We start from the raw sequence: 70126 nt of genomic DNA, 5'->3' as shown, positions 1-70126 counted from the left end.
TACACAAGAGTGTGGTATCATCTCAGGTATGGACCCCCTGATGTGAAAACCGATCGATTCTGTATGTATGGAACGAGCCGTCACATTCATATTCATATAGCGTTTACATGTCGGATGACCCATCGCGGCGCTACTTCACAGGGAATACAAGGCGGACAACCGCCATCGAAGCTCTTTCACCAAGAAAAACTACACCGGTAAGGCTTGTCGTGAAATTATAAACCTGGGTGGCCTCATGGGACAAGAAAAGAAACTTGCGGGCAGGGGAGTTACATACTGGTGCTACACCGTTTAAAGCAAAGTGGCGGGAGCAGCAGGAACCAAAACTAGAATTAATCACACCTTCCCTTATCTTTGCAAGGCTGTAGTCTTATCGAGTGCAGGATGGGCGGTAATATCGATAGCGGCCATCTCGCCGACGTCGGGTGTCCTTGGCCCAATCCTTTGAACTCTCGACGTCCCCTGGAAGCTTCGGCGAGGGGTTCGCGAAGCGGGTAACACTGATGCGCAGGTCTTATACGGTAAGTGAAGCCTGGGTTCGAAGGTGTTCCGAAAGTTCAGTGACGCTGGGAGCGGGTTGGTGTGTGCTATTCTGTGGTAAGTCAGGTTTTCTGTCTTCTGCGGCACGGAAGACCGATACTTTCTAATGACAAAGTCCATCCCTATCGTTTCTAATCCCTGGACCTTAATAGTCCGAAAGAAGTATGAAAGCGACGTAAACATGGTGTAACACGTCACACGCACGACAACGAAATCTCCAATGGCGACTAGTCTAACGAAAAGCCCGAATCAAGTCACAGTTGCAAAGGAAAGAAAGACCAAACTCACCCAGTCAGCAAGCGCTGGTTAACAGCATAGATATTAAGCATATTCGGGAGGCGCTTCATCCTAATGCAGCGCTGTGTGCCCTGAATATTTGAATTCGAATCGGCTTCATCGCGTCGCGGACTCGCAGGCCAAAATGCTGCTAACGTTGACATTTGGACTATCTTCCCTATCGCACTGTGCGTCCCTATTCTGCCTTGCAACTCCAAGGACACCAGCGAGAACGTAGACAGTTCCAGAAGACTCCGACGAACTCAATTGGCCGTATCCGCTGGCCCACCCAGGGCACCACGCTCCCGCCCCTCTGACGTCTTTCAGGGGACACGACGCAATCTGGTTTCAGCCCGTACACGCGGTCGGGAACTCGATAGGGACCAATTGTGTGTCGTCCCGATCCCGTTCAACTACATGCTTGCAAATCGATCTCTTACACATCTATCCACCTGATTTGCTGAATTCGGGAAACAACGACCCCTCTACGGCCGACGGCACTCCGGCTGTGGTAACCGCACCTCCATGACCTCACAGTAGTCCCCGTCAATATGTGGGGGTGGGTGACAACGGACTGTGTTAATCCTATATAGATACTGTCAGACGTTTTTATGTTAATACTGATCGATGCAAATGAGTTGCGGTCGTGATTGATATTCGGCTATTTGTGCAACGACCGGTTTCCATGCTCCTATGGGCGCATCCGATATGTCTTCATCGTTCCCGGAACATGCGCTCTGCAATTCTGACCAACCCTCTGACGGCCTCAGCGGAGAGCGAGTCTGGCAAGAATTGGACCAGCTGCAGGGAGATGGGTGGATTGTTGGACCTAAGGGAGGCAGAAGGCGCCAACTTCAACACCGGAGTGCAGCATCTGGCTAGGCTCTATGCAGCCCTGTATCGCAACTGATAACCTGTTGTTAACCTTACGAGGCAAGAGGAGCATTGTGTATGTAGATGGTATTTCGTACCAGTACTACACTGATTGACCTCGCGGCGAAAGAAAAAGGCAATGGCAGATACAGGATGAAACCACTAGTACCACAGCTCTGCTTCTCTTCACAATGTCGTAGTCTTATCAAGTGTAGCAACTACAGCGATATCCATAACAGTTGCTTCGCGTGCCTTGAAATGCCTGTCTCCATTCTTTGAATCCTTCACGTTTCCCGAAGGCTTCGGCATGTTCGCAAGGCGGATAGTACTCATGCGTAGATCGGGCGCAATGCCTGAGCTTGAACCCAGGGATCGAAGATATTCCCGGGTGTTCAGCGATGCTAGAGCCGAGTTGGTGTATACTAAGGTTCAATAGTAAGATAGGGTGTTACGCATCGTGTGTAGTGCACGGAATACTGACACTTTCCAATGATGAAGGAGAATCCCATTGCCAATGCATCTTGGCGAAAAATGATCTGATGGAACTGTAAGAGCAACCTGGTCGTCTGGCGATAGAGATCACATCCACCATGACGAGCTCCACAATCTCAATTGACCTAGGACGAAAAGTCTGAATCAAGTTATGATTGCGAATGAAAGAGGGACTAGGCTCACAGCGTCAGCAAACACCGGTTCACAGCATAGATGATAAGCGCGTTCAGGAGGCGCCTCGTTCTGACCAGAATCCGTCAGGAATGAACCATCGACGCGGACTCAGGTTACCTTAGGGTGGCAAAGCGAGAGCTGTCATACAAAAGTATGCAAAGTGACACCGTAATCAGAACCTCAGCTGGTAGAACGGCACTCCCACCGGGTATTAGGGAGGAATTCTAGGAATGACCCATCAGTCGGTGCACCATTCTCTATTTACGGAACTACCCTAATCTGCGTAAGGGAACTGACGTCCTTATTGACGAACCTATACACGGATATCAGTAATTCAGTGAAAATGGTTGGACAGGTTGGGGTACATCAAAACAGTCGTCTCTGTTTCTTGGTTAGAATAGTGTTTCGTGGAAGAAAAGCACGAACCTATGCAAAACCCTGATGAAATATCGTCAAAATGCGTCACAAGCATGGTGGAGGGACTCACCGAAGTGAACTAGTACGAATAGCATCTATCACGGTCGTGTCACCGGATGATGTATTTGCTAAAGCAGATGTACTCACAATTGGGGCGGTCACAAACCACTTCACTTGGCGGCGACAGACTGAATGTCAATCAGCAAACACAAAGCCTGGACATTCTGGCTGAGTGTGACATACGGTAATGTATTTTATGTGCGAAGAAACTAGCAGCATTTGGTTGATGAGCGTAACCCACCAAAAAAATAGTCGCTTACCATTGAACTACGAAAACTGCGAGTGACTGCAACACACCTGAATTTTGGCATAAATGAACGTGAGGCGGAAGGGACTTACATCCATCAGAGCTAATGCCTAAGCAAGGAAACATTTGAATCAGTAGCTCGTAGAAAATAGGGTACGCGTACTGGGAGCGACCTGCCACATCTCATCAGTGGCAAGTAGTTGTGGAATGGGGAGGATGCGCACCAGACCAAATACTCCAAACTCGTCGGAACACCATAGTTGGTTATCTACAATGACTTAGCACAACAGTGACAACAAGTGGACGCATCAGTTTCACCAGGTAGTAGTACAAGTAGTGACATGCTAAATCACCCATCAGCCATGCATTCAACTAGAAGTATCGAGTGCTCACTGAACAAGGCATGTAAGGTATCAAGAATCCTGCCCTCGTATGAGCAGATTTGACCAGTACCCTAAGGTGGTCTAACTCACCATAGGGCAGCAACCAGGAACTTCATGGTCGTGGCATCCCCGGAGTAGTGCATGTAATACATATATGTCTGTATAACTAGTCAGTGGAGCACTAGCTTGAACATTCCGTTTAGAACACCCCTGGAGTGTCGTTATGCCATACAACCTTGGCGCGTAACGTGGACATCAGGGGAGAGATGTGAAAAATCAAGCCGAACAATGCATACATAGCGGAGACCAACCCCCCGATGAGCGTAGAACCTATCGCGAACAAATGAGCAAATAAGACAGCGTTCGGCTATGACAGGTTTTTACCGAACACGCCGGAGATGTTCATACTGTTTGGGTACTTTGCACAAGGCGAATTCGTTGATGAACTTGCTGCAGGGGTGCTGAACTCGACGAAACGATCGAGCGTGGAGAAAGCGTACCAGTCCGGTAGTGAGACAGCCCCGCTTATTAAAGGTTGAAAGTTACCATCAGTATGAACAAGAGAACGTGCGTGGCCTCGAGCACCAGCATACTTCTCAAGGTAGACTAGATTGTCGAGGCGTCTGCTGTTTGATCTCGCCCCCAATGGCAACGGATATTCTTGTCATTGCTGTAGCACAGCCTATTCAGTCCTATATGGGCCTCGGTGGAGGGCACAACACATCGTCCCCGGAAAGTCTGAGACATAGCCAAAAAAAAAAAAGCTGGATGTGACGGTCTCATTTACCTACGAACTGCAAGCAGCGGACCTGGGGAAGGCGTTCGGAACGACTTCACAAGTCTAAAAAGCAGGATGTCGTGCGACCAAGAGGCAGCCATTTCATATCAGGAATAGCCTGTTTTGATTTGTAATATTGGGCATGTTGGCGTGTAAGATGATGCGGGGCCATCGCTGGCCACCATGGAAATAGAACTTAGGAATCATTTCATCACGGGCTACCCCCTGTCAACTTCTCGGCTCGCCCATCCGTTGCTAAGACGAATCTGCCGAATCGTGCGTCAGTCTGTCATGTCACGTGCATGAATTGGCGTGACCCGCCAATCATTAATCATTAATGGGTTCCCCGATTGGTATCCTGTCGTATCTGCTGGCAGATCGCGGCATCCTGCCAGTTCAGACACACCGTAAGCTACGCATTGTACCATTGCTCTTTCACCCACCTCCCTACCACCCAGGGTTCGGTCTCGTTTGCTAGTCTCACTTGTTGCCACACTAGGCAGTCGATTCTTGACCGCACTTCAATGAGAACCCTGCCCCTCCTCTCGGGAGTGAGTTCTTGTGTAAACCTCACATGCCCTCGTTCCAACGCGGGTTCCAGGAGGCCGCCTATAGCTAGCTCGTTAACTCTTACCTCGACTTTGTTCAGTGATGGGACTTGCCTCCACACACAGACGGCTCCAGTCCTCCAAGGTACGTCGCCCTTGATTGGTTTCGAGTTCGTCGAGACGTGGTGCCAACACTCGATGATAGAAAGAATTATGTTCATTCTGTTCCGTGTGGCTTCCCTGTCCGTGCCTTCAAGGCTCCAGCGTATCCAGAGGTGAAACTGACAAGGTCACGGGAATGTATTTGGTGCAATCCATACCAGCCCTGTCCCCAGAGCTTAAACCTAACCCCGAGTCTGACTATTATAACTGTCAGACTTCATCTGACGTTACAGAAAGTTACGTGGGCACCGTCCTCTGCACATCTGATTCACCAAACTCAATATGGGCGCCACCAAAGAGACATCTATCCGATCTGGGTAAACTCGCTCCCCTTGACAGTCCGCCTCTTTCGTTTTAGTGCTAGGGCAGGTAGGTGTTTATTTCACTGAGAGGCTTGTTCCCGATAGTGGCAATTACGAAAGTGCAAAAAAGTACATTTTGATTTTTGCATCCACTCTGAAAGATGGCCTTATCGGTCGTGGCAATTCCATGAGGCCACAGCGTTGCAATCCAAAATGTGGACAGGCACACACTTACGATGCAAAGCGCGCGCAATCGCAAATTGCATTGGAGCTCATTCCGTGACGTGCTATGAAAATTGATCCACCGTAGCCACGTTACCTGGCAAACGAAGGAAGGCACGGTTCAACCGTTGAGAGTGGACTTCACTGGTTCCCTTAAGTATTGACCGACAAGTAACTCTGCTATCCAGAGCCAGCTGTGGCGGAACGACGGGTAGTACGAGCCTCCATTGCCAGATAAACCTTACCCCCTTGACTTGGACAAACACCCGGAGTTGAATGTTAAGGGTTGGCAAAACGAGGATGGCATCCCAGTCGATCTCGACCGCTGACTAATGCCCAAAATGCCTCTCCACAACATTTTCAAATGAACAAACTATGTATCGTCCCGAGGAAGATATAGTTGCCAATGACATAGTGGACCCTGTGCTGAAGAACAAGTCCACCTGCGCCGGATTGGCTTTAGATTAGGAATCGGGTAGTGCGGGTTGATGTGCTAACCCCCCTCCCCCTCGAACAGTGAATCTAGCGGTATGGCCGAAGTGCGCAAGGAATATGGAAGACCGTTGAGAAACCCAGTAGGGCATCCACACAGGAGAGCTGGCGGTAGTTAATCAGTGGATAGGACAGTGTGACGTAGGCAAAAATCATTCTCTACTAACTCCTTTCGCCATATTCACATATGGATCGGGCCATCACATTCGTTCTACCGGCTGCCCTCACCGCCTCCAGCTTCTGTGACGGTTGGCTGGATCGGATTCCCTATGAAGTAGTGCAGCTATGCGCCACCCCACGAACGCTGTGCTAGCGGATACGCCGAGAGGGAATGAACGCTTTCTGTTGTGCCTTTGGTCTGCCTGATAGCATGTCATAACACGACCAGACATCCATCCCCGAAAGCCGATCCAGGACAGCTCGAAAGGCACTTGGTGGCCATGCATGCGTATTCCTAACCATCATGTCTACTCTCACGGAGCGATACCAGTTCCACAAAAACGAGACCATCGGTGAGACTTAACCGTGAATTAAAATTCTATCGCAGCTCTACTGCGGCTTCGCAAAACAAGGCGTAGGATAACTTGTAGTAGTATTAAATTAGTTCATGTCATAGCGAAAAGAACCGAAGCGCGGACGGAACGCGGAACTAGAATTTCGGTTCTCCTTCGCTTCGCAATGCTGTCGCCTTACCAAGTGCTGATACCGATAAGGGCACGTCACCCGAATGCTGCGGCAGGTTCCCGAGGTGGATAGTATTGATGTGTTCAGCTGACTCGGTTCCTGAGTGCTGGGATCGGAGGTATTGCCGAGTGTTCAGTGATGCTAGAAGCGAGTTGGCATATACTATTCGGTGGTGAGTGGTGGGTTATGTCCATCGCACGTAACGCAAAGAAGACTGACATTTTCCAATCATGAAGTCCAATCCCATTGTCCAATCATCCTGCTGATTGACATTCTGAAGAAAGTGTGAGAGCAACAATCACCTTGAAATAGGTCGTGCGTACCACAGTGAACTCTGCAATGGTGACCAGTCTACCACCAATATTTTGGATCGAGTCAGGACCATAAATGAAACTGAGGGGAAACTTACGATGTCAACAAACACCTGTTAATAGCATATATGATAAGTGTTTGGAAGAGACGCTTCGTTCTAGGGTAGGGTTAGTTAGAGATAACCACGGATGTGGAATGGTGTTACCTTGGGAATGCAGAGCGAGAGCGACTGTCGTGGAAAAGTACGCAAAGTGATATCGTGATCAGTGCCTCAACGAGTGCGACGATGGCCAAAGCGGGTAACACGGCAGAAAACTAGGGACGACAAGTAAGCTGGTGCACCAACGTCTCTCTGAACGGAAGTACCCTAATCTGCGTAAGGATGTCAACATCACGATTGACGAACCTGTGCACAGAAATCAGTATTTCCGTGAAAATAGATGGGCAGGTTGGAATACATCATAATGACTGCCTCTGCTTTTTGATGAGAATAAGTCTTCTGTGGTGGAAAAACAGCACAAACCCAAGGCAGGTCCTGTTGAAATATCGTTATCAACGCCTCGTAAAATGAGAAAAAAACTCACCCAAGTGAACCAGAACTAACAGTATCTATCGTGACCACATCACTGAATAATAACTTTTCCATGAGCATCAGCAAATATACTTACGATTGGGCCAGCCACCAACCACTTCTTTTGAGGACGACAAACTGGATGCCGATCACCAAACATCTCGAAAAGTAGCTCAAGCATGACGTACGGCAAGATATTGTGTGGGCAAAGAAGCTAGTGACATCTGATATATGAGCGTGAAGCCGTAATAGATAGTTACCTACCACTGAACTATAGAAATCACGAGTACCTGGAACACAACTAAATCTTGTCATAAACAGTCTTGAGAGAAAGAAACGCACATTGATTAGAAGTGACGTCTGGGCGGAGAAAACATCGTAAGCCAGTCTCTCGTTGAAGATTCGGCTCACATACTGGGAATGTCCTGTATCATCTCATCAGTGAGGAGCAGTTGTGAGATGCAAAGGCATACGAACCAGACCATATACTCCAAACTCGTCAAAACGCCATAATTGGTTATCTGCAGCGATTGAGCATGACTCATGGCTATCGCAACGAGGAGACATAGCAGTTTCACCAGGTAGTAATACAATGCGTGACACACTAATCGACTATTAGCCATCCATTCACCTGTAAATACCAAGTACTCACTGCATGAGAGATGTAGGGTATCAAGAATCCTGTTTTCGGATGAGCAAATGTGACAGGTGCCCCAAAGCAGGATAACACACCATATGGCAGCAACAAGGAACTTCACGGTTGAAGCATCCCCAGAGTAGTGCATGAAATATATATAGGTCTGTATAAACCAGTAAGTGGAACCCTAGCCTAAACGTTCCCTTGAAAACGCCCCTGGAAAGTCGTCGTGCCATATAACCTTGATAAGGAACAAGGAAATCAGAGAAGAGACGTAACAAAATCATGGAAACCAATACATACATGGCAGAGACCAACCCCCCCATGAGAATAGAGCCTATTGAGAACAGATGAGCAGAAAAAAACGTGTTTTGCTATGAATATCTTCACCGAATGCGCCCGGGACGCCCATGTCGATTGCGTAACTTGTATAGTACGGGAAACTCGTCGATCAACCCGCCGAGGGGTGTGGACTGCCAGAAGCGATCGAGCGTGGAGAGATCGTATCGATATGACGGTGGAGAAACCCAACCCTGTTTTCTAACGAGGGGGGCTTCATTTGTATGATGGGACAGTACGTGCTACCGAAGCATGTTCTTGATTTAGTATCCGATGATGCGGCCAACGCTGTGTCTCATTTAGGCTCTGCGTTTCTGTGGTGCTAGCAGCACCACTAGTGCTGCTGCTCCTGTGATCCGCTTGGAATTTCAGTAGATCAGTGGGAAGAGATAACAATGACTTCCACTAACTGAAACATTTGTGTCCAACTCGGAAGCTGAAGCGAAATGACCGGTTGTGCCGTGCTCCTCCATTGTGAACATTGAACTTTAACGACCGGTAACAATAAGTCCATGATCAAATCCTGGGAACCTAAGAACATCACAGCCTTGGTTTGATCTTCCTTTGATGAAGTTCTTGACGACTTCCATGTTTCAAATACATTATCACCATCAGCGAGGCCAACTTCAATAAGTATTATGATGCGTCCAAATCGAGTGTCCATTCTAGCCTGAGTTGGAATCTCCTTCACCACACTGTGAGCGCCATCGCCGTGAACACCATTTCCCTCGACATCACCGTGTGCAGAGTCCTGGAAGTTCGTCCTTGCAACTTCGCATGTGGACCGTCTCTGCAGACTCTCCGGATCCGACTAACCCACTCAGTCGCATCTGGCAGTTTACCCGTGGCACCACGCTGTACCCCTCTGATATCTTTCGGACGATAGCACTCCGGTTTTAGCTCATACACCATCATGTAGATGGGACGAAAGTTCTGCACCATTTCTCCCGGGTCCCGCTAACTACCTAATCGGAAGATACTCCATTATGTCCTCGCCATATCCTATCGTCCAATGGCATCTGGGTTACCAAAGAGCCTGACTTTCTTTGGAATTGCTTGTCCTGACTTGGTAGCATCCTGTCACTTCTACACCATGTGATGTGGGTGGTGAGTACTTGAGTTTTCCGTGTGACCACAACGCGGAAACCTAGAATATGAAAATCCGCACGCTTACAATCCCAGACTCATGCGGTCACAAATTGCATTGGGTTCCTGTTCCATGAGGGGCGAGTGTAGACCAACCCGTGTGAGAATTGGTCTACTCTACTCTAGTAGGCTACCTTTCGTCACGGAGCTGATATCGTCTTATCACAGCAGACGTACGTGTAGAGAATTCTAGTCGCAGGTGTGGTCTTGGATAGGATTCCGATCAGATGACAGTTAGCCGCACTACTTCATGGAGAATTCCAGATGGACAGTCATCACTGAGAGTCTTTCACTGAGGAAAACCAGACCAGCATCAGGAAATTAACACTTTACTATTTTTGACCTTTTTTGTGACTTTTTTTGACTTTTTTGTGACTATTGTGACTATTTGTGACTTTTTGGGAAGGAACCTACTATCTGTACTTTTTTTTGACCATATACAGCATTTTGAAGAATGAAAAGAGAACAGAATCTATTGAGACAACTAAGTGATGATATATCTAAGCCAAGAAGACTAGAAAATGTCTGAAAATTCAGAGATATTGAGCCATTGGTGTGATGCACACTGTCTGAGAGAAAAATCACAATATCTCTTTGGAACCTCCATCAATTTGAATGTATGTGGTAACTACTGAAAGCTATGAATTAGGTTGTTTGAACAAGACCAAAATCAGCAAGAAAAGTGCAGCCATGCCTGCAGGACATGGGTAATGATAGTAGATTCCTTCCCAAAAAGTCACATTAGTCACAAAAAGTCAAAAATAGTAAAGTGTTATTTGTCGCAAAAAAGTTAAGCACCATAACAATCCCGGCGGCTTGTCATGTGACTGAGATGCCTAATTCAATGGTATACCAATGGTAATGTAATGATGTCTTAGACTGACTTATTATGTTAATGCCAAAACAATACTCCATTAGGTATTAGAATGTGCACCTTAAGCCCAACAAATCATTGCAAGTGCATATCACATGATTGCTATCGATTAGATTCAACCATCAATTACATAATATTACTGGTTGTGACACTGAGACCTCATTCTCTTCACCTGCGTCCTCTCCACCATGCCACCCCATCGAAACTACCAGCAATCAAAAGAATCTTCTACTAAGCAACCTTGCAGGTACTGTGGGAACCTCTACCTGCCGCAAGGGATCAAAAGGCATGAAGGAAGCTGTGTGAAGGAGCTCCAGAACCATGAAGAACGGGTCAAACACAATAAGGCATACATACGGGATGTTCGTCGGGGTGAGGTGATCGTTTTTATGAAATCCTCTCAACTGCCCGTTAGCTTACAATGGTTGCCTACTAGCCAATATTGCTAAGGAAGCAGCCGCTGCGACATCCTCATCATCAGTGCACCCTCGCGTTGCTGGGTCTTCGGGTCCTGACTCCACCATAGCTACGATACCAGCACCACTCGGACAGCCGTCAGTAACAGTAGGCCCTTCACGATTTATTCCTGGTATGTAAACCACTAGTATGGCTCTTGCCGACACTTACATGTTACTGGACAGGATCACCGACTAGTTTTGTTCCCTATGAAGATGACGTGTTGATGGGCATGGCGGACCCTTGTGGTAGAGGTATGTCAGACTCAGGTAGGTTCAGAGCATATGTGTCATCAGCTGGCATTTGAACTAATCTTTCGTTGCCTATCTGACGTGTCAATAACAGCCCATGTGATGGGTCGCTTGGTGAACTCCACTGCACCAGATGCCACAAATGACCATCCTCCCGACTTCAAGACCGAATTTCATCCCTGTAGTAAGCGCCTGACCCTTTTCCAATTCGCTGAAGAGTTCGGCCAGCAAAACCTCGAATGCATGCCCCCAGACCGTGAGCCCTGGCGCCCTTTTGCCTCGGAGGGCGATTACATCTTTGCCTCGATTGCCGTGGAAGCTGGGCTCAGCTCAAATCAAGTTGACTCCCTTCTCAAGTTGGTTCACTGTATAAGTCAAGGAACCACAAGTGTCACGCTATGCAACGATGCTGGGCTACGTACTGCTTTGGATAGAGCAGCGGCGCAGTTAACACTGGTAAACTCTTTGTTACTGGCGTGCTTTTGATGTTTGGCTCACTTCCCAGTCATTTGTTAGTTCTCCAAGTTCGAAATTACCGTGCCCTATAAGGGCAATGACGTGACATTCCCCGTCCATATCCACCCTCTGTGGGACTGGGCCCTCGACCTCTTGCAAAATTCCTCCCTTGCACCACACTTCGTCTGGGATGCCCAATGGCTCTTCAAACATGATGGTGAGAGATATGAGCACTTCTACACGGAACCTTGGACAGGCGATCGTTGGTGGGATATTCAAGTACGTCGTAATTAATGTTATCTCATACCACCGTGCTTTGTAAATTTACTATCCGCTTTTTTGTGTTGTGCCAATAAAGTCACAGTTACCCAGTCATGTGGATAACATGGTCCCATTCACATTTATAATTTACACTGACAAGACACGGCTATCGTCCCATGGTACTGTCAAGGGCTACCCTGTTGTAGCACATTGTACGAACCTCCCAGTTCATGTTTGCAATGGTGAGCGATATGGTGGTGGCTGCGTCGTTGGCTGGCTTCCGATTGTGAGTACCATGCCTTTGTTTTTGAGCAATAGCGAATAGATCTAACGGGTTTTACAGGTTCCTGAGCTTGCAAAAGAAGAGGGAAAGACTGGCTACACAAACTTCAAACGTGTCATCTGGCATACAGCATTTTTTCAGCTCCTCGAGAAGGTTGCGGAGCTCTCAAAGGTCGGTTATCTTCATGAATGCTACGACAAGGTTCTCCACTGGCTCTTCCCACTTGTCCTTATCCTGTCTGCTGACTATGAAGAACTGTAGGTACTAACTTCTCTGCAACCTGATCGTACTTACCAGGCCTCCCTAGCTGTGTGATGACCCTTATACGAGGCACGAAGTCCAAGTGCCCTTGCCCATTTTGTCTGGTCCCCTTGGAGCAGCTTTGGGATCTGAAGAAGACATATGAAATGCGTACTACTGAGCAACACAAAAGAGTGCTGGCATTATTCGAGGAGAAGAAGACAGTTGGTGAGAAGAAACTGAAGTCCCTCGGGTTATGTCCTGTCAAGGTAGGTCTTTGACACATGTACTATGTTTATGACTGACGGAATGTACGATAGAACGCTTTTTGGTCAGTAGAACATTCAGAGCCTGAACAGGCTGCCAGTTTTGAGCCGCTTCACTCCCTGCATGGTGGCATGGGAGGCAAGCACATCCATGGGGAACTCAGGATCGTCGTCAGTGAGCTTGGCCGTGATTCCGAGACACGTTTAGAAGCACAGTAAGAATCTACTTAGTCTGTGGAATGGGCTAACTGTCGCACAGAGTTTCTGCCTTTCCCCGTTGGCAAGGCCTCGCACATTTCGATACAGTGATTCACATCACGTTTTCTGATGGAAATAAAATGCGAGATCTCACCAGGGTAAGTCAATTAGGACATGTTTAAATGTAGTTCGACGGCTAACAATCTCTCTGGTATAGCAATGTTTCTACGCCTCCCTCAACATTTTGACGCCGATGATGTCTCGAGTTGGGTATCAGTTACTTCGTATGATCAGTAGCTACCTGCGACTCGATACCCTCATTGGACTTGATGTGCACACCGAGAAGACTCTTGGTATGATCGAAGATGAACTTCTCATCTTCAGGGATGAACTAAAGGTATTCTGTTTGTCCAACCGTCTATTATCATGTAATGATTTTCTATAACAGTTGTACCGATCCTTCGTTCGTCATTTGGATGATACAGATCTGAAGGATAATTGGAACTTTCCGAAGGCACATCTCTGGAAGCACGTTACCCGTGACATTCGAAGCAAAGGCGTTGTTTGTAACTACAGTGCCTGGCCCAATGAGAAAATGCATGGCCTGCTCAAAGATGCATACCAGGATCGCTCAAATGGAAAGGATACTGCGGGGCAGGTATGATTTAAGTTCCTCTCACTTAGGCATTGTCTCATGATTTGTCACTCAGATTCTCCATGTTGACCACCACTGACTTGCAACCAAACTCATTCAGGCACGCATCAATGCAGAAAACGAGTGTGTTAACGATGCTACCAACAATGACGAGGACCACAACACAGTACTTGAAGGGAATGCCAAGCTTGGCGCACCCCAGCAGACTCGCTCACTCTCTGATGTTGAGAACACTAACCAAAACGACTGGGCATTTGATGGATTCCGTCGGAAGCTAGAAACTTTCCTCAACACTTGCCTCCCAACTTATGGGTTCCCCCTCGACAAGTGGATACAATTACAAGGAACACATACAGTATGTCCTCTTCCCTTTATATACAGACTTATCCACATTCCTCCAAAGATCCGGGAGTATCAATATTTGAAGGTCCAGTATGCTTCAATGGTGGACTGGGAGGTCGCTGTGAACTACCTCCGATGTAATCCAAGTTTCCATGGTCAGCCACGATACGATGGCGCCCTCATTCAGCTTTCGGAGACCAAGACTGCTTTCGTTCGACTCATATTCATGTTCACTTGTAAGGTTGCAGTGTTCAAAGACACTTTTCAGTTTGCCCTTGTTCAGCTGCTCACTGCTGGGACTGGAGTGTGCAGGTTGGACCAAGATCTTCGACTTGTTCGAGTCAAAGCTGTATCTCGTGCAGCATCAATATTCATTCCCGTGAAGTTGATCATTCGAGGCGCATTGCTTTACCCGGATCCGAGCCACCATGGCGAGTTTTTGGTTGTTGAACACACTGATGGAGACATGTTCCTTCGCATGAGGGAATGGATTCAGACCTGGCCCCAAGCGTGGTTGCCAACTGAACAGCCTTCAAGTTCTGACTCTGATCAAATGCCAGCTGAAATACAAAGCGATACTTCAGGTAAGTGATCCTCATTGTCATGCATTACTTCATCGAAACTGATGTAATTCTATACTATCATAGGGTCAGAGCAATTAGACGATCTTGGAGGGTTAGTGTCAGAATGAACGTGGTCGGTTTGCACTATACATTTCCGTGTTCACCGTGCTATTACCTCTTATCGCATCGTTGTATTTCTATTACTGCTGATAAGGTTGCCAGGGAGTGACTGCATGGCATTGCAGCGATGGAAGAGTCAATGAAATGATGTCAAGTCACACCACATGTTAGTGTCCCGAGTAAACACAATTCGACATCGTCTCGCTGATATGCTTTTTTACATCACCAAGCGGCTGTCTTCTCGGACTTGAGGTGGGCTCACAAGCTTTTAAGAAGGTCTGCGAGTGTAAAACAGACCCAGGCTAAGTAGTGACACTCTTGTCCCTGTTACCTTCCACTTGAATCATCTTCTGTTTTGCAGACATGCCTGAGGACTTCACACATGCACTTTGTAGTGTCGATTTGGAATTTTCTGGATCTGACTCATGTTCAGACCGCTCCGACTCTGAGGACGACACTTCTGATCTCGAGGAGCTTCAAGAATGGCATTGAATCATGCGTGAACCACCTCCAGACGCTAGTGCTCCCCAGCTACGCATTGCATGTCACTTTCTTTTCATGTTCATTTAGTATTCTTACACTACGGTGACAGGCACTTGGCGCTACTCAGTTGGCATACTCAAAACTTCACATTGAGATGAAGAAGCTACGAACTGACTACAACAGTCTACTCTCCACTCTCCTGCAGAACCGCAAGAGAGCTGTGGAGAATAACCCAAACATGATGTTGGACAATAACATTGCTGCCCAAGCAAAAAAGTATTGTTTCTTCTACCATTTCTGGGTCCCGAAGGATGTTTTCCCACTCATGATTCCACCGCCTGGATACGATCTGAACGACCCCGCTCGTTGGAGTACGCCTGAATCAAGAATTATTGGCCTTAAGGTGGAACTCTATTCCATGCTACCTAGTGACCTCAAGGCCCGTGCAACAACTTATAGCAACTTTGGTCGTGTGGTAAGTGAACATTTACATCCCACAATTTGAATGCTAATGTTTATTGTTTCTAGTTTTCAAATGTGGTTGGGGCTGAAAGACCCAACATCCTCAAGCCCATCAAGGATAATGCACAGCAACTCTTCGCGCACTTGGGCCTTAGTGCTGATTTATTCGCAGCTGAGAATTCAAGGATTCTACGAGGGTCAAATGAGGATGTGAAAGCGTTGCTGAAGATGCACCCAGGGAGTGTTGGTACTCACTACACCCCTCTCTCCCCGATCCTTTTCCCCAAACCAGATGCTCCGGTGGCTAGGGACTTATTCAAATCCCAACTCCTAGTCAATGTAAGTTTTCTTCGCTACTCACAATTATACCTACATTAATTACTTCTGCAAGATCATCCGTGTCATGGTGTTTGGCAAGGGCATCCTCACGGGCAAGCGAAGAGGTGGTCCACAGGGACGAGGTCAGAAACTGGGGATATCTGGCGCTTTGGCTGGTCTGATCGCCGTCGCTGCAACCTTTGTAAGTCTCGTGTCCCTATGTTCTTCTGGCCCGAATATTCTAACAGCCTTGGTATAACAGGCGCGGTACTTACTATCAAGTGACCGTGAGCTTACTACCATTGGGGAAGAAAGCAGACTCAAGTATCAGGATGACTTCGAGTATTTCATTGAACTATTAAGTGACCCATCAAAACGAGAGTGGTCATTGGAAGTGATGGAATTCATCAATCAAGGCATGTGGAACACTTCTAGTTGTGCCTCTACTAATACTGCACTGGATTCATCCAACGTCGATGCCTCTGTAGCTCCTACATGGGAGTCCGACATCTTAGCACAATTGAACGGCCCCCAGCGGCCAACACCCCCTTCCCACATGCCCACTCCTGACTCAAGCTTCGACTCCAACCCTGCCTCCGCTTCACGTCACATGTCAGAAGCAACCCAGGATTCTTCGGTTGTCATCTCTCAGACAAACTCTGTCTCCTCGGTGCTTTTGGTCGATGTCGCGAATCTTTCACTTGGAGGTAGTCAAACATCCATTCTACCATCCGTGTCTGCTCATGGAAGGGAGTTTTCTGTCCAGGGACAACAACCTAGGATGGTTGAGGTCCCAGGGGCTGTGGTTGGAGCTATGCAGAACCCGCCGGCAGTGATCGCCCAGGAGCTGCCTACTAAGGAATGTCGTATCACCCGACATAAGGTAAAGGGTAAGTAGTTGTATTGCCATAGTCAGCCATGTGAGCATGCAAATTTCGAGCTTTTTGGCTATGAACCCCTACTTTATGTGCTGTATGCGCTACCACACCTTTGCAAATACAGTTGTCCTTTTCTTTGATTCCTTTGAATTGATGTGACGACTTTCAACCAACATATATCAGGTTTTGGAACATCGAGTTCGAATGGCCCCGTCTCCCTCTCATCGCAACTGCCCTCGCCGAAGAAATACTGCCCCATGTTGTGGGTGTTCGTACTGTCGTCTGCGTCTTTATCAAATCCCAGTCATGCCGGTGACATCTCTGGCAAAGAAGTGGCTATTAAGCTTGAGTCCGTCAAAGCAAAGCACCCACAGTTGGTTCATAAATATGTGTTTCATTTTTCTCTCATCTAATTCACATCTCCAGACTTCTCATTCTCTCTCTCAATTTCATCCATCATGACACAAAGCCGCACAATCCCCTGATGGGGATCGGGAAACGAGCAACCAAGTCAGCACCACCGACCTCAGTTTTGCAAAGGAGTACTGTGACCCCAAGACTCATCTGCATATCTGGTGTATGGGGAACAAGAACCTCACAGGAACCGCCTATTGTACCTCAATAATAACACTCACTTTATGGTTGAACAGGCCCACCATGATGACTTGGGGTCCCTTGCTTACATCCTCATGTATTTCCTCCGTGCGCACTTCCCCAACGAGGCGTTAAGCCTGCCACGAGGAAGCAGGAGTATGAGAATCGTATGGTGGAGGAAAAGGTGACTACTTCCACAGACTTGCTGTGCTGCAGCTTCTCAAATGATTTTGACATATTCTTAGATTACACTCAAGCACTTCGGTTCGACAACAAACCTGACTACTCCTACCTCCACAAGCTCTTCTGCGACCTCTTCATTCACAAGGGTTTCCAGTACGACTTCATCTTTGGCTGGAGCGTTCAGCACGGTGTTCCAAAGGACGGTAGTGCTGGAACGAGTCAGAAGGTGAGCGCTGGCAGAAGATAGGTGGTCCAAGAGGAAGAAGACCACCATGCCAGTGACAGGATGTAGGTGCCGCACCCATTCCCACTCCTTTATTGTCTGACTCTCTATATCGTTGTTGGGCTTCATTCGCAGACCCATTAGCTGCAAGCCAAGGCTACTCGCGCTGTACACCAACAACATGGTGCAACTCATGGAAGGGAAGGTGATATTTGGTAAAGGACATGTTCATGCTTTTCTGATTTGCGCTGGGTGCGACTGGGATTGGGGGTGGAGGGAAGTGGTAAGGTTACTCGGTCATGATTGGTCAAAGTTTGCAGTTGGGATGGCGCACCCGGTGGGTCGTTCTGCAGTGGAATTTGGGTCATTTAGGGCACTTCCTGGCCTTGCGATTGGCCCGAGGCAAGCCTTGTCGAACCTACCATTCTGTTCAATGTCTGCTCTTGATTTGTCTGTTCCATGGTACAACGGGATTGCCATCATATCCAGATTGATCATTTCGTATAGCACAGATGCTCTTTTCTTCCAAGCTATCCCGATCTCCCTCTGGGGAGTGAAAAGGGTGGGTGCCTATTCCATTCTCACTTTTCCAGACTCTCCCCCTTCAGTGCCGTCCTCATACAACATATACTACTACATTTGCTTCTTCATGTCCCTTCCATGACCATATATGCTCTTTTTTTCCCACTCCTGTTTTCCTTTGTGTGGTTGATCAACATAGTACTTGCACAGACATGCTGTGTCACAGCTTCCCAAACGAATCTGGCATATTCCTCCATTACGTTCGGGCACTCCACTGGTTTGACGACAACCCTGACTGCTCCCACCCCTGCAGGTTCCAATTCTACAACCCTTCGTTCACAGGGGTTTCCAGTACAACTATACCTTCGACTGGAATATGCTCGAGCACTTCGGTCTGACGATAAACCCAACTACTCCTACCTACACAGGCTCTTTCGAGACCTCTTCCTTCATGAGGGTTTTCAGTGTGACCATGTCTTCAACTAGGGCATTTAGCACAGTACTTCCACAGGCTTGCTGTACCACAGCTCCCTGAGTGAATTCGGCATTCTCCTCAACTACGCTCAAGCACTTTGATTCGATGACAAGCCCGACTACTCCTACCTTTGCAAGCTCTTCTGCAAGGGTTTCCAGTACAACTACGTCTTCGACCAGAGCATTCAGTGTGGTGGTCCTGAGGACAGTAGTGCCAGAGCAATTCAGAAGGCGAGTGCTAGCAAAAGAAAGGTAGTTTGAACAGTGCCTATTGGCATCCGAAGACTTGCCCGCAAAAATCTTCCTCGTATTATGTTTTTTCACCAGGTTATTCTTGGATGGCGCATGTACCCACCCGGCCTTCGAATACAGAGGTGTTCACTTTTGCCCCACCAGCTCTTCGGTGAAGGATTTCCTGCTCCCCATATTTGTTTTGTTCATAGAGCCCAGTTTCCATTATGGTCTGTTTCGATTCTGGTGGTACAAATGCATTGTATACAACGTTGTTGATATTTTTCCCTCCCCAGTTGTGCAGGGTACGAATTCATATCTACATTACTCCCTTCTACATTTCCAAGATGGCAATCGTGAACAGTATTCCAATTAATACCTGCAGCATTAAATTAAAACAGTAATACGGTTGTCATTATCTCTACATACTTCATGTAATGCTCTCTTGTTTGGCACATGTACAATATGAAGAAACAGTCGCTGAATAAATTTTGTGACAGACTCGAGCAATTCAATATCTCGAATCTCAATGTCCAGAGAGGGATTACCATTTTGGGGCAATTATATAAGCTTCCAGCTATAATACGTGTGAGGTCAGAACTTGAAACATGTTTTTTTGTTCAACTACCACTGTCGTTACATGTCAATGGCCAGCCACACACCCCAGTCTGCTGCCACCCCCGACAGCAAAGACACAGGCAACCCGAACCAACCAACGGATGTGCCCACCCAGCACTGCAACTAATTTTACCACTTGATTTCAGGACAAGCATTTACTGTCTCGTCACTTTACATTGTGTTACCTGCTCCTTAGGTCAGTTGTTCCTAGCTTCCCATCCCAATTTAATACCATCTCACCACCAGTCATGCAGCAACACCCTGGACTAGACACCATCCCCAGTTGCCAACCTAGTCCGAGTTACAGAGTCTTCAATGTTACTCCCTCCGATTCCCAACTATGTTGTATGTCCCCCTGCTCTCTGACCGTTGACCATGCTGGGTACCTGGGGAATCGCTATCCCATCCCTGCCACTACTGTTTTCGTTACCCCATTTCCCTCTGTCCAATGGCATCGGTACATGGGCCTATCCAAGCAGCACATGCGTCGTCATTCCGCCTGTACACAGCCTCTCAGATCTGTGCTATGAATCCCCTTCTCCCCGGTTGCCAATCTAGGCCGAGTTACGCAGTCTGGTGTCACTCCCTCCGATTCCCAAGTATGTTGTATGTCCCCCTGCACTTGTTATCACTGCTCTCTGACTGTTGACCATGCAGGGTACCTGTGGAGTCGCTATCCCCATTCCCTCCCACTGTTGCTTTCCGTTACCCCATTTCCCTCTGTCCACTGGCATCGGTACATGGGCCTATCCAAGCAGTACACTCATCGTCATTCTGCCCTGTACACAGCCCTTCGGACCTGTGCTATGAATCCCCTTCTCCGGTTGCCAACTTAGCCCGAGTTATGCAGTCTGGTGTCACTTCCTCCAATCCCCAAGTATGTCATATGTCCCCATACACTTGTTGTTATCCCTGCTTTCTGACTGTTGACCATGCAGACTACCTGTGGAGTCGAGACAATCCCCATCCTCCCACTACCGCTTTCTGCTACCCCATTTACCCTCTGTCCAATGGCATCGGTACATAGGCCTGTCCAACCAGCACAGCCATCATTCTGCGCTGTATGCAACTGACCTACTCCGCATAATACTAACCTCGATATTCTATGAGTGGGCTGGTAAAGATTAGCAGTACAGACAAGACCTCGGTGATGGATTACAGTAATATTAGCAATATTGCAATAGGGATTAGGGTTACAATGAAAATAATAGTACTGCAATGCAGATTATGTCGTCTTACAATGAAAATAATAGTACTGCAATGCAGATTATGTCGTCTTACAATGAAAATGACGGTATTGCAATACAGCCTTACACATTACAATGGTGAAAATAGTTCGCAATGGTAGTACAATAACATTGCAACTACAGCTGCCTAGCGAGTCATTGTCAGGCACCTCAGTCGGCAGGCAATGGCTAACAATAGCATTGCAATCACGTGTTCCCAGCGCAGAGTGGCCGGCCATTGTCAGGCATTCCAATCGGCAACCCCCGGATTACACTGCCATGCCAATGAAAACTTTACCCATTGGCGGGGCACTAACATACGTCATCCATTGTAATTACATACAGTCACATGTAATGGCCGTGATTTTTTTCCGACATTTTCCTGATGAGTACTGGCTTCTGTGAGCATGAAACTTACTGTAGATCATAGCCTTGTCATAGCTTTGTGGGGCAAGTGGAGCAACTTGCAGGTTAGGGATATTTCATACCAGAATTATGCAGTGTTTTACAAACACAGCATGGAACTACAGGAATTATACCTCTCCTCCTTGCAGTGCTGCAGTCTCATCAAGCAGAGTCAGTGGTAGTATCGATAACAGCCATCTCAGGCCTGTCAAACTGCCTTCCTCCATCCTTAAAGCTCTTGACATCCCCAAGAAACTTGGGCAGATTCATGAAGTGGATAGCACTGATGCATAGATCTGACAGGGTACCTGCATCCCAGGATTGAAGGTGTTATGCCCAGGCGCGGTGACTTCTTCAAATGGAATAGGCACGAAGTGCACGAGGTGGGAGTCTACGGGCCGAACTTGTCGTAACCCCTATGGCTGAGTTATTGTGAAGATCCGACAGAGGTCTTGTCTGCTGGTGAGTCCCTGAGGTTGTTCGCGCGGAGAGAAGACAAGGATTGAAGCAAAGTAATTAGCTCAGTTGCAAGCTATCGAAAAACTGAGGATACATGGTAAAGTACGGGAGTTTATATACCCCTAAGTGAGAGTACCGTACCAGTTGTGACAGATGCGTCGCGATGCATATCCGCAGCAGTCAACAAACTAATCACTGAAATAAATACGAGTCATCCGGTGTCAGAGATGGGGGTAGAGATGGAAACGAAGGCTATACCAGCTGCGCAATCAATGCACAGCAAGGAGCCAGACACCGGAACTATAGTACAACAAGTAAGCAACAAAGAAGGAACAAGAGAACGGGACGGAACAGCAACCAGACAAGTCGTCCACAGTGGGCAGTGTCTCGGATCAAGGGTGACGAGTCTCGACAGGTATTGGAAATACCTGGACAACCTGAGATCCGAGGCGTCCTTCTAACATACGAACCCCTAGGATGACCATGACTACAAGAGACGCAACGAGGCACGTGATGCACGTGACCGCGAGGAACCGAAAAAGGAAAGACCCTTGGCGGAAGCGTAACATCACCCCCCCGCTAAGGTCCTCAGACCCTTGAGGACAGGCCAGGGCCTGTGTTGGAGATGCGGGAGGAAAGGGGTCTGCGAGTAGTATAGATGCAGGAGCGAGTTTGATTAGCGATTGGCGACGATGGCGATGGAGACGGCGGTTCCTCGAGGGCTGGAGTAAAGCGGGAGCCACGTCCATTGCGGCAAGACCAATGTCCCAAGTAATGACACTGGAAGCACGCATGTTGATATAGGACATGGTCTGGGGGAACGGGGGTCTGCCCTCCAAGGTAGAACTGAAGTTGATCGAGAGGGACGGGGAGAAAGGGAGACGCAGGGAGAGCGTTGGAGGAGTGGACGGTGTTATGATAGTGCTTGTGCATTCCGGCCCACGACGCATCCTGTAAGAGCACCTCCCAACGGGAGTTGTGAGTCCCTGTCCCGAGTCGAGCACCAACCTCCTTAAAAAGCTCGCTAGAGTCGACAAACCCTAACTCCACGGTGCGCCACTGTTTCTCCTTCTCGTGATCCAAGATATCTTCTTTTAATCTATCCTCGGAAGTTGCAGCAGTTTTCGGGACTATCCGATCGAGAATGCGAGAAGCCAGTGGCGCTAGGAACTCTCCTATCTGCTGCTGACGTAAGTGATGGTAAGCTCCTCCAGTAATTGCCTCGGTGAGGTCACACGATGCCTTTTCCAACATGTCGATCATAATTACTTCCGAAAGGGGGGCGGTACTGTTTAGCTTCCTAGTCCGAACCTTCGAGACCAAACCGTTGATCACGTCTGATGCTCGGTAGATTTCAGACAACATCCCAAAATACGCAACCTGTTCTGGTGTGCACCCGTTAATGTTGTCCCCATTGTTGAAGATGTCAAGTGCCCACACAACGTCCAGGTATTCAGACGCTGGGATTGGTAGTCTTTGCTGATCAATCCTGGCAGTGGCGGCGGAGGCAAGGACATCGAGGGCTGCACGTTGTGCATGGTCACTATAGGTTGTGAATGCAGTGCGTAGGTCAGTAGATTCGGGAGCATCGGTGGCATCGGCGGGGGTTGTTGCACGATCGGAGTCATGGTCAGCCTTTGCCTTTCCCTTGAGGTTACTGTCCCCAACTGGGGGAACTCTGGCCTTTCGGGTTGGGACACGTCTAACTGAGAAGCTCGAGAGTGGGCATGGCTGGAGAGGGCAGGTGATAGGGGGCAATACCGGACAGGGCTGGGACACGGGCGACGAGGTTCCTGAGACATAAAAACCAGAGGGGGTTGACGGAGGTGAGGCTGGGGCATAGATAGTGACCGGGGGAATGAAGCAGTCGTCATTGGTGTGGCAAAAGGATTCTGAGGGGGCGGAGAGGTCAGTGTAGTCATTCTCAGTATTGACGGAGCGGGGAGAATCCATTTAACTGCGAAGGTGTCGAGCGAGTTTGTACTGATCCAACACCTCTTGCGTGTGTTCTTTTAAGTTCTCCTCAGGTTCCCACGTATTGGATGAATGCGGGAAGCCTTTCCATTTCACGAGATATTTCCTCCGACCTCTCCTTCCATCAGCCTTGTGATTTATGACTGACTCAACCTCCCATTCGACCTCATCATCAACCAACTCGGGAAGTGGTGCTGTGGCCGCAGCTCCATATACCTCATTTTCGATGAAGGGGAAGATCTGAGAGCCATGGAACACCGGGTGTACCTTCCAAGTGGATGGGAGGTCCAATCGGAAAGCGACCAGTGATATTTCGTGAGTCACCTTGAAAGGTCCGAGCCGTCAGGGCGCAAGCTTGTCACACTGGTTTTTGATGCGCAGTTTGCTGGTATCCAGGAGCACTAGGTCTCCTACCTTCGGCGCAACATAAGTCCCTTTTGAGCGCGACCTCATTAGTTCCTGTGCTTTCCGATGCACGAGGACCGCGACATCTCGACTAGTTGCTAGGCGTTCCAATCTTTCCTCTACAGATGGTACCGGGGTGATCCGGACTTCTGGATAGGGGGACGGATTGTATCCAAGGATTAGCGAAAAGGGAGTCATCTGGTGGACCGAGTGTATTCGGGAATTGTGAGCGAATTCAGCAGAGGGAAGTTTCGATGCCCAAGAGTTGGGGAACTCTGAGCAGTAGAGCTGGAGATATCCTTCTACCTCCTGGTTGACATGCTCGCTTTCTCCGTTTGTTTGTGGGTGGTACCTGGTCGACAACTTGGTCTTGACCCCTATTGCCTTGTAAAGTTCCCTCATAAATGATGACGCGAACTGCGGGCCTCGATCTGAGATAACCGATTCAGGTAGTCCAAATCAGGCATAAATGAACCGATGAAATAGCTTCGCGAGTCCGACGGAGTCAATTGTTTTGTGACAGGGAACGAACAGGGCAGCCTTTGTTAGTCCTTGATCGACAACCATGAGAATAGAATCATATTTTTCTTCTCCCGAGATCGGGAGATCTGTAACGAAGTCCATCGAGATTTGTTGGAACAGAAACGCGACCTTTGGGGTTTCATGGGGGATTACCGGTGGTCTTGGAGGGTGTGTTACCACCTTCGTAGCCTGGCATTTTGGGCATCCTCCCACGTAAGCCTTGATCTCCTTTCCCATACCTTCCCACCAAACCTCCTTCCTCATCTTAGCCATCATAGCTTTCTGTCTGGGATGTCCGGCAGACTCGTGGTCATGATAAGAGCGGAGGCAGTGTTGCCAATGATCCAGGGGAATATAGAGTCGGGTTGTTCCGTATCGTTTTGTTCCGTCTTCTGCCAAGGTTATATTATCAGCCGGACCCGGGCTTGTGCTCGTTTGACTGGCATCTTCCTGGATCCGGTTATACAGATCAGCCGAAATTGCGTAAACACCTCGACCCCTTTTGCGGGGTTCCTCAGAAGGGCGGGTGTCGAACAGCTGATTCCCCTTTGAAGTTTCCTCAACTGGGTGGGAATACGGCTTGGCATTATTTTTGGACTGCGAAATCCTGGCGGGGATCCTGTTTATTCGGCAGAGGTGGTTAATTTTTTTTTGTTTTTGTAGTTTTGTTAATGAAAAAGTCGGTGATACCAGACGAACTTGGGAATCCACCCCCCCATCAAGCCAAAGGTCCGAAGGGAGGACCGTGGCAACTGGAGCGGGCTCCTCAGTTTCGTTTTTGCGGGAAAGAGTGTCGGCGGGGACCTGTAGGCGACCTGCCTGCCAGGAGAACCGGATAGGGTAGGATTGGACAGTGGCGGCCCATTGCGCCTGCTGCGGCTCGCGATAGTACTCCAGATTCTTATGGTTGGTGAAAATGACCGTGGGCTCAACTGGAGAGAGGAGATATGGGCGGAAAGCCTTGAGAGCCCGGATTACTTCCAACATTTCCAAGTCATAGACCTGGTAACGTTGCTCCGCTCCGACCAACGATTGAGACAAGTAAGAACAAGGGTGCCACTCGTTGTTGGTTCCTTTTTGAGCCAGAACCGCGCCGGTCCCGAGTTTTGAAGCATCGGTAAAGAGCGCAAAGGGCTTGGAGAAGTCAGGGATGGCAAGGACTGGAGCTGAGCATAACAATGATTTAAGGTGTTCAAAAGCTCTATTACGCTCTTCAGTCCATTGATAGGACATCCCTTTCTTCGTCAGGTCATGGAGAGGTCTGGCGACACTTGAAAAGGAAGGGATGAATTTTCGGTAGAAGTTACAGAATCCCAAGAACCGGCGAAGGCCAGTCAGGTTTTCTGGGGCTTCCCAGGTACCGATCGCATCGGTCTTTGTTGGCGAAGTTTCCATGTGACCCTTCCCGATAATCATTCCCAGAAACTCGATTTCTTCGGCCTCGAAGACACACTTGCTGATCTTGAGGCGAAGTCCTTCCCTTTGGCAGATCCTTAAGAACTCCCGAACCCGAGTCTGAAGTTCTTCCTTGGTTTTTGCGTGGATGGCGACGTCATCCATATACCCCACCTGCTTTCCTCTTTGAGATTTGAAGGTTCGGTCCATATATCTCTGGAAGGAAGGGGGTGAGTTACACTGTCCGAAGAACATTACCGTGGGTTCGAATAAGCCTCGAGGGGTAATGAAAGCTCCTGACCACTCATCTCCTTCTTTGACCCTAAGATTAGTGAACCCCCAACGAATATCAAATTTGGCATAATACTTTGATTCGACGAGTTCGTCAAACAGTGCTTGAGCATTGGGCAACAGATGCGCATCCGGTATCGTAAAGGAATTAAGATAGCGGTAGTCTTGAATTAGTCGCTTCTTCCCATCTTTCTTGGCCACAAAGAACACCGGTGCTGCTTGAGGCGATGTTGACGGTCGAATCTTCTTGCACTTTAAGTTTTCATCAAGAAATTCATCTAGGACCTTGAGCTCTTCTGGTGACATAGGGTATACCGCTGATTTCTTCGGTTTGAAATCGTCCCGAAGTTGTATTTCATGGTCTAACCCTGGGCGATGGACCGGTAGCGGTATGTCTTCTTCAGAGAAGACCTTTACGAATTCTTGATATTCCCCTGGAAGTTTAACCTCCTCCTTAGTCAAGGATAGGGCAGCCTCGAGTTCTGTAGATAAAGTCGTCTTGTTAACTACGACTTCACTTACCCGGGGTTCCTTTACGGAACCATCTTTATTAAACTTGACCGCGTACCCCTTGCAACTGGGTACGTGTCCCTTGATAAAGATGTCAGTTTCCCTAGTAGGAACAAACCCATCTTCCCAACAAGTGATAAGGTTCTTTTCCCAATTCATCCAGGGTTTGTAAGTCCGAAGGAAGGGCATTCCCAGAAGAATGTGTTCTTTTCTGACAAGGGGTCCGACGTAGCACTTGACCCGAATAACACGGTTTTTGACAATTATTCGTATGGACACTTTTTGGGTGATCCACTCCACATCCTTCCCGGTGAACGACGTAGTTTTGAACCGAGACTTGACGCGATAGGAGGGGATCTTGAGTTGACTGACGATGCGCTCTGAAATGAGCGACACCTCTGCACTGGAGTCGATGCAGACCATTACTCCTGCCAAGTAGTCTGGCAACCATGCCCTTCCAAGAGGAGACCCAACATGCATAGTTGATTCGTCATCTATAGAAGTACAGTTTGCAGACAAAACAGAAATGGGACCTGCCGTAGGAGTCTGGGCAGTCCCATTTAAAAATCCATCCCATAGGCTTTCTTTTCCTCACTTGTGGCGAGACGATTTCCCACATACGCAGTTTTAGATCCATTGTCATTGAGGACAACTCGTATGCCGGGGCGGTTATCAGGCTTCCGGGATTTACAGTCACACTTGTAGTGACCCTTTGCTCCGCATTCGAAGCACATTACATCATCGTTTGATCGGCGTACGTTTCGCCTTCTTTTGTCAACGTCCATCGCATCAGGATCTCGGGAACCTCCACGATAGTGGATAAACTTTCGCTCGTACTGGGATTCCTTCCCTTCAAGGATATGCTTTGTTGCAATCATGGTTCTTGCTTCTCCCACGCACTGGATCCACTCGATCACCGTGGAAGGCGTGCGTCCCAAATTGAGAACCCATTTGCGATATTCCTTGTTGAGTCCCTTCCCGAAGAAGATCCCTGCTTCTTGTGACTCTTCTTTTAGCTGGGCCTTGTTGACAAGTCCGGTAAACTCGGCAATATACGCTTCGAGTTCCCTTTTTCCTTGCGAAATGTCGGAGAGCCGTAGGATTGCGAGAGCAGTCTGATCGCCAGATTCGAACGTAGCCTTAAGACGTTCGACGAACCTCTGGAAGGTGTCAGAATACCAGACGGTCCCGTCTAAGAGCTTATTCTCGTTTTGATAATTTTCGGTGAATGATACGGCGGCTCCTTTCGTCATATACATGAGGGTGAAGGAAATCTTGAGCGACTCCGTGTTGTAGACATGTTTATTAAGGTTAAGATAACCTTCGACTTGCGTGACCCAAGTCTGAAGCCCATTGTGGCTTCTGTCGTATTCTCCAGGACGCCCGACATTAAACTCCCTTCCTCCATTGGGTGGGCAGACATCATACGAGTCATCGCCGTCTTTGGCTGAGGCCTTACCCTTACTGGGCCCACCAACGGGGCCCTCTGGGGGAATTACCTTTCCGAAGTTCCTGGCGTACCAAGCTCGTAGAGCTGAGTCCGTAGGCGTTCCTGTTGGGAAGGGATCACTCGACTGACCTTGACCAGCAATCTTGCGCCAGTCCTCTGCCAAAGAGTGCATCTGTCTTTCCAACCTTTCCTTCAGCTCCGCTTCGGAGTATACCTTCGGCAGCATCTCAGGGGCTGACTCTCCGTGACCGATTGTCATGGACATAACGGGTGATTTGTGTGCTTCCTGTTCTTCCTTGAGGACTGATCCGAAAGAAGTCTCAGACTTCTGATTGTCTTCTTCTTCTGAACTAAGTGCGACTTCCGATTCCCTAAAATGGGACAGATAAGATAACCGGGGATTACTTGCTGTGGCTGACGGCCCAAGTCTTCCTGGTATCGGCGGTAAAGGCGGGTTCCTTCCTAGTCCTAGCGGGGTAGTTCTTGGAGGGACAGGAGGTCTCGACTTCGAAGGATTTGACACTTTGACGGATAGTGACAACGAAGGCTGAGGGAGGATTTACTTCTCGAAAGAAACCTGTCAGCGTAGAGGGGTTGTAAACGGTGCGCGAGTGATTTTACGCGTAGGGAATCACGAGTGCGAACTCCAGGGAGGCGATCTATTAAAGCCTAGTGGCTGCCTGTAGAGCAGTGGATTTGGTTAAGGGTGGAGGGGTGCTTCTCAATTTTGTTATTGACTTTTGTTAGGGTCGAGTTGAGAAGCGAGAGGCGAAGGCGAGTTAGTCTTTACACGTAGGGAGACCGACTAGCCTTGGTTGTGTTTGTTGAAGTTCAGTAACCAGGGACGAGTGGACTTTCGTGAAGAAGTCGACGAGTCCTGAAAGCTGCGTAGAGTTTTTCAATTTTGTTATGCCCAGGTGCGGTGACTTCTTCAAATGGAATAGGCACGAAGCGCACGAGGTGGGAGTCTACGGGCCGAACCTGTCGTAACCCCTATGGCTGAGTTATTGCGAAGATCCAACAGAGGTCTTGTCTGCTGGCGAGTCCCTGAGGTTGTTCGCGCGGAGAGAAGACGAGGATTGAAGCAAAGTAATTAGCTCAGTTGCAAGCTATCGAAAAACTGAGGATACATGGTAAAGTACGGGAGTTTATATACCCCTAAGTGAGAGTACCGTACCAGTTGCGACAGACGCGTCGCGATGCATATCCGCAGCAGTCAACAAACTAATCACTGAAATAAATACGAGTCATCCGGTGTCAGAGATGGGGGTAGAGATGGAAACGAAGGCTATACCGGCTGCGCAATCAATGCACAGCGAGGAGCCAGACACCGGAACTATAGTACAACAAGTAAGCAACAAAGAAGGAACAAGAGAACGGGACGGAACAGCAACCAGACAAGTCGTCCACAGTGGGCAGTGTCTCGGATCAAGGGTGACGAGTCTTGACAGGTATTGGAAATACCTGGACAACCTGAGATCCGAGGCATCCTTCTAACATACGAACCCCTAGGACGACCACGACTACAAGAGACGCAACGAGGCACGTGACGCACGTGACCGCGAGGAACCGAAAAAGGAAAGACCCTTGGCGGAAGCGTAACAGAAGGTACTCCCAAGAGTTCAGCAATGCTAGAACATCAGCAAAACACAAAAATGTGTTAGTAACTCATGGCTGCCCATAGTATTTGCACAATTCCATATTAGTCCAAAGCAATGTCAAGCATCCTAGCAACTCATAGTGCCAGAGTAGACTACACCAGACTTGCCCAAAGTAGTGGCCAGCATCCAAGCAACTCATAGCACCTGAGTAAGCCACACCAGTGATACCAGCAATCCAAAGACCAATAGCTACCTAGCATACAAGGGAACAGACACACCTAGCTAATACAGCAACCTAGATTCCCACTGTAGTAGAGAACTTGGTAGATCTAACTTTGTTCCTATGCATGAAGGCAACAACACACAGACATAACATCCAGCATTTTTCAATAAGTACAGGAAAGTAATGGATAGTACTAGTCTAGATGAATGGTGAGTATTTGACTACCAGCATGCTCAATAACTGTGCCTTTCAAGATCTGGCATAAGTAAAATAGTGGCCCAAAAGAAAAGAGTGAGCATAGCATACCATTGGACTTGAGAGATGGCTGCAGCTCACTGGCCAGAACACTAACATTGAAAATAGGCTCTCCCAGTCTGCATTTTTTCATTGCTACACATAATGAGCTGACCTCCATATCTTTTTTGTGGACTCTTGCCTTGCCGCTGCCTGCCTTATACTTGTACAACTTGGCCATTGATTCATATTTGTGGGCGATGCATGTGGCCAGAGCTTGTTCTGCATGAAAGACTTTGTGTTATGCATGTGCTACATTGAGAAGGAGAAGTGCCTTGTGATTCAGCTGACTCTTTGATTCATGCTGCAGATTGAAAACCTATCAATGAGTGGTTATTAGGAAGGAAAAAAAGAACTTACTGTGTGAGTGGACAACTCCAATATTCCATACATCTCAGCTAAGACACCAGTTATCTCCACTTTGACCTTGGCACTGCTAGAGGGACTGTTGCAGGAAGAGAACCTGCCATCACGAGGCTTATAGGGCAGTCCTTTGCTGCCCGGGCAATGCTCAACCATGGGCATGGTTGATCCAGCATGAAGGTGTGTGTGATTGAGGTTATAAATGGACATGAGCGACTATGTTCATGCATGGGATGTGATTGGGTAGTATATGAGAAATACACTCTGTAGTGATCTGAACAATGTCCTGATTTGCACTGAAGTGATAATCATGTAACACGGAATTGGCCTGCCTGACCATCTAGAGTATGCCCCGCTGTCCAAGTTGTGGTAAAGGTGGCTTCCAGAGTCACAGCGCTGTTACAATGCACATGAGCCAGCCATCCTCTGGGTGCAATACCTGGGTCAATAACTTAGTCCACCTTCATGAGTCTCTCCAACCTTTGAGCTTGAACATTCATAACTCTCAACACCCAACACACTTAGAAGATGTCCTGATGAGCACCAACCCTGATGACTATGCAACTCATGATGTCACACACCAAAGGTGTTTGGTGAGGTGGACATGGATGTAGCTGATGAATGGAGGTGAAGACCATAGCCCTCATGCGAAGAAGGACAGCCAGCAATGTCGGCAGTCATCCCTCGCATAAGAACAGGTTGTCGGTGCCAAAGAAAAAGGAGGAGGCAGGTTAAGCGCCAATAAAGTTCTTAAGCGCCCATGTACAGCATTCCAGTTTTTGACATATCTCCACCAATTCTGCAGACACCAAAACCATTCCCACACTCGCTTGTAGTGCTCAGCCACGCAATCCTACCTTCCAAGATTGGAAAGGATTTGTGCACTCCACACGTTTCTACAGCACTCCCTCCAAAAGACACTCATTTTGCTAATTCTTCTGATATGGCTGCCTCCACATCAGTCATTTCGCTTGTCCCCTTTGCTAGGGACCATGGCTACATATATCTACCAGGAGTTCCTACCAGCTTCCGTCCTGAAGCATCCTGGTACATCCCACCCTCATCTGCCCCCTCTCAGCCCATCCAGCTTGGACAGCGTGTTCTTTTTGTCAGTATGACCTCCAGGAGGACGTTCTTTGGTTGCCTCAGGTCTGTCATTCGCTTGGAAAGGTCTTATGTGGTCGTTTCAGTCTCTCCAGTCCAAGAAGCATATGGATCCTTCCTCCCTGCCCCCTGCAACATCTTCATAACAGTCTCGTCCATCATTCTTCCAAAATTGCGACAGCTACAGTATAATCTACTGTTCTCCACTCTTCCTGATCGCATCCATGACGAGTATGATGCACATCTTGCCTCCTTGTTGCAAGATACAGCAGAAGACGCTCCCCCTTCATCCTCTCTTCCAACAGAGCCTCGTTCATGAAGTTTTTATTTGCTTCACTGAGAGGATGGTTTGGGGGGGAAAGTTGCAATCCCCTATGCTCCTGTCACCCCACAGACCCCCAAAGCTTGACCCCTGTTGACATCTGACTCACCCTGTCTGCTTTTGGATGTACTATATCGGCATCAGATCAGCACTGCCTCTCTGTCATCCCACTTTGGCCTAGAAGCGATCTCTTCAAGATGTGACATGCACAGCCTCCCCCTAATGTGATTCCAGTGCGCTTTCTTGGTTCCTGACATTGCTTGACTCATACTTTGACATTCTGACTGTCTTTGACTCACCTATTGCCAATACTTACCAATCTTTTGACTTTGCTTACTGATTCTTCACTTTTTGGCTTACTTATCCTTACCAATGCTTACCAATGCTTTCCAAGATGATTACCCATTGCTTACATTCCTTACTCATCAGTTACCAATTGCTTACCAGGTGTTTGCACCTTGTTTTCCATAGGCAACACCCCTGTACTGCATATAAGTCACTGTACTTAGGTAGCAAAAAAAGAAGACATCAGAGAGCCCCTCTTGCTCACAATTTATCATCTCTCAGTAAATCATTCATCAGCTTTGATAGTTGAGACTTTATTAAGGGTCTAGCTATCATCTACTTTGCTTATCATCATCTATCATCCATATACTTCACCCCAAGCCCTCCCTGAGCTCAGTGCAGCTTAGGACATTGAATTAAGTCACCATCCATCCTTCTGTGGGCTGACAGCAGTCTACCCTATCGCTTTCTATCACATTCTTGCTCCCTCTTCGTCAGGAGCACCCCCAACCCTCAGCACTCATCTTTGAGTGTTGTAGCTCACAAAAACCCTCCCAAAGAACAGGTTCTACCATCTAGGTACTGCATAGGCACACCACCACTCACTTTCATTGTCTTTTGTGTTGGTTTTGGTTGGTTTTCACCACTGAACCTCACTTTGACTCACACTGTCTCAATATATGAGTCTCTGATCATCTGATAAACCCAGGATTCACTAATGATCATCTAGGCTGAAAGTGAGCTATCAAAAGTGCCATGCATGATTCAAACAGTCAGGGGAAGGCATCATACCTGGCCATCCAAAATTTGCCAACCTTCATGGTATGTTACATGACTGATGTACAAGAATGCAGGGGCTTATGTGCACATACAGATGTTGTTCTCAACAGTTTTCCTTGGTATGATGACTTACATTCCATTTGGCAGGGGAACCCATCATTCGATCCTGAGCCCTTCAATTCTGAGCTGAACAAAAACCATGCAGAGGGCTTCTTAGCAGTTATCCAAAACAAGACACTTGGTATGAAGAACATTTCAGGTTCTGAGGCTGAGATTGCAGGTGATTGCATGGGCATGGGGGGGACAGTGGGGGAACTTGAGGAAGCTGAGGAGGATGTGCCATCTCAAGCTGGTGGTGAAGTCACTAATGAAGGTGAAGAAGATGGTGGAGCTGGGTTTGATGAGGCAATGCTGGGGTTTGGGGATGAGCAGACTGGTGGTGATGAGTACCCCAACATCAACATGGACTCCACATCTGTGCAGGGTGACAAGGTGTGTTCATGTTCATTCAGAGCAACATTAATGAAATTTTACTGATAAGTTATTGCTAGTTACAATGGCCTTCAATGCCAAGTGACACTCATTTCCCCTCTAGGTTCTCCCTCCTGCAAAGGGGTCGTACACCCTCATCAGATAGCTGAATTGCCTTCTCTTGGTCTTTGCCATATCTTTGCCCTCCTCCTTCATCTGCAAGTATCGCCTCTATGACAACATCTGACTCCTCTGGTAGCTCTTCCTGAAAACCTAGCCAGTCCCTCTGGGACTCATCATCAAAGACAAGTTTGACAAAGCCAAGTTCAATGCTAACTAAACATGGCAAGTCTCAGCTTCAAGACCAGGTCATCGACTTGAGTCATGAAGCTGAGTTGCTAGTGGCTTCTTCTTCTTCTGGGAAGACTAAACACTATATGATCAAGATGGAATATCTTCATAGGAAGGAGGAATTGATGAAAGAGCAGGCAGAAATGGTGACTAAGATGGAATTGGAGTTGGAGGCAAAGAAACTCAACATCCAGCTGATGAAGGCCCAGGAGATCACCTTCAACAGTGAGGCAGAGATGCTTCGCCTCAAAATTGAGCTTGCAAAACTTATGAAGGCCAATTCAGATGCAACCCCTCCTGCTGCATATGTTTATCTTGTCATGGCCAAGTTTTTACCCACACTTCCCCACTGTATCCATCTCTGGCAGGTTCCCACTATGTACTCACATCATATTCATGTTTCCACTATTCTCTTGCAAGATGTACATATGGTGAATGTATTTTTTTCATCTTGCTAATACTACCATCTCCCACAACCACCATTAATGGGTTTGTTCCTGTCCAAGATGTTGAAACAACTGATCCAATAGCTTTGCTCGAAATCACTGACCAATAGTCTCCACAGTCTCCACTGCAGCAATTCTGTCCCCATCATCAAGGCTGCTTCCTTCATTGACCACCCAGTCAGTTAAACACTCAATTGTATTGTCCATTTCCTCCTCAAACCGCATGATCATGTTGTGTAGGATGATGCAACAAAGCACCCAGTAAATCATGACTTTCATATCTTTCTCTGCCCAGATTTTCAGGCACACCTCACAGAGGCTTTGAACGCACCCTTTCAAGGTGGCAAATGCGTGTCCAACTTGTATGTGGATCTTCCAAAGCTGTCAGCCCATGTACTGCAGCAAAACTAGGTGTGTACCTTTGAAAGGTACTTGTTATACACATTCTGATCTCAAGATAATCTCCCACCTTTAGGTTTTTTGAAGGGGACAACACACCACATCTCTGATGGGTATGCACTGTTCACCCATGTCCAATGATCATGTGGAATCAACTGCATAGGGTTTGAAGTGATGCAAGTCCCCTGGAAGGCCCACACATCATGGACACTTCCCAGATGTCCAAGTCCATAGTCCATGACAAGAAGATTGTGTGGAAAAACAATAAGCTATCTTGGTAAGTTTCTTCTGCTGTTCACACTCAGCATTTGAGTACACACCTGGCAGTTCAACAAGTACCTAGATTTTCTATCATAGAATGTTTCCCCCAAGATATGTGGTTTCTCAAAGAGGGGAATACTCAAACCATCAGCAGTGAACACACCATTCCTCCAGGCTGAACAGGTGCATGACTCAGTGAAAACCCATGCTCTTTCCATCTCCTGTGAGTCTTCAGACAGAATATTGATGAATCTATTGTGGTCATCCAGTATAGCTACCATCACATGTTTCATACAATTGACAACTGAGCCAACACTAACACCAGCCCACTGTGCTACATCCTCAGGCGATGCCACATTTCCATAATGCCCTGTGCAGAAAAGGAAGATTGCCAACTGGACTGTGACTGCCAGCTGACAGTTTTTGGAATTGCATTGGAATATCATGTGTCCACTAATCTGATCCAGAATGTGATCAAAAATTGGTGGGTCTACATGAAGGCACTTTCAAAACAGGTGGGGCTGATGATCTGCAAAATGTTCAAGGAGGCACAGCTGAGATGCCTGCATCATTGGCATCTCAGGTCTGTCAAGGATATGTGCATGCTCTACTTCATCTCTGAGAGCCATGATTGCATTTAGCAGCTGAGCATAATGCCCATCATGCTCAGCTGTGGAGTCTGTGTCATCAGAGGTGCTGGATTCGAAATCTAACAGGATCAGAGTGACTGGCAATGGCAGAGTGAGGAAGAAGAGAGTTGTGGGGGAGCTGGAGCCTGCACTCAGTGACATTGACATAGATTCCAAGCTGCTACCATCAACTCCACATTGTGCATTTTCAAGCCTTGCTATCGCAACATGAAGGCTAGTCTCATCCAGCTGTTTGAGCAGATCTTGGTGGACAGATTTCCAGGGTATCCAGTTGCTCTTGGATGATGGGTAGATGTTTATTGATCATGTACAATGCATTAATACGAGTTTGATATGTTATTTGACATGTATCTTCCAGGATAAGTAACTACCATGTATTGCTAGTCAAGCAGTGCCACAGGGCATGGCACATCAGAGTCAAATTTTATAGCAGCAGTGGCCTGTCAGAGTGCAATTCCAGAGCACTTCCAAAGCCACCTTGAGTGCCACTAATGTTCTTCTTTCCTGTAATTGCCATGCTCAATCACTACAGATAACCAATTACAGTGTTCCCATGAGCTGGGAGTATATTGTCTGGTTTGTATGCCTTTCCATCTTGAAGCAGCTTCCCCCTGATGAGATATTGCAGGTCATTCTCAGTATGCATACCCAATTTTCTACTAGGCACTATTTTAGAATGTTTCTCTGTTGAGGCATCAAGTCTGGTGAATGTATGTTCCCTTCATCCTAAAACCATCTGTGTTGAGATTTAATGGTATTACAGGGACTTGTGGTTTTTGTAGTTCAATGGCAAGTGAGTATTCATGGTGAGTTAGTGCTCATAAACTGAATGCTACCAGCTTCTTTTCACATCAAATATATTACTGTAGGTGCTAATAAACCCAACTATCAAGATGTTGTTGATTGGAATCTAGTTTGTTGCCCTCAAATAAGGTGGTTAGTAACCACCCCCGTTGTGAGTCTGTTTTGCTTGTGATGGAAAAGCCATGATCCAGTGATGCAAGCATGACAGATGCTATTTATTGTCACTTGTTTTGGTGAATTTTTGGTTTCTCTTGAGGCATTTACAGTATAATGATAATTTAATAGGGTGTGGTGTAGGTCCATACCTTGCTTCCACCATGACTGACCTACTCTGATCAGACACAGAAGCTGTTGTTCTTTCATACTCCAATCTATCCAACCATCATTTCAGTAATAGTGATATTGGTGCATAGGTTCATTAATCACAAGCACACCATCCCACAGGTTAGGGTGGTTCTGTTAAGGGAGAAATTAGCCCACTGGCTACTCTTCATTTCTAGGTTTATGCCATAACACTTTCCATGGCTGCTGCTGCAATAGCTGAGGTTTTGATTGCAGTGTCACTCTGCATACTTTTCTATGATGGTAGCTCTTGCTCTGTATTCCCAAGGTGACTCCTGCCAACCTTGGTGGTTCTTTCCCAATGAAGCTTGCTTTAGAATGAAGTGCCTCCTAAACACACTCATCATCTATGCTGTTAACCAGTGTTTGCTGACTTTGTGAGCTGATGCCTCCCTCTTTCATTTGTAACCATACCTTGATGCATGATTTTCATTAGACTAGTTAAGCTTGTCACTGTATGTATGGCATATTGCACCACAGCTATGTCACTCTAATACTTTCTTCAGACTGTTGTTAACCAAGATACATGGGCAGTGGGATTGGACTTCACCATTGGAAAATGTCAGTCTTCCTTGCCCTGCAAGAAATGTACAGAACACACTCCATCTTACTATTGAATAGTATATGCCAACTCGCTTCATCAGTAAATCACTTTGAGCTGTGGAGCTCTCCACAGTGCTCCATAATACAGAGTCCCCTAGCTAGGTCCAGGCTGGACAGATGCACCCAACAACACTTTTTGCTATGGCTAGTTGCCTGTTACTATGGAATGGTCACATTGTCATGGAACTTTGTCCAGTATCTTACTTACTATGGATTGCTATGGAACTTTCATGCTTAGATATCACTGTACAAAACTGGCCAGACTGTATTCTCCTTGGGGTGTTGTCCAGTACTCCCCATCTCAATGTTTACTTTGCAAACATGTGATCACTCCACAACTAGGGACAGTTCACAGCAGGTATGACAGGAACAGGAGCATTGGCATCAATTGCATACTATATGTAATGACAGGTATGACAGGACTAGGTATTATGAAATCAATCAAGGACTGCCTGAATGTGCTGGTACCTCTCTACATTTGAATCAACCTCTTGCAGTGCAGCCCTGATACAAGGAGTCAGCATGAGCATGTTGGCTGCCCCAGTACTTACCATCCTTCCTTTGCCCACTGAGAAAGCTGATTGCACAACCTCATGCTGTGATAGGGATTACGAAGGATGTCGTTCCACACCTTCATCATGCCATGGAAAATGGAATTGTAAGCCTTGCCAGAGAATTGAGGCATCGTCTTTCCTGTGCCATTCTTCACAAATCCATCCAACACACAATGATACTGTGAGAAAAGTTTGAGTTGCAGTGACTTGGGGTGTAAAATAACTCACCACAGCTGTGATGAAAGCCAGACAGGAAAGGGGAACTGAATTGTTGAAGGACTCAGGACGCTTATCTGCGATTCAATAGGTCCCAGTATAGTAGAATTGTATGACAGCTTCCTTGAGGGCAGGGTGAGTGAAATTCCTGGTTTTTCCCTGATAAACCAATCTGTTAGTAGTGCAGACAACAAACCATGTGAACGTACATTCTCATCGAAACCATCTTGCAGGAAATGTGAGTTGTCAAGGAGCTTTGTGGCAGCAGTCTCTATCCATTGTACACAAACCCATGGTGCAACATCAGAAGGAGGGATAAGGTTGAATGCAGATGGCATGGTTGCCAGCATAACTGACTTCAATTCCAAACACCAGGTAGATATATCACCAAGGAGCTACCAGCAGTATGTCAGTAGCTGTAACTGAAAGATGGGACTACTTATGAGGCACACCATATCTTGCTTGTGGTCAGGCCAGTAACCTATAAAGTTAGGATAACAAGACATGTATAAAGCGAAAATATTGTTACTCACCATCTTCAAATTGCACACTGCATTGATTCCACTCAATGACAGCAGTGACAAGCACCTCAGTTATGGAGAGGTTGAGGTCATGAGATTTTGATGGGAATGGGTTAGAAAGTGCATGTGCAGCCCTGCATTCTTGCTTAGTGTCTTCAAGACAGTCCTTCCATACTGCCTTGTAAAATCTCAGTTGTGAAGGCAATGGGCCCTCATCCTTAGCTTTCTTGGAGTTATGAGGGGCTCTGGCATGCTGAGATACTTTGTTGACCAAGTCATGCACAAGGGTCAGAAGATCATGATCAGGAACAGGATGGCCATTAGTGTGATGGTGGCATTCAAGAACATCGATGACAGCACCATGTTGGGAACCCTAAAATAACAATCTGAATAAATAAAGCTAGCAGGAATGGCATTTTTGTACCTCTGGCTGAGCCTTGTCCTTGGATTGTAAGCTTCACAGAGCTGCATTGTCATCCTCATTGCATGAGTACTGAAACTTGTGGTCAGGAGGGTAAGGAATTGTGGTGAATAGGATTGCTTGTTGTTGTTTCTTTGGAGAAGCCTGACAAAGAATGTTGAGCCAATACCATAATAACCTCTGACACATACCAGGATGAGTTGATTGCCTAAGATTTGTTGCACCCCATCCAAATGCATCATCCTCATCTTTGTTGAACTCATTGCCAGAGACCTCACCAGCCTCTGTGTCTGATGGGTTATTACTCAAGGACTCTGACTCCTCTTCTGAGGAGCCCTCTGATGACAGCTTCTCCAAACTCTTGTGGCGAATGTCAGCAGTTGCCAAAGTTTGTCTCGATGAGAGCAAGCTATCAAGGGAGGGGTTGATACAAGAGTCAGGGACAGTAGCAGGTGGCTGGTGGGGGATAAACCGAGACTGGTAGTTGGGCTGGGGTGTTGGCAGATGAGATGTATTACTGGGAACTTGGTCTCCCCAAATCATGGCAATATAAGGATTATTGAGCACTTGAAGGTCAGGTTCCATCCTGGGAGGCATGATATGACCTGGCTGTTGAGCCAGAACACTGAAACCAAAGTGATGGGAGTCTGTGGGGCACTGATGGAAGACAGGTGTTGCTACTGCTGTTGAAGACTGAGGGATGGGATTCTGAAATGAACATTGCATATCAGTATGAAAAGACACTCACCAGAGGCATATCAGCTGGGCTAGGACCATTCACAATGGGAGGTGTGTAGGGTGGTGGGGCAACATTGGACTTTGCAAGCAGTTAGCTTGATATTTGCAAATAACTAGAACTGAGCTTTGGTTTTTTCTGCCAAGTGGGTGGAGGTGCAAGAGGATTTACAATGGAATTGTTGGGGAGATCCATCAACTTTCATGGCCATGTAGCTCAGCCTTCAAGGGCAGTACCAATCCACTCCAATTGCTTGGCCCTTCCACCTGAACCTGCCCCTGCCCTTCCACTACAACATAGTCCCACTGTGGCAACAGACTGAGACTCTTTGAGATCAATGGGTGGGCTTCCTAGACACTTGTTTTTTGCAGGTCAAGTGCTTCTGTCAGCCTCTGGTCATCATTTGGCTTTTTTGCTATCCTTCTTTTTCAGCAGGATTGTTCCAGATTGGGTGGACATCTGAAGGTACAAGCAGTTAAACAGAGAACAGTATAAGATGGAAGCATGGGGACCACAATGAAATGACATCTTGTGAATCCATATAAACATTGACAGGTTCATCATGAGATGTAAAATGAAACAATGTGCAGAGATGGTTACCCACTGCAAATGAATTGAAACACTTTACACATAACATACAGAACGTGAACTAAACATAAAATTCATGCTAAGACTACATGCCTTTGAAGCATTTATTGGGTATAGGAGGGTTATCCATGCTCCTTACCTCTTCACAAAGGCATTTAGAAGACATAACATCCATATTGTTCTCCTGACTTGGATGCATGCTTGAATTAAGTGCTTTGTGCTGGGCAATGATCTGCTGGAATGCATTTGTCATCTCCAGTGGTTTCTCATATGGCATGCTGGCCAAGAAACAATCAAAAAGGGAGATAATGTCAGAGAACTGCACTGCAGTTCTGCTCAGCAGGGACCACCCAAGCAATACATGCCACTCGTTAGCCAGAGGGATCAGATCTTGAAAATATTGCAAGACCTTGGAATCCAGCCTTGATTCAGATGGGTCATTAAGGAATGTGAACTTGGCGCATCTGGTGATTTTGAGATCTTCAGCCACCTTTTCACTCCACAAGCCAAGAAGTGTCTTTTCATGGCTGATATCTTGATGCTTGTGGCCAAGTGGCCCATCATAAAGGATGAGGATCCAGATGAAAACATAGAACAGGGATTCAATATCATCTGCACATGTATGGTGTATAGTAGTAGGGTGATTGATGAATACACAGGTGAGAGAGGTGCTTTTCTGGATCAATGGGACATTAGTCTTTCCACTTTTAGTGATGGCTTCCTTGAGTTGGCAAAGGATATTCACTGAAAGGAAGGGGACTGTCCCCTTTGCATACTATCAGCTTCGAGTTCCAAAATGTTTTGCATAGTACTTACTGTGCCACCCAAGTCATATTCCCCCTGTAACATGACCCATACAGCAAATTCCCAGTCGAGGAGAAAGCTGCACGACCCATTTGCAAAGTCCTCAATCATTGTATTGTTGATGCTACAATGTCGATGGAAGACACCCCTCTTGAAAGCCTGCTGTTGGACTGTTAAAGCAATTAGTATTGATTTTACAAGTGGAAGAGGATACATACTTTGTAAAATATCTCAGATGCATGAAACAAGTTCCTTTTTTGTCTTGAACATTACCATTGGCCTTGCACATGGCTTGATAGCCAATTGCACATGAGTTCTCCAAGACTTCATGCACAATTGCCACTTCTCATCATGAAATTGTTCAGTTTTATCAACAATGCCTGGCTTGGCCTCAACGACCCAGTAGTGTTGCAACTTGGGAACTCCATTGATGTCCTGGACCAGCTTCATCATGTTGAATTCATGCAGGGCTGTCCTCTGCTCTGACTCCTCCACCTAATAATCCTTGATGACATAGTATTCCCCATTGTAGCATGTGAGGTAACAAACAGTACCCCTTCCTAGAAAGCCTGTGCTCAAGAATAATACATCGAGCACCTTGTAGACAGTCTTGTTTACTTGGATCCTCCTGATTGCTGGGATGTGTTCAGGTGATGTGGGAGTTGGGAGTGAGTTTGCACTGAGGAGGATGCCCAACTCCAAGTGAGGAGAAGGTGTTGCAGGAGAGGGGAAAGGGGAGAGAGGTATCGCAAGTACTGTGCATTTGCAGCTGTGTGCAGGATGGGGGGATATCTCTATGGTCAAATTGAAGCCAAGGGTTGAGTGGGAGCTGAATGCAACAGCACATACAATGTATATGAAGACTTCTGTGTCAGTGTGGATATTGATAGAGGGTGAGATTGCACCACCAGAGTGGTTGTAGAAGTGAAGTCAAAGAAGTTTGCTATCAGTAATTGATAATCCAAGGACATAGCACCTCCAGGGCTGGTCAATGAGGGTTAGATATGCCTTAGTGTCCATCATCTTCCCAAGGTGGGATGCTGGCTTGAAAGACTCCTTTGAGTACTTGGTGATGACTTTGGGACTTAACCATGTAATCTTGTTGAGGGATACTGGGGTGTTATCAACAAGGATGAGGTCAGGCTTTTGGGAATAACCTGTACAACCTCGCAAGCTGGTTCTGCTCCAGTCTGCCATCCATTGATGCTGGGGTTTGCTGGATAGACTGGGCATCATGGATTTGGTGGTGGTTCCAATAGCATTGAGAAACAGAGCAACTTGCTTTTCAAAGCAGAGCTTTTCCAATTCTACCAGCAGCTCTGAGGCAAGTGGCCCAGGTTGCTCAGGAGGTGAATCAGAGCCTGGGGGTGGACAAAGCTCCCAGTTCCAGCACTTTCTATTGTCATCATATAGGCTGACCAGGCTGTCCTCTGACAAGCCACCCTGGTTGAAGGAGGTGGAATAGCTATGGACACATGTGGGAATTGTTTTCAGAGGGACAATCAGGGACCTGGGAGCTATGGAGGTAAATGTATCTCTGAAGGACTTGAAGATAATATTTGTAACATAACCGAGGCTCTGAGGAGAGCTAACTTGTATCTGTGGTTCACAGATAATGGTGCCCTCAAGTTCTGAAGTGGTGAACTTGTCCATAACATGAACCGTGTGGCCATGTTTGGGCAGGGGGAGAGAACTGATCAGCTTGTAGGTACCATCTATTGTTTGATATCTGTTTTTGTTTGAGTCTTTGGACATTTCTGAGGGTTTTTGACAAGCAGGGTCACATGTTTGAAAATGGTGCCACCACTCAAAATACTGATGCATTTCAACATTAACATGTAATAAGCTCTGGTATATGGTAAGGTAACATGTATGTTGACTAGATGGGAGGAGAGTCCAAACAACTTAGGGCAAAGTATGTATTTTTGTTGAAGTATTTGTTGAGATAGAATTCAGTAGAATGCTTGAAGGAGTTGTATGCCATCAATTGATTATCTGCAGTTTGCCCAAAGCAAGGTATGAGATGTGCAAATGCCTGGACCTGACTGAGCAGGATGACATTGCCAAGATGTTGGCCATTCACTCTCTTTGTGCACCTAAGGATATGTAGGTGTGTCACATCTTCAGCTGCTATGTCAAAATGTTGTATGTAGACCAAAAAATGGTCTGTCCATGACCATCTTACCCCCCTCTTGCCAAAAGGGTGCATCAGGAGACAGAGCTGGCCAACAACATGACCTAAGATACTCTTGTGAGTGACATGGAAAAGTAGTGTGGACCACAAACCTTTCAGGCTGCTCTCTGGCCATTTGAAATGGGGGTCCATGTTGATGATAGCTGCATCATAGTGGCCAAGGGTCCAGGTCTCACAAGGTGGAGAACAGAAGAGAGTCTGGGCAGGGAGGACATCCATGATATCATGTATCGCCATGTTCTGCAGCTGCATCTTGTACCAAACCTGCAGATCAGTATAAGGCAGGGTTGAAGAGCTTGATCCCTGACATTGCCTGCTTATAGTGTGCACAGAGCTTGGTCCATACACCTTCTCATGATTTAGAAAATTGACAAGGGCAGCTTGGAGGTCAAGTAGTCCAAACTTCTTGGCAGCACCATCAACACTAATGCATTGCAAGGGTGGGTCATAGGAAAGGTTGATCACCATACCATCTGTGATAAAACTACACAAGGGGAAGGGAATGGAGTCTGGATCCGGGGTCCTGAGGCATGCAGAGATGGCAAAGTAATCAGTGACAGGCCACATGGGACCTGGCATCTTGGAAACTAGATTTGCCTCCTCACAATCACTGATCTCACTGTCACCATCATCAGAACTCCCATCCTCAACCTCCAAGGACTTTTCTTCCACACAACCATGGGAGTGAGTCTTCGATTCATATAATGATGTCACAAGTTCAAACATCCTACATTTTTCAGCACAATTGAGGTACCAGCAAATTTGAGGATTGTAGTTATTGTTATTGCTAGTTGATGTGGGTGTCTTGATCTCCAATACAAGGGTGTGTTCAGTTACATCGGTGGTCCATTGTATGGTGCCCCCAACACACTTCACACTTGGTATGATGCTCTGCATGAGTTCTAACTTGGGGATGTGCCAATTCTTGATGGGCTTGTTTCCCTTACTGCATCATGCACCATGATTGAGTATCAACTGCTTGTGCACATGAAACTTGTCCAGTACAGAAGATATTATACAAAGATCATTGTCATCAATGCAATAAGCTTGGACTCAGTATCAGAAGTCCATGAGTGCACAATGTGAGTCAAAGTGTGGTTCAGTGGTGAAAACCAACCAAAACCAACACAAAAGACAAAAAGAGCAAGTGGTGGTGTGCCTATGTGGTACCTAGATGGTAGAACCTGTTCTTTGGGAGGGTTTTTGCAAGCTACAACACTCAAAGACAAGTGCTGAGGGTTGGGGGTGCTCCTGATGAAGAAGGAGCAGGAATGCGAGAGAATGCAATAGGGTAGACTGCTGTCAGCCTACAGAAGGATGGATGACAACTTAATTCAATGTCCTAAGCTGCACTGAGCTCAGGGAGGGCTTGGAGCAAAGTATATTGATGATAGACAAAGATAAGCAAAGTAGATGATAGTTAGACCCTTAATAAAGTCTCAACTATTGAAGCTGCTGAATGAATTACTGAGTGATGATAAACTGCGAGCAAGAGGGGCTCTCTGATGTCTTCTCTTTTTTGCTATCTAAGTACAGTGACTTATATACAGTACAGGGGTGTTGCCCTTGGAAAACAAGGTGCAAACACTTGGTAAGTGATTGGTAACTGATGAGTAAGGAATTTAAGCAATGGGTAATCATCTTGGAAAGCATTGGTAAGGATTAGCAAGCCAAAAACCAAAGAATCAGTAAGCAAAGTCAAAAGACTGGTAAGTATTGGCAATAGGTGAGTCAAAGACAGTCAGAACATCAAAGTATGAGTCAAGTGATGTCAGGAACTGGGAAAGTGCACTGGAATCACATTAGGGGGAGGCTGTGCATGTCACATCTCAAAGAGATTGCTTCTAGGCCAAGGTGGGATGACAGAGAGGCAGTGCCAATCTGATGCCAATATAGTACATCCAAAAGTGGACAGGGTGAGTCAGATGTCAACAGGGGTCAAGCTTTGGGGGTCTGTGGGGTGACAGGAGCATAGGGGATTGCAACTTTCCCCCCCAAACCATCCTCTCAATGAAGCAAATAAAAACTTCATGAACAAGGCTCTGTTGGAAGAGAGGATGAATGGGGAGTGTCTTCTGCTGTATCTTGCAACAAGGAGGCAAGATGTGCATCATACTCATCATGGATGCAATCAGGGAGAGTGGAGAACAGTAGATTATACTGTAGCTGTCACAATCTTGGAAGAATGATGGATGAGACCAGTATGAAGACATTGCAGGGAGCAGGGAGGAAGGATCCATGTGCTTCTTGGACTGGAGAGACTGAAACAACCACATAAGACCTTTCCAAGCAAATGACAGACCTGAGGTGACCAAAGAATGTCCTCCTAGAGGTCATACTGACAAAAAGAACATGCTGTCCAAGCTGGATGGGCTGAGAGGGGGCAGATGAGGGTGGGATGTACCAGGATGCTTCAGGATGGAAGCTGGTAGGAACTCCTGGTAGATATATGTAGCCATGGTCCCTAGCAAAGGGGACAAGTGAAATGATTGATGTAGAGGCAGCCATACCAGAAGAACTTAGTGAAATGAGCATCTTTTGGAGGGAGTGCTGTAGAAATGTGTGGAGTGCACAAATCCCTTCCAATTTTGGAAGGTAAGATCACATGGCTGAGCACTACAAGTGAGTGTGGGAATGGTCTCTGTATCTGCAGAAAGGGCAGAGATATGTTGAAAACCAGAATGCCATACATGGGCACTTAAGAATTTTAGCCAGCACTTAACTTGCTCCCTTTCTTTTTCTCTGGCACTGATGACTTGTTCTTGTGTGAGGGATGACTGCCAACATTTCTGGGTGTCCTTCTTCACATTAGGGCTATGGTCTTCATCTCCGTTCATCAGCTGTATCCATGTCCACCTCACCAAACACCTTTGGTGTGTGACAATGAATAGCAGTAATAATTTTGGGAGGGGCTGCTCCAGCGATAACACCAATGATGTAATGTTGGACATTACAGTGCATGCATCCAGTCACCTGCTTCAGCTTAGCAACACCACCTTTAAAGTGACAGAACCCCACAGTAGGCTGTAAAACTGAGAAGTGAAAGTCGATTTTGGCTTCACCAACCACATTTATGCACCACTTCATGTTGTGGTCCCAAAATTCCTTGTGCAGGTGGTGAAGGGGCTCTGGAGTTATAAAAGTGCTTGGACAAGAAAGTGGAATGTCCCTCCAAAATGGGTCACCAACTCTGCTGAGGTGAAAGCACTGTGCTTCATGAAAGAAGACTTGGATATTTGTAGGGTGGACCTTCGATTTCATCGCTGCAAGCTGAGCCAAAGTGGTGGATGCAGTTTGTGGCTCATGTTGGAATGGGTCTCTGAACTGTTTGTACATTGCCATGGTGATTAGGGAAGTCTTTCCCCCAACAGCTGCAAGCATGGCAGCCTCGGCAGTGTTGGCGATATAACCTGTGATTGGCATGAAACAGTACTGCATGTGCCCCAGAGAATCTGGTAACATAATGCCAAGTTTGGCAGCTTGCTTGACAGGTTCAAGTACAATATCCAGGCATTCATGAATGAGCCTATCTTCAAGGAGGCCACACATATGCTTGTTCTTGTGCATGAACTTGGGGACAGGGAGGAGAGCAGCAAGCATAAATGAGTTGGATGACAATTTTAGGTGTGTGGACATCTTGATATTTGCTAGGCTGACAAGAAGTGGATGAGCAACTCTGCCACCACATAAAGTAGTAATATTCATCTTGTCTGAAGAAAGTATCATGCCAAGAAGAGTCACTCCACTTGGAAGCTGTGACTGGGGTACATCAATTGAATAAAAGGATCTATAACTCGCAGTGGAAACATACCTGCATACACCAAGCATCATCAGTGGTCATCCACTCTGTATACACCCTACAAAGCTTCTTGGGCATTTTGTATACATGCCTTGGAACAAAATCAAGCTGGTCAGAGAACAAAGGGTGGTTGAGGAGCCATGCAATGCATTCCAGGGGATCATGCCAGTACAAGTGCACAGGGTGTTTGGTTGGCTGTGAAGGAGTAATCTCCATTGAGTGCCAGCATGGCCTGCCAGGGAGTAACTCAGCCAGCCCATGAAGTGCTCTGGCTGTACAAAAGGAAATATTTAGTAGCTGTATCTGGCACATGTCAATAATGATCTTTGGAGAGAATAGGAACAGGCTTACAATTGACAATGACAAGAAAGAGTCTATAGCTCTCATGCTCAGGCCTGAACAAAGTAACCATGATGCCAGCTCCCATTCATTGTGGGAGTTGAAGGGGTAGTACAGATTTGATGCCTGTAGGTTGCTGAACTGGTCACCATTAAATTTGTCCATAAACATTGGGCCAAGTCCAAACATTTTAGCTGTGCCCTCAAAGTCATCTGTGGTTGGCCCCCATGTGTCAAATGCCATATGAACAAAATCTGGGTAATCGTTGTGAGTCAAAGTGAGGTTCAGTGGTGAAAACCAACCAAAACCAACACAAAAGACAATGAAAGCGAGTGGTGGTGTGCCTATGCAGTACCTAGATGGTAGAACCTGTTCTTTGGGAGGGTTTTTGCAAGCTACAACACTCAAAGATGAGTGCTGAGGGTTGGGGGTGCTCCTGATGAAGAGGGAGCAAGAATGTGATAGAAAGTGATAGGGTAGACTGCTTTCAGCCCACAGAAGGATGGATGGTGACTTAATTCAATGTCCTAAGCTGCACTGAGCTCAGGGAGGGCTTGGGGTGAAGTATATGGATGATAGATGATGATAAGCAAAGTAGATGATAGCTAGACCCTTAATAAAGTCTCAACTATCAAAGCTGATGAATGATTTACTGAGAGATGATAAATTGTGAGCAAGAGGGGCTCTCTGATGTCTTCTTTTTTTGCTACCTAAGTACAGTGACTTATATGCAGTACAGGGGTGTTGCCTATGGAAAACAAGGTGCAAACACCTGGTAAGCAATTGGTAACTGATGAGTAAGGAATGTAAGCAATGGGTAATCATCTTGGAAAGCATTGGTAAGCATTGGTAAGGATAAGTAAGCCAAAAAGTGAAGAATCAGTAAGCAAAGTCAAAAGATTGGTAAGTATTGGCAATAGGTGAGTCAAAGACAGTCAGAATGTCAAAGTATGAGTCAAGCAATGTCAGGAACCAAGAAAGCGCACTGGAATCACATTAGGGGGAGGCTGTGCATGTCACATCTTGAAGAGATCGCTTCTAGGCCAAAGTGGGATGACAGAGAGGCAGTGCTGATCTGATGCCGATATAGTACATCCAAAAGCAGACAGGGTGAGTCAGATGTCAACAGGGGTCAAGCTTTGGGGGTCTGTGGGGTGACAGGAGCATAGGGGATTGCAACTTTCCCCCCCAAACCATCCTCTCAGTGAAGCAAATAAAAACTTCATGAACGAGGCTCTGTTGGAAGAGAGGATGAAGGGGGAGCGTCTTCTGCTGTATCTTGCAACAAGGAGGCAAGATGTGCATCATACTCGTCATGGATGCGATCAGGAAGAGTGGAGAACAGTAGATTATACTGTAGCTGTCGCAATTTTGGAAGAATGATGGACGAGACTGTTATGAAGATGTTGCAGGGGGCAGGGAGGAAGGATCCATATGCTTCTTGGACTGGAGAGACTGAAACGACCACATAAGACCTTTCCAAGCGAATGACAGACCTGAGGCAACCAAAGAACGTCCTCCTGGAGGTCATACTGACAAAAAGAACACGCTGTCCAAGCTGGATGGGCTGAGAGGGGGCAGATGAGGGTGGGATGTACCAGGATGCTTCAGGACGGAAGCTGGTAGGAACTCCTGGTAGATATATGTAGCCATGGTCCCTAGCAAAGGGGACAAGCGAAATGACTGATGTGGAGGCAGCCATATCAGAAGAATTAGCAAAATGAGTGTCTTTTGGAGGGAGTGCTGTAGAAACGTGTGGAGTGCACAAATCCTTTCCAATCTTGGAAGGTAGGATTGCGTGGCTGAGCACTACAAGCGAGTGTGGGAATGGTTTTGGTGTCTGCAGAATTGGTGGAGATATGTCAAAAACTGGAATGCTGTACATGGGCGCTTAAGAACTTTATTGGCGCTTAACCTGCCTCCTCCTTTTTCTTTGGCACCGACAACCTGTTCTTATGCGAGGGATGACTGCCGACATTGCTGGCTGTCCTTCTTCGCATGAGGGCTATGGTCTTCACCTCCATTCATCAGCTACATCCATGTCCACCTCACCAAACACCTTTGGTGTGTGACAACGGTTGCCCACACTGACTTGAAACTTGGCAGCACTCACTGTGTACATGTCCTTGTAGACACTGTCATCCTCAAAAATGGCTTGGGTGATCATCACTTGGACCTCCTTCTTGTTGTGGCCCACTGGTCTCTCAGTTGAAGTAGATGATAATGATGGGGGTAAGTCACCTGAGTTTTTGTTTCTGAAAAGAATCCTGCAGTTAGCAGGATGGCTAAGAAGCCACTGGACAAGTATTTCAGTATGAGGAGTATCCCAATTGATGTTTTTTGGCTGGGTACTTTCCATTGAGGAGTCAGCTGCCAGCTGCTTGTTGGATGCTGGGCCCTTCCCTTTACTCCCACTCCCAGGTACTTGTGAGGATGATCCACCACCAGTAGTCACAGTTACAGAAGGCCTTCCTCGATGAGCTTGTCCACTCAATGAAGCCATGGGTTTTGATAAGAGTGACTGCAGGCAAGCAGACCATCGAGGGTGTTGTTGATAGGGAGGCATAATTTTCAAACTCTGTGATGGCATTTCTCTCAAATTTGCCACTTCCAGAGTGCTTCCAGAGTGCTTCCAAAGCCACCTTGAGCACCACTATTGGTGTCACCAGGCAGTACTGCAGTGTTGTCACACACCAAAGGTGTTTGGTGAGGTGGACATGGATACAGCTGATGAATGGAGATGAAGACCATAGCCCTCATGTGAAGAAAGACACCCAGAAATGTTGGCAGTCATCCCTCACACATGAACAAGTCATCAGTGCCAAAGAAAAAGAAAGGGAGCAAGTTAAGCACTGATTAAAATTCTTAAGTGCCCATGTATAGCATTCTGGTTTTTGACATATTTCCACCATTTCTGCAGATACCAAGACCATTCCCACACTCGCTTGTAGTGCTCAGCCACACAATCTTACCTTCCAAAATTGGAAAGGATTTGCACACTCCACACATTTCTGCAGCACTCCCTCCAAAAGATGCTCATTTTGCTAAATTCTTCTGATATGGCTGCCTCCATGTCAATCATTTTGCTTGTCCCCTTTGCTAGGGACCATGGCTATGTATATCTGCAAGGAATTCCTTCCAGCTTCCATCCTGAAGCATCCTGGTACATTCCACCCTTGTCTGTGCCCTCTCAGCCCATCCAGCTTGGACAGCATGTTCTTTTTGTCAGTATGACCTCTAGGAGGACATTCTTTGGTTGCCTCAGGTCTGTCATTTGCTTGGAAAGGTCTTATGTGGTTGTTTCAGTCTCTCCAGTCCAAGAAGCACATGGATCCTTCCTCCCTGCTCCCTGCAATGTCTTCATACCAGTCTCATCTATCATTCTTCCAAGATTGCGACAGCTACAGTATAATCTACTGTTCTCCACTCTCCCTGATTGCATCCATGATGAGTATGATGCACATCTTGCCTCCTTGTTGCAAGATATGGCAGAAGACACTCCCCATTCATCCTCTCTTCCAACAGAGCCTTGTTCATGAAGTTTTTATTTGCTTCACTGAGAGGATGGTTTGGGGGGGAAAGTTGCAATCCCCTATGCTCCTGTCACCCCACAGACCCCCAAAGCTTGACCCCTGTTGACATCTGACTCACCCTGTCCACTTTTGGATGTACTATATCAGCATCAGATCAGTGCTGCCACTCTGTCATCCCCACCTAGGCCTAGAAGTGATCTCTTCAAGATGTGACATGCACAGCCTCCCCCTAATGTGATTCCAGTGTGCTTTCCCAGTTCCTTACATTACTTGACTCATACTTTGATGTTTTGACTGTCTTTGACTCACCTATTGCCAATACTTACCAATCTTTTGACTTTGCTTACTGATCCTTTGCCTTTTGGCTTGCTTGTCCTTACCAACGCTTACCAATGCTTTCCAAGATGATTACCCATTGCTTACATTCCTTACTCATCAGTTACCAATCACTTACCAAGTGTTTGCACCTTGTTTTCCAAGGGCAACACCCCTGTACTGTATATAGATCACTGTACTTAGGTAGCAAAAAAAGAAGACATCAGAGAGCCCCTCTTGCTCACATTTTATCATCACTCAGTAATTCATTCAGCAGCTTTGATAGTTGAGACTTTATTAAGGGTCTAACTATCATCTACTTCGCTTATCCTTGTCTATCATCAATGTACTTCACTCCAGGCCCTCCCTGAGCTCAGTGCAGCTTAGAACATCGAATTAAGTCACCATCCATCCTTCTGTAGGCTGACAGCAGTCTACCCTATCACTTTCTATTGCATTCTTGCTCCCTCTTCATCAGGAGCACCCCCAACCCTCAGCACTCATCCTTGAGTGTTGTAGCTTGCAAAAACCCACCCAGGTCAAAGGTTCTACCATCTAGGTACCACATAGGCACACCCCCACTTGCTCTTTTTGTCTTTTGTGTTGGTTTTGGTTGGTTTTCACCACTGAACCACACTTTGATTCACAGTGTGTGACACACTAATGGGTCCTTAGTAATGCATTCACTTGGAAGTATCAAGTACTCACTGAACAACACTTGTAAGGTATCAAGAATCCTGACTTTTCATGAAAAAAATTGACAGCCACCCCAGTGCAGCCCAACTCACCATATGGCAGCAATCAGGAACTTTATGGCCAAGGCATCCTCAGAGTAGTACATATAATATGCATACATCTATATAACCAGTAAGTAGAGCACTAACCTAAAAATTCTGTCTGAAACTTCCCTGAAGAGTTGTCATGCCATATAACCTTGACAAGAAAAGGGCATCAGAGGGAGATGCAAAATGGTCAAGCAAAGCCATACATACATAGAGGAAAATAACCCCCCAATGAATGTAGAACCTATCATGAGCAAATGAACAAACACGGTCACATTCAGCTACAAAATGGCCTCACTGAACCCACCTGGGATGTCCATGCCAGCCAGGTACTTATATGATGAACTTACTGCAGGGTGTGGATAGAGAAGTGACTGAGGGTGGCAATGGCAGAATCAATATAATAGTGGACCAACTCTGTTCTGTTTTTAATGGATGTAGGCTGCATTATTAAGTATGATTTGGAGAACTTGCATCGCCTGAACAGCATTTACTTACATAGACTAGATCATGGAAACATCTGCTTGATCCATCAAAGATCATGGATATGTCAGGTTAGCAATCATTGGCCCACATCTGTAACATGCTACTTTTTGTTTGCTCTTCTTCCAGTTAAGTGCATAATTGGTGGAAGGGACAACTCACCATTCTTGCAGAATCCATGATATAGATGGAAAAATATTGAATGACAGCTCATGTGTTGTAATATCTCCCACCTGCAAAGTTAGCATGCCAGGCTGGCTTCTGCCATTCTATTCCATGACCCAATATCACTTGATTAGTTGCACAATAGTCAAATGTTGGTTACACTCCTGAGTAGCTACAAATAACAGCAAACATGTACTACAATATGTATATATCTCCCTGCCAAATGAAACAAAGGATTGAAGAAGTTGAAAGGACTCAAAAGAAAACCCTGTGACATGTGCATGATGCACTGCACTGACCACCACCACCGAGTACCCACACTATTGCACAGAGGACAAGCTATGGTATGAAGAGCAAAAGACAAGACCACTTGCCTTTAATGAGTTAAATGGTAGATGTGAGAATAGACTTGTAGGGGCTCTTGTTCTTGTGAGAACAATAGAATGAATATAGAATCTGATGTAGACTAAGGGTTGAAAACCCTGAGTTTATATACATGTTTCTGTATGCATGGACCAGTAACATATATGGAAACTATTACTACATATAGTAAAGAATAGCAGAGAATGCTATGGAATATGATGCAATAAGTGATGTCATTCTGATGTCACTGTGGAGCTGATTGCTAAGGTGAGTCATGTGATATAACACATGTATCAAAACATGTTAGTCTAGATGAATCTAGATGTTGGACATATTTCCAATGCTCCCCCTCACTCTAGAATGGTATATTGACTAGACCAATTGACAAGCGATTTGTTTCAAATTTTTGCCACATCAATGATTTTGTAAGACCATCAGCTTTCTGTTTGTCAGTTTGAACATATTCAATACTGAACAAACCTTCTTGTACACATCCACATACATAGTGCCATTGGACATCAATATGTTTAGACCATCCATCTGAGACTGGATTCTCAGCTATGAAGCAAGCACCCATATTGTTGCAATATAGTATGGTCTTCTTGGTTTTAAGTTTCAGTTCATCAAACAGCATATGAAGCCATTTGATTTGACATGCAGCATCACAGAGAGCCATATACTCAGCTTCTGTGGAAGAGAGTGCAACAGTCTTCTGTTTTCTAGATTGCCAAGAAATGAGGGATGTTCCAAGGAACATAGCATAACTGGTAGTTGAATGACGAGTATCTTTGTTAGAAGCCCAATCAGAATCAGCAAACCCAAAAATCCATGACTCAAGTCCAGAATAATAAAGCCCAAGTTTTGCAGTCAAAGCAACATAGTGAACTATGTGCAAGGCTTTATTATGGTGATCCTCAGTGGGATTAGCCATGTATTGTGACATGCATATAACTGCAAAGGCAATATCTGGATGAGTTCCAAGTGCCATATAGAGTAAAGACCCTATAATAGACTGGTACTGGGAGCAGATTTGGGAAGTTGCTTGATAACTGGTTGGAGCTTTTTCCAGTTGATATCCTGAAGGAAGTGGAGTGCGAACATTTTGAGCAGTCTCCATTCCAAATCTTTTGATGACCTTTTTAACACATGGAGTTTGATTGAGATAGATCTCTTTCTTTGATTGATCATGGTGAATTTGAATTCTGAGATATTCTTTTACCTCTCCAAGGTCACAGGATTCCCATTTCTTCATAAATTCTTCTTTCTTGGCTTTAAGAAGATGTTTGTCTGATCCTAAAAATAATCCATCATCAACATAGATGAGGAAAATGACTATGCCAGCTTTTGAAGTGTGGATATAAATTCCAGCATCCACTTTGGAGCATATATAGCCCATTCAAAGAAGTGAATTAAGGAGGGCTTTATTCCATGCAAGCACTGCTTGCTTTAAGCCATATAAGGCTCGAAGCAGCCAATAGACCTTGTGCTCTTGACCTGGAACTTTGAAACCTTCTGGTTGCTCCATATATATTTCTTCATCTAGATTTCCATATAAGAAGGCAGTCTTAACATCCAGGGCTTCCATCTCCCAATTCTTTTGGGCAGCAAATGCAAGTAGGATTCACACAGTTTCAAATCTTGCCACTGGAGAGAAAGTGTCTTCAAAGTTGGTGCCAAATTCTTGTGTAAAGCCTTTTGCCACAAGACAAGCTTTGTAGTGACCATCACTTTTTGTAGCAAAAACCCATCAACACTTTACAGGCTTCCAATCTCTAGGAGGATCCACCAAAGTCCAAACTTGTCTTTCTCCAATAGACTTTAATTCATCCTTCATAGCATTGAACCATTTCTTCTGCAAATCAGGAGACAATTTTAGAACATCTTTATAATGTTCTGGAGATTCTTTGATGCAAGCTGTGAGAGCAAATTCAAAAGGATGCATCTCAGCTTCTTGATCTGGCATTCCTTTTGGAGATTCAGGAAGCAGAGTTAAGGGAGATAAGGGAGAAGGAGGAGTAGTTCCCTGTGGATGTTCAGTCCACTGATGAGGAACCAGAGGAGGAACCATTGTTGGTGGTAAGACTGGTGAAGGCAGTCTATGCTCCTCATCATAACATCTCCTGGCTTCTTCTTGTTCTTGAATATTGTGCTCTGCATTTTGAATCCATTGTTGAGCTTGATCCTGATTTTGTTGAATATCCCTTTCAATTTGAACTGGTGGCCTATCTCCATAAATGTTTCCAGGATGGGAAACAGGGATAAAACAACACTTAGGATGTGGTTCTTGGTCTTTGGACTGTGGTTGAGCTCTCCAAACATTTTGGGAGTCACCAGGAACAGAAAATGGAGTATGTGGATGATGAAGAACTCAAGAGTCGACTGGTGGTGCAGCAGCAGGTGCTCTTCTTATCGGTTGATTTGAACTGGAAGCTCTAGGCTGGTCTGCAGCTTTTTCCTGCTGTGGGTTTGGTGGTTGAATTGGATGAGGTGGTTGCTGGTGATGAGGCAGTGGTTGGATCTGATCAGGATCTGGAAGTGAATGAAGGCTTTCAGAGTCAGAAGATGATTCTGATGATGAGTCGCTTTCAGAACTGGAGTCAAAGGTATTGGTCTTTTTTGAATCCGAGCAGAAAGGAAAAGAGTCTTCTACAAACTTTGCTGTTTGAGATAAAAATTTTTTTTGACCATTAAGGAAACAATATCCTTTGGTGTTAGGCTCATAGCCTAAGAAAATCATCTCAATAGCATGAGGCTCCAATTTATCTTTTCTTTGTTCTTTTGGAACCCATACAAAGGCTTTGCAGCCAAAGGTGCAAAAATAGGAAATATCAGGAACTTTTCCTAAGAATAGTTCCACAGGGATTTTAAGAAGTATCTGCTTGAGTGGAGTATGATTATACATGTGTAGTGCACAATCAAAGGAAAAATTCCAGAAGCATTTAGGAACACATGCATGATGCCAAATAGTTCCAGCTTTCTTGGAAATGGTTCAATTGAACTGCTCAGCACAACCATTCTGTTGCAGCTGATTGGCAATTGATAATTGGTGGGTAATACTGCACATAGAAAGGAGCATTTTGAAGGTAGAACCCATAAACTCTCCCCCTCAATCCAAACAGAGTGCAAGAAGATGGTACCCAGTCTGATTCTGAGCAGAAACCATCCAATTGGCAAAAGCAGTATAAGAATTGGATTTGTTTTGAAGGTAGAGGCAGAAGCCAAAAGAGGAATAATCATCCAAGAGAGTAAGGATGTATTTGGAGCAGAAGATTCCACTGGTAATTCCAAAAGATCAGCATGAACCAATTCCAGAGGTTTAGTTGCACATTTCCATGAAAGTTTAAAAGCTTCAGAAGATAATTTCCCCTGAGCACAGCCCTTACAGGAAGAAGTCTCCCCCTGTATTTGTATATCAGGAAGACCCAATTGGCAGAGATGGCAAAGTATAGCCTGTGCAGGATGGCAAAGGTGATTGTGCCATAGCAATTCCAGTGAAGTCCTAACCAGAGGGCAAAGGACCACATATGCATTGGTAGGTGGAAGTGGTATGCCCACAAACCAATGTAGTGGTGAAGTTGGAGAAGCTAAATGCACCTCTAAGACAATCCAGCCATCTGGTGCTTGTATCACCTTGTGTGTGAGTGTCACAGTGCTGTGATACCCATTTTTCAACAGTGCATTTCTCAAGCAAAGTCTCTTTGAAAACAGAGGACTGTAAACAACATTATGGAGGGATAAATTCTGCCCATTTTCAAGGCAAATAACCACTGTTCCTTCACCTAAGAGTTGTACTCAACTTAACCCAGCAGTAGATGCAAGGGAAGGAGTCTTAAACTCTCAAAAAGTAAGGAAATCAGTTTTAAATGGTGTCACATGATGTGAAGCACCAGAATCTAACATCCATATTGACTCACCCTTTGGAAGGTTCTTAAATGATAAGTGCACACCCAAGGGGTAGCAGTCAAAGGCATCATATGCATTCCTATTGAATTCACCAGGGAAATATCCCATGGCTGATTTGTTAGGGTCATACTCGATATCTGGATTATGTTTTATATGGAAAGGTTTACATGGCACTGGTACAGGCACAGATTCATGAAAATCTTTTAGAAACATAGGGTGGTTTTTCAATACTTGGACAGATCTTCAGTTGCAATGATCATGTCCTCAAACATCTCTGGCAGAGTGATTAAAATCCCTGTCTGCCTTCAGGGACAACCCACCATTTCCCTCAACATCCCTAATCACCACTATGTCCTTGTGAGCCAAAACAGGATCTGCCACTCAATTTGAGGGCAAGCTGGGACTACAAGGACATATCCTGTCCTCCCCAATAGTGGGAAGGGGAATCTGCCTCAAATGAGAGATCTGAGTCTCCCATTCCCAGGGTTCCCATAGGGGTGAGACCACTTGGTGTAACGCAAGGGCTGCTCGATGACATATAGAACAGGTGCAGGGAAAATTAGTTGGAGGGATTTTAACATGAATCTTGACTGACTCAACTAGATCTGGCTGATGGTTCTGGATTTCCTCCAGATACCAGGAAGCTAGTTGGCCTGTGGAGATATCAACCAGGAGATTAGGAGTAAGCTCAACTAATTCCATGGTGGTTGTTATGTCTTGACAAGTGAGATCTGGATCATATGCCATTGTTTCACCAATGACATGAGAACCAATATAAGTACTGAGTTTGTTTGAGTAGACATTCTCAACCAGAGCAGGTTGCTCAGGAGAAATTTCAGGAGTTTGTTCACAAGGTATTTCAATAGCAGTGATATCGAATTCATCAGCAGCATATTCATACTGTTGATAGTCAGGAATTTCTTCAATATAAATGGATTCAACATTTTCCACTCCTTCGACTTCAACATTATTGGCTTGGGCTTTGCCCTTGCCACATCTATGGTTTTGTCCTTGGCCTCAGCCAGAGGAACTGGACTGCTGCTGTTGTTGTTGTTGTGGGTAAGGCATATAATTGCCATGTCCACTACCTCTGTGTGAACCTCCTCAACCTCCTCAGTTTCCATGGAATCCAGATCCACCACCTCCATGGTGATCTTGGGTATTGTGCCCACCATGGCAGATTTGACAAAGCAGTGGCTTATTCATTCAAGCAAGCAAGGAATTAGATTCCTGCTTAACACTAGTGCCAGAAGTAGATGGTTTTTCCTGCTGGGGAAGCAGGGACTTTCCAGATTTATGACTCCAGACTTCTTTCATACAAGGTATGATGGTATTGGCAGATAATTGATCAGCAGGGATAGAAGAAAGGATATTGATGGGAGCCTGTTCCCAGGCTTGGGACATAGAATGGATGAGAATCAGGGCTTTCATTTTGTCATTAAGTCCAACTCCTTGGCCTTGGATAGCAGCCATAATCATAGTAATCTCTGAGATCTTGACCATGATATCATCCTTCAGTTTAATTTGGATATGTACCAACCATTGGAATTCCATAAAGGTTGTCACAGCAGAAGGTTCACCATATTTGGATTTTAATTTGTCCCATTTCTTTTTAGAAGTATCTTGGCCATCAATAGCCATTGTGATCATTGGATCACAATATAAGGTAATAATACCTTGAGCGTGAGTATCAGAGATGCACCAAGGTCCCTGTTGAGCAATGTCAGCAGGTATAGGAGTAGCACCACTAATGATATCCATAATGCTGAGAGTTTGCATATAGGCTTTCATAAGAACCAACCAAGAGGCATAATTGACTCTGTTAAGTTTTGGAATCTGCTTTGACAATCCTTTGGACATCTTTAGAAGTCCGTTAGCAAGTGTTTGTAAAGGAATGACTTGGTAGGATGAGTCAAATAGGATGGAGGATTTAGTAAATGATCCTGTTGGCATTTCAGTCTGCAAGCAGCAGCTCTAGCAGATTGAGATTTCCAGTTACAACGAGGCTTGGGGATATGTGGATGAGGGTTTTGCCACATTTTAACAATAGGAGTGCCTCTCTCAGCAAATTGGCAAAGTGTGATGCAAGAGTTATTTCTCTCAAGGAACTCAAAGTCTAAGGGTTCAAAATAATGATACCTGAAGAAGCTCCACATTATGTCATGTAACGGAAGTCTGTTCCTTGTGAACCCTAAGAAAGGTTTGGCACAACTATACAGAAAAGGAAAAATAACTTTTCAATAGCAAAAACCTGGACATCCATATCGTACAAGTATTTCAAAAGAAGTATATGAGTCCCCAATTATACAACTATCAGATGCCTTGTGGTACCAGCCTCCAGATGTGTACAGTATGTCTGCTGTACCAGGCAGAGGATAGCTGTGTGCGAGTGGCAGCAGAGCTGCGAGCTCTGGAAAGAGCAGTGCGAGGTGCCAGATGGCCTCTTGGTTGCACAAGAGAGTTGAGATCACCTTTCTGAATGGAATGTTCAAGATCTCGAAGAATATCCTCCTGGGATGGCCAATAAGCATAGTTTCTGTGACCAGAAGGTTCAACCCATCCAAGATGGCAATTAGTGGCCAAGTATCTGATGATGGTACCCATATCTCCTTGTATTTTAAGCTCATGGGTGAAGGCAAGCAACCTCTTGTCAAAAATGTCTCCTGTTCTTCATCTTTCATGGAACCACCTTGGGATGCATTGGATGTCAGTGGAACTGTCAGCCCAAACTCCTTGGAAAAGGCATTCAAGATGCTCATGCCAAATCCAAAGAGGCAGGATCATCCTGCAAAACTCAGGACCAAAGTCAGTGTGGGCATTATAGGTAATGTAGACAAAGGTGTCATGAGGCATCAGTAAATCACTCTTGCTGGCCAGAGCTGTCCAGAGCTGTCCAGCACTGGACAGATTCCCTAGGACTACCAGCTCACAAAGTGGTCTACTGATGAGTGATGGTGAAAGCAGGGATGGTAAAGAGCAAAGGATCTTCATAGGTGATGGAGGGAAGGTCACAGCCATTGTAGTTGGCTATAGCATGAGGAGATGAAGAATGTGTCAGTTTGGGTATGAAGTCAGTAAAGTAGCCATGGTAGGCAATGTGAATCCCAGGACAGAAATAAGGTGAATTGAAGCCAGGAAAGTGGGGCATTAGTTGCCATGCTGTTTCCATGATGGTAAGTGGAACCAAGTAGGTCGCTGGGTTTGGCTTCTTGAAGAATGCCATGGAAGATGGCACAGCCTCACACCAGGAGCTACACTCTCTAACATACAGCATCTCTATGAATTCTATAATCTCTTTCACCACATACTTCCTCCACTTTGCTCCCTCATACATTCCATCCCAGTGTTCAGCAATTTGAGTTTCAAGATGCTTAGCAATGACCAAAGACATTCTTGAAGTAGATTAGTTCCTGTAATTAAATAGATAGAGGGCAAACAAGTTTTTAAAGTAAATCGAACTCTGCAATGTTGTCATTGACAACTGCAAGAACGAGCTCAGGGTTGAGCAACTCGTTCAAGACCTCAATCTCCTCAGCCAAAGGCATAGGAGCCCAACAAGGAGGAGCGGGATTGACTGCTTCTACCTCAGCATAGGGAGGTACAGGGTCAAGGTCAGTGTTGAAGTCAACATCCAGGAGATGAAAATGAAAGTAATGAGGAGGAGGAGTAGGTGGGCACATAACAAGTGCCTGCAGCAAGGCACGGTGCATGACTGCTTGTTCAAGCATTCACTGGCATTGGCACCACCACATGGAGAGACCTAGAAATGTCATCCAGAATGCTGTCAAGCTCACAAAGAGCCGACGCAGATCACCAGGACCATAAGCTCCATAATAAAGAAGTAAAACTGACTGTTGACAGCCAGTGAGAAGCGACAACACAATAGTGACTACCACTAACTCTAGCACATCTAGGCCTACACAATCCATAGTGATTTGCCCATCGGCAGTGATCTATTCTATGCAAATCACATAAATAGCACTCACCTAGAAGGCAGGGCTCATAACCTATTGTGCAGAGGATGGGCTATGGTACAAAGAGCAAAAGACAAGAGCACTTGCCTTTAATGAGTTAAATGGTAGATTTGAGAATAGACTTGTGGGGGCTCTTGTTCTTGTGAGAATGATAGAATGAATATAGAATTTGATGTAGACTAAGGGTCAAAAACCCTGAGTTTATATACATGTTTCCATATGCATGGATCAGTAATGTATATGGAAACTATTACTATGTATAGTAAAGAATAGCAGAGAATGCTATGGAATATGACACAATAAGTGATGTCATTCTGACATCACTGTGGAGCTGATTGCTAAGGCAAGTCATGTGATATAACATGTGTATCAAAACATGTTAGTCTAGATGAATCTAGATGTTGGTCATATTTCCAACACACACTTCAAGAGCACCTCAACCTGCAGAACAATCATCTGACTGACCATCAAATACAACTCTCTAGTGGCTCCCAACGAATTTGCTTTCCACAGATGTCCCCGCGGTTGGTAGCGGAAATGCAAACATGGGGCAGAGTATCATTGACGTTCAATTTCCATTGGCAATTTGGCGTTGCTCTGGTTTTGTTGTGCAGTGGCTATGACGTTATGTACGTGAAGCCGCACCCACTTGTCATGATGAAACATTGCTCACACATTTTGCGTCTGATCCTTAGGTGGAAGTTAAGCACCATTTCGTTCGTGTCTCACTCAGCTACTAGTGTGAGGGGGTGCGAAACTTTGATCTACACTAGCCCCACGTTACATAGCGAACGTAGGAAACTCCGAAGGCATGGTTTAATTGTAGGGACTTATTCCTATACTTAAGTCTTGACTCACAACCAAATGTGTACTAGTTCTTCGCTATTTCGCACAACAGAAGCATGCAAAGCTGCTTGCCGTGCTGTGATTGAACAGCGCTCGGAATTTGTATCCGACGGGCATGACTTCACCCATAGCCTAGCCATGTGCGTGGCGCAATGTATGGCATAGTGAAACATCGTTAGGGCCGCCTTGTAAACCTATGAAAAGGTACGTGCCCGATGTGGGAATTTGGTCTACCCGCTTTACCCAGCGAACGTGGAACGGATGAATTGACCGTATCAGGTGGGCTTCCCTTGGTCCCGTAAGTGTTAACTGACAAACAGCTGTGACAGAATGACGGGTCGCACAAGTTTCCATCATCAGGTGAAGTTGGACAACTACCCAAAGTCAAATTGAGGGGTGGGAAAACGAGGAGTCGTAACTCATATACCGAGTGCGTATTAGACCAGAACAGTTGACCCGTGCAGTGGACGGACTAAGCCCTCCCCCAACAGCAGATCTTTGGTATGTCTGAAGCGCATAGCAGATCCGGTGGGTTGTGGGGTGACTCAGCAGTGCAACTTAGTTTGTGGGTCTCAGGGGTTGATAATAGGGCGGTGTGATGTAGGCCTAGCCCCATTACTAGTCCCGTTACACCTGTCATCTTCCCTTGCGAAGCTAGTGTCATCCTGTTATAGTAGGCGCAGAGAGTCCTCTACATTCAGATGCACACAACAAGTGTGTTCCATGTTGGAAAAAAAATCCAGTGACAACCGCTACCACCTATCCTGGTTACTTCTTCCGCCATCGCTGCATGTGTTCTCATTCTGGTCCTTGCAACTCCAGCAGCACCTGTGCATACATGGACCGTCCCGGAAAGCCCCGACTAACCCGTTTGGCTATATCTCCCGGTTTACCCCATAGTCGAGAGGGGATGATTTTCTTCCATTCAGTCTTTGGTTGCCTATGGGTGACTAGGTTCGCCCATGGTATCGCGCTACTTCCCTCTGATGTCTTTCGGACGACGCTACACACTGATGGAAGTCCAAGAGGGACATTCAGCGCGCACCTTCGATGGATTCCGTTTCGACAACTAGTTGTGATATCGGATGAAACTGCCCCTGAAGCACTGATACATATAATCCATTATAAGTATACGACGAACAAAAAGGTCTGGTAAGTGTATCTCCCCCACTTACCACATTCGTTTTGTTGCAGAACTAGTATCGCTCTGTACTAATGATAGACGTGTGGAGTCTTCTCCGTCCGGGCGCATGTACTGCCAAAGCTGCTGTGGGAAATTGGGCGGGAAAAAAAAGAACAGTTGCATCTCGGATCCGCCAATCCAGGAATCTCCCATGCAGAAAACCGTCACCGAAGCTCTTCCATCAAAAAACTAATACCACTGGCTTCTGTGAGGATGAGACTTACCGTTAGTTATAACCCTCAGGTAGCCTTACGAGGCAAAAGGAACGGCTTGCAGGACGGGGAGGAAGGGGATATTTCATATTTCATACCAGCGTTATGCCGATTTATCTCGTGGAGGAGGAACAGAACGGCAGACATAGTGCGGAACTGCGAGAAATACACTTATACCGCTCTTCCCAACGCCCTAGTCAGAGCCACATCGCGCGCGCCGACATGCGTTTCTCCATTCATTGAATTCTCTACGTCCCCCAAAAGCTCCGGAGGGATCGTGGAGGGATCGCGAAGTGGCTGGCACTCATGCATAGATCTAACGCGGCACCTGAAGGCTGGGATCGAAGGTGTTTCCGGGTGTTCAACGATGCTAGCAGCGAATTGGTGTATACTACTTGACAGTAGCATAGGGTACAATTATCATCACTTGTAAGGCATGGAAGACTCACGTTTTCCAATGATGAAGTCCAACCCTGTTGTCCACGCATCGTAATGGTCAATGTCCTGAAAGGAAGTGTGAAAATAACATAGTCGTCGCCATGCAATAACTTATACATACCACAGCGAGCTGAGCAATGGCGACTAGTCTACGACAAGATACTTCAATCAGGTCACAGTTGAAAACTGGAGGGGGATGAAACTTACAATGTCAGCAAACACCGGTTAACAGCATGCGGTAGCAACCAGGAAGTTCAGGATCGAGGCATCACCAGAGTAGTGCATGTAATACACATAAGTCTATATAACTTGTGAATAGGGCACTAGCCTGAATATTTCGTTGAAAGAGCCTCTGGAGAGTGGTTACCCCATATAACCTTGAGGTTTAAAAGGGACATTAGAACGGAAGACATGACAGAACCAACCAAAGCCATACATATGTAGCAGAGAGCAACCCCCAATGAGGGTAGCACCTCACGAACAAATGAGTGAACGAGACACATTTAGGCTAAGAAAGGTTTTCATCGAACCCACCCGGGATGCCCATGACATTCAGGTAACTGGTATGGCGTCGTTGACCAATGTGCTACGGGGAGTGTGGACTAGAAAAAGTGATCGAGCGTGGGGAGGGCGTATTAATCTGATGGTAGAACGGACCTGTATTATTTGACGAAAGCTGCATTAAGATGATCTGGAGGACGTGTATCGCCCGAGCAGCCTTTCTTACAGCAATGATAGAAACCCCAATGCCAACGGCTAAATCCGATGACCTCGCCATTGCTGTAGCAGCGCAGCCTTCCTATGGTTCGTGTTCGGAAAGCCTGAGACATAGCTGAATATCGGGATCTCACTGCAAACAGCAGGGGTGCGAACGAAGGTCTGCCTGGCAAGCCTGTATGTCGCGGGAACCATTTCATATTGGGTATTTGTAGTTCAGGGTCCTAGGATGTTGATCTAATTTGGTCGGGCTGGTGCGCAAGATCATGCAGGCTCAGTTCGCTATAAAAATAATGAGCTAGTTCCAAACCTGTACATTAAATGGAAGACGTGGGGTACAGCAAGGCTCTGGACCCGTTGGCATAGAAACTCAGTTGGAATAATGGCAAGTGTTTGCTAACAATGTCGCCCATGGCATATACCAATATTGCCAATGCTGTGACGACACCAGTGAAGTACGACCACGGTGGAGAACTGCCAACCTGTCAACAGGGTAGCATAGCGGATGACTGACTCAAACAGTGACCCCCAAACACTCGATGGAGGCATTACGACCAAATAAACTTGAACGTGGCAAATACAGTAGAACGACTGCCCAAGCGCTCATCACCAGCCCAGCCTTTATTGTGGTCCAAAACGTCGTCAACTATCGTCTTCACTCTCCCTGTTACCACCCTGTTACCCTCGTTCATCCTTGCAACCTTCAACTCGAGGAGAACCAGCGCACACGGGCACCGTCCCAGCGGGCTCTCCGACCAGCCGACTTGGTCGAATTCATTGATTCACTCTTGGCACAACACTGTGCCCTCTGCCATCTTCAAGTTGCTCCCATTTTAGCTTGTACACTCTTGCAGACGTGCAGGACCTCAGTATACTCTTTTGTTTCAAATCCCCCTCAACTATCCGGTTGTTCACTACCAATCGGATGACCTGACATATAGCTGTACTATACAGGAACGAGCTGTGGCTGAATGACGGGCCGTAGAAGTTTTCGTCACCGGATGAAGCTTATCTCCGTGACTTGGACAACCTCCCACAGCCGAATGAGGACTCGCCACCGAGGGTGGCCCCAGAATTAACCTCAACCACCGGCTAATACCAACGGACCGGCGTTCTCAAATGAACTAATCCTTGCCTGAGGAACGGATAGTTGGCGGACACTATGGATTCATGACGACGCTCCGCATCCTCGCAACTCCGAGAAAATCTATCACGCCTGCCGTCCCAGCAGTCCAACCAACCCATTCGATCGTGTCCACCGACTCACGTATGACACCGTGCTGGCCACTTCCAACGTCTTTCGGACGGCATGTCTCACTCAGGCATCAGCTAGTACACCTTCGTATGTACGGACGTGAGTTCAACAAGGTCGCGGTGTACCATGTCGACCGGGTTAGCTATACGCTCGCATACCTAATCTTCACTGTCTGCCTTGTCAAAATCGTTTAAACGGGTACCTCGGGAAATCATAACCATAGGACCACATCCAAGCTGAAGATATGATGCATCGATTGCTGATATGATTGGGTTAATTAAAAACAGCGGTCACCAAAGAGACGTTTGTGTTTGCAATCGACGAGCGAGCACTTGCCTTCAGTCTTTCTTGGTCGTCTGGGAGGCATCACCTTCACCATTTCAGATGGTCCCAGATGTCCCCTCCGTGTCCAGGGCATTTCGCTTTGCAATAGCATCCCACGAGCGGCAAATCAAGTAGTCTCATACTCAGGAGATTTATAACCGTCACTGTCGCTCTTCACCGAGAAAACAGGACCACTAGCTTCTGTGACGATGTGTCTTACCGTAAGTTATAACCCTTCTGTGAGCTTCACGAAGCAAGAGGAGTGTCTTACACGTAGGTATGATGGTGAATGAGGAATGAAACTACTTATGTCGCACCTCTCTCGCCGTAGTCTTATCAAGTGCTAGATTAGTGGTAGGATCGACAACACCCCTGCGCATACGCTGAACTACCTTGCACCATTCTTTGAACTCTCTACATCTCCTGAAGGCTGCAGCGCGTTCGCGAGGTGGATAGTGCCGATGCGTAGATCGGACACGGTACCTGAGATTTGGGATCGAAGGTGTTCCCGCGAGTTTAGTGATGCTAGAAGCGAGTTCGCATATACTGTTCAATAGTAAGATGAGGTGTTCTGACCATCGCTTGCAGAGCATGGAAGACTGACGTTTTGCCATGATGAAGTCCATCCCTATTGACCATGCATCTTGGTGAAGAACACTCTGAAGGAAGTATGAGAGTAACATAGTCATAGTGCGATATGTCGAACGTACTGCGACAAGCTGTGCAACAGCGAGTAGTCTGCAAGGGAAAGCTCGAATCAAATTGCAGTTACAAACCAAAGAGGGATTAAACTAACAAAGTTAGCAAACAACGGTTAACAGCATAGATGATAAGCATATTCAGGAGACGTTTCGTTCTAAGCAGGGTTCATTAGGAACGAACCACCAGGGGTTAGTGGAGTCACCTTCGGAATGAAGAGTGAGAGCCACTGTCGTAGAAAAGTACGCAGAGTGCCCCCGCGATCAGAACTTCCGTTAGCACGATGGTGGCCAAACCAGGAATCACGGCGTAAGACTAGAAGAAATAAGTGAGCCGGCGCACCAAATTTCTTTCTTGATAGAAATACCGTAAACTGCGCAAGGTCGCTGGTCTTGTTATCGACGAAGCTATGAATGGAGATCAGTACCTCGAACACGGTTGGACAGGTTGAAGTACATCAGAACAGCCGTCTCTGCCTCTTGATTAGAACAGGCCTATCAAAGCGGAAGAAACGGACAGACCTACGCTAAACCCTATTGAAATATCTTTATAAATGCCTCGAGAGCGCAATAAAAACTCACCCCAGTGAGCAAACACGAACAGCACCTATGGTAGCCATGTTACTGGATCACACCTTTGCCATAACAAGTAAACATACTCACGATTGGGGCGGTCACCAACCGCCTCACTTGGGGACGACAAACTGGATGCCGGTCAACAGTGTCCTGAGATGCAAAGCTAAGTGTGACGTACGGTAATATATTTTATGTGCGAAAAAGCTAATAGCATTCGGCTTATGTATAAGGGTCATAATCATTCCACAGAAGATAGTCGCTTACCATTGAACGGAAAGAACCAAAAGTGACTGCAGAATAGTTAATCCCGATGATAGAATATTCTGGAGACAAAAGGAACGCACATTCATCAGAATTGATGCCTAAGCGGGGAAAACATAGCAAATCAGTGCCTTGTAGAACTTGGGGTATGCGTACTGGGAATGACCTGTCATAGGCCATCGGAGGAAATCAGGTTTGAAGTAGAGGACATAAGTACCAAACGACATAGTCCAAACCCGTCGGAACGCCATAATTAGTTATCTGCAGCGTTTGAACACAACAGTCACAAGGAGTGGGTGGATCGGTTTCACCAGGTAGTAGCACAAGTAATGACATACTGAGCGACTATTAGCCATGCATTCACTTGCAAGTACCCAAGTACTCACTGAAAGAAATATGCAAGGTGTCAAGAACCCTGACTTCGCGTCAGCAGGTTTGCAGGCGTCCAAAGTTGGCCTGACCCACCATATGGCAGCAACCAGGAATTTCATGGCCAGGCCATCCTCAGCATAGTGCATGAAATACACATAAGTCTGTATAACCAATAAGCGGAGCACTAGTCTGAACATTCTGTTGAAAACGCTCCTGGAAAATCATTATCCCATATAACCTAGACGCGAAATAAGGATATCAGCGGGCAGACATAACAGAAACAAGCAAAGCCAGACAACATGAAAGAGACAACACCACCAATGAGGGTAGGACCTATCACGAACAGATTAGCAGACAAGACTCTGCATTCGGCTACGAAAGGTCTTTACCAAACTCGCCCGAGATGCCCATGTCGTTTGGGGAACTTGTATAATGCGTACCCTCAGTGACGAACTTGCTAGTGCGATGTGTGGATGGAGAAGTGATTGGGGGTGACGACAGCGATATCAAGGCTCAGAGCAACCCTGCCATATTTTTAAGGATGGAGGCTGAACTACAATGATCCGGAGGACCCTTATGATCGTCCTGTAGGCATTTCTTACAGGAATGGTGAAAACCCCAATGCCTTAAATCCAATAATCTTGCCATTGCTGTAGTAAGCACAGCTGCAGGCCTGCTATATAATCCCCGGTTTCGGTGGAAGGCACTATAGGCACATCGTCCTCAGGAAGCCTAAGACAGCCACAAAAATGCTGAACGTTGGGAGTTCATTTACTCACGAAGTGCTAGCAGCAGGGAGGCGAGCGACTTTGCTAAAGCCGTGCGTTGCGCGACTGAGAAGAGACCATGTCATTTGCTTGCAGTCTTGCTTGTTCTGATTTGGTAATGCGTTGGCGTGTATGTAAGATGAGTGGCAGCACTGGCCATAAAATGTTGGTTCCATCCCCCTCTATGAAAAGGAAGACATTGAATACGACACTCTGGACATACAGCGTATCATGATGGCAAGTGCTCGCCATCATCGCCATGAACCGCCTATCATACGATGTGCAAATGGAGACCACGATCATGTATGACCCGCCAATGGGTTCCTCGGTTCTACATATCCGCCGGTTCAAAACACCCAACGGTTACCTATCATACCCGTGGTACTGGTATGCCACCATCCTCTGGTGTCTTTCGAACGGCACGTCGCACAGGTTTCAGCCGGCACACTCGGACGATTGTCGTCCCGTCATGTATGGCAAGGCCAAAATGTACCGTGATCGTCTAGGTCTTGCTCAGCTACCGTGCACGCTCTTTCACTTTCGCAAACTCATCTCGGGAACCTTACTGTTGCAATTAATGATACTTATCTCTTCGTGCAGGCAGACGAAACAAGGCTTCGCCCTTAAGTCCGCTCTGTCAGAGCAGCATACATTGTGCCATCGCCCTTTCGCCCACCACACCTTACTTCAGGACCTTGGATACTACTCGTATCCCACTGCCCAGGGTTTCGCATCGCTGCTACTCATCCGCACTTGCCGCCGCGCCGAACAAGTTCCGAACCTTAGTGAAGATCCTGCCACACTTGTCGGGAGTCCATTGTTGTGTAACCCGGCATGCCCTCCCTCTCGTGCAGGGCCCGGGGGATCGCTCCAGTTCTTCCAAGTTATGCCGCCCTGGATTGGCTTCGCGTTCCTCGGGACGTGTTGCCAGCACTTGCTGATCGAAAGACTCATGTGCAACCCCTTCCACCGGCCTTGTCCGTATCCTCAAGGCTCGGGCGTGACCAAAGGTAACATGGATTATCAGTTATCACGATCCCGCCATTCGGCTCCGCCCTTCTGGGAAGATCATCGTCAGCTCATCAGAGTACCTCCCCTCAAAGCCCAGAAAATTAACAAGGTCGCAAGAATATACCTGGTGCCATCCACACGGACGGTGTCCTTATATTTATGAGCATCCCTTACATCTGACTTCGAATCTGAGTATTGTCACTGCTAGACGTCATCGGACACCACAGAAAGCCG

At 46.4% G+C, this 70126-nt stretch overlaps 8 protein-coding genes across 8 annotated transcripts; 4 read left to right on the top strand and 4 right to left on the bottom strand.

Moving 5' to 3' along the window:
* Window positions 1–10717: 10717 nt before the first annotated feature.
* Window positions 10718–17785, top strand: F5J12DRAFT_898070 (uncharacterized protein; the record flags this gene model as incomplete). Its single annotated transcript, XM_051748079.1, has 20 exons — window positions 10718–10901; window positions 10966–11118; window positions 11171–11254; window positions 11331–11692; window positions 11753–11971; window positions 12057–12239; window positions 12297–12493; window positions 12544–12745; window positions 12797–12957; window positions 13002–13098; window positions 13158–13337; window positions 13389–13598; window positions 13696–13922; window positions 13977–14521; window positions 14585–14612; window positions 15287–15578; window positions 15632–15904; window positions 15957–16085; window positions 16146–16773; window positions 17601–17785. The coding sequence occupies 20 exons, from the start codon at window positions 10718–10720 to the stop codon at window positions 17783–17785; spliced, it is 4539 nt and encodes a 1512-aa protein (XP_051594924.1).
* A 2196-nt stretch (window positions 17786–19981) lies between these two features.
* F5J12DRAFT_786772 (uncharacterized protein) lies at window positions 19982–20679 on the top strand (the record flags this gene model as incomplete). Its single annotated transcript, XM_051743508.1, has 4 exons — window positions 19982–20107; window positions 20165–20205; window positions 20264–20483; window positions 20545–20679. The coding sequence occupies 4 exons, from the start codon at window positions 19982–19984 to the stop codon at window positions 20677–20679; spliced, it is 522 nt and encodes a 173-aa protein (XP_051594923.1).
* Window positions 20680–30260: 9581 nt separating this feature from the next.
* On the bottom strand, window positions 30261–30886 carry F5J12DRAFT_786771 (uncharacterized protein; the record flags this gene model as incomplete). The annotated part of the gene is made up of 4 exons (XM_051743507.1): window positions 30261–30323; window positions 30477–30583; window positions 30653–30680; window positions 30722–30886. The coding sequence occupies 4 exons, from the start codon at window positions 30884–30886 to the stop codon at window positions 30261–30263; spliced, it is 363 nt and encodes a 120-aa protein (XP_051594922.1).
* A 12375-nt stretch (window positions 30887–43261) lies between these two features.
* F5J12DRAFT_907673 (uncharacterized protein) lies at window positions 43262–47957 on the bottom strand (the record flags this gene model as incomplete). The annotated part of the gene is made up of 7 exons (XM_051748966.1): window positions 43262–43468; window positions 43502–44522; window positions 44553–44628; window positions 46459–46895; window positions 47010–47335; window positions 47388–47678; window positions 47727–47957. The coding sequence occupies 7 exons, from the start codon at window positions 47955–47957 to the stop codon at window positions 43262–43264; spliced, it is 2589 nt and encodes an 862-aa protein (XP_051594921.1).
* A 13682-nt stretch (window positions 47958–61639) lies between these two features.
* F5J12DRAFT_509521 (uncharacterized protein) lies at window positions 61640–62288 on the top strand. Its single transcript, XM_051739776.1, has 3 exons — window positions 61640–61861; window positions 61928–62054; window positions 62108–62288. Exons 1-3 carry the CDS (start codon window positions 61746–61748, stop codon window positions 62162–62164), a joined length of 300 nt encoding a protein of 99 aa, XP_051594920.1. The 5' UTR covers window positions 61640–61745; the 3' UTR covers window positions 62165–62288.
* A 1433-nt stretch (window positions 62289–63721) lies between these two features.
* On the bottom strand, window positions 63722–64689 carry F5J12DRAFT_786768 (uncharacterized protein; the record flags this gene model as incomplete). Its single annotated transcript, XM_051743506.1, has 4 exons — window positions 63722–63864; window positions 63923–63977; window positions 64033–64055; window positions 64569–64689. The coding sequence occupies 4 exons, from the start codon at window positions 64687–64689 to the stop codon at window positions 63722–63724; spliced, it is 342 nt and encodes a 113-aa protein (XP_051594919.1).
* A 1839-nt stretch (window positions 64690–66528) lies between these two features.
* On the bottom strand, window positions 66529–68994 carry F5J12DRAFT_930045 (uncharacterized protein). The gene is made up of 19 exons (XM_051749524.1): window positions 68894–68994; window positions 68504–68836; window positions 68411–68447; window positions 68310–68352; window positions 68129–68275; window positions 67960–68003; window positions 67899–67908; window positions 67826–67843; window positions 67746–67771; window positions 67569–67644; window positions 67488–67512; window positions 67428–67439; window positions 67363–67378; window positions 67274–67313; window positions 67112–67221; window positions 67004–67063; window positions 66918–66945; window positions 66812–66866; window positions 66529–66753 (listed from the first exon to the last, which is right to left on the bottom strand). Exons 2-19 carry the CDS (start codon window positions 68523–68525, stop codon window positions 66596–66598), a joined length of 927 nt encoding a protein of 308 aa, XP_051594918.1. The 5' UTR covers window positions 68526–68836; window positions 68894–68994; the 3' UTR covers window positions 66529–66595.
* Window positions 68995–69140: 146 nt separating this feature from the next.
* F5J12DRAFT_898059 (uncharacterized protein) lies at window positions 69141–70055 on the top strand (the record flags this gene model as incomplete). The annotated part of the gene is made up of 1 exon (XM_051748078.1): window positions 69141–70055. The coding sequence occupies one exon, from the start codon at window positions 69141–69143 to the stop codon at window positions 70053–70055; it is 915 nt and encodes a 304-aa protein (XP_051594917.1).
* Between the last annotated feature and the right edge of the window lie 71 nt (window positions 70056–70126).

The sequence above is a fragment of the Pisolithus orientalis genome, assembly GCF_024613125.1.
Source record: "Pisolithus orientalis strain OTSU chromosome Unknown F5J12scaffold_66, whole genome shotgun sequence".
Classification (NCBI taxonomy): domain Eukaryota; kingdom Fungi; phylum Basidiomycota; class Agaricomycetes; order Boletales; family Pisolithaceae; genus Pisolithus; species Pisolithus orientalis.
The sequence above is the reverse complement of the archived record's forward strand: the minus strand, read 5'-3'. Positions and strand labels throughout refer to the sequence as shown.

Excerpts from the sequence above, each read along its gene's own strand:
- F5J12DRAFT_509521 (XM_051739776.1), top strand. The coding sequence starts at position 61,746 with ATGTCCCCGCGGTTGGTAGCGGAAATGCAAACATGGGGCAGAGTATCA. Across the intron at positions 61,862-61,927 it reads TGCAGTGGCTATGACGTTAT|GTGGAAGTTAAGCACCATTT; the intron begins GTACGTGAAGCC and ends TCTGATCCTTAG. Across the intron at positions 62,055-62,107 it reads TCCGAAGGCATGGTTTAATT|TTCTTCGCTATTTCGCACAA; the intron begins GTAGGGACTTAT and ends AATGTGTACTAG.
- F5J12DRAFT_930045 (XM_051749524.1), bottom strand. The coding sequence starts at position 68,525 with ATGGGCATCTCGGGCGAGTTTG. Across the intron at positions 68,004-68,128 it reads CACCTTGCATATTTCTTTCA|ATAACTAATTATGGCGTTCC; the intron begins GTGAGTACTTGG and ends CAAACGCTGCAG. Across the intron at positions 66,946-67,003 it reads AACCGTTGTTTGCTAACTTT|ACTACTCGCTGTTGCACAGC; the intron begins GTTAGTTTAATC and ends TTTCCCTTGCAG.